This window comes from Oncorhynchus gorbuscha, linkage group LG10, assembly GCF_021184085.1.
Source record: "Oncorhynchus gorbuscha isolate QuinsamMale2020 ecotype Even-year linkage group LG10, OgorEven_v1.0, whole genome shotgun sequence".
Classification (NCBI taxonomy): domain Eukaryota; kingdom Metazoa; phylum Chordata; class Actinopteri; order Salmoniformes; family Salmonidae; genus Oncorhynchus; species Oncorhynchus gorbuscha.
The window spans coordinates 20497976-20570064 of NC_060182.1; the positions used below are offsets into that span (position 1 = coordinate 20497976).

The 72089-nt window shown below is 43.0% G+C and overlaps 2 protein-coding genes and 1 long non-coding RNA gene across 4 annotated transcripts; all 3 read right to left on the bottom strand.

Moving 5' to 3' along the window:
• Positions 1 to 14428: 14428 nt before the first annotated feature.
• Positions 14429 to 15213, bottom strand: LOC124045032. The gene is made up of 2 exons (XR_006840769.1): positions 15085 to 15213; positions 14429 to 14951 (listed from the first exon to the last, which is right to left on the bottom strand). It is a non-coding gene; the product is annotated as an uncharacterized LOC124045032 (long non-coding RNA).
• A 4698-nt stretch (positions 15214 to 19911) lies between these two features.
• On the bottom strand, positions 19912 to 33917 carry LOC124045666 (cytosolic sulfotransferase 2-like). Of its 2 annotated transcripts, none has more exons than XM_046365156.1 (9): positions 33770 to 33917; positions 30695 to 30849; positions 23759 to 23897; positions 23542 to 23664; positions 23263 to 23363; positions 21486 to 21612; positions 21295 to 21392; positions 20972 to 21146; positions 19912 to 20852 (listed from the first exon to the last, which is right to left on the bottom strand). In XM_046365156.1, exons 3-9 carry the CDS (start codon positions 23895 to 23897, stop codon positions 20740 to 20742), a joined length of 876 nt encoding a protein of 291 aa, XP_046221112.1. In that variant the 5' UTR covers positions 30695 to 30849; positions 33770 to 33917; the 3' UTR covers positions 19912 to 20739. The 2 variants fall into 2 exon arrangements, with proteins under 2 accessions (XP_046221112.1, XP_046221111.1); XM_046365155.1 differs by lacking the exon at positions 33770 to 33917 and adding an exon at positions 32163 to 32220.
• Positions 33918 to 36938: 3021 nt separating this feature from the next.
• Positions 36939 to 45464, bottom strand: LOC124045665 (cytosolic sulfotransferase 3-like). The gene is made up of 8 exons (XM_046365154.1): positions 45107 to 45464; positions 44110 to 44248; positions 43860 to 43988; positions 43436 to 43536; positions 41833 to 41959; positions 41536 to 41633; positions 37584 to 37758; positions 36939 to 37466 (listed from the first exon to the last, which is right to left on the bottom strand). Exons 1-8 carry the CDS (start codon positions 45113 to 45115, stop codon positions 37354 to 37356), a joined length of 891 nt encoding a protein of 296 aa, XP_046221110.1. The 5' UTR covers positions 45116 to 45464; the 3' UTR covers positions 36939 to 37353.
• Positions 45465 to 72089: the final 26625 nt, after the last annotated feature.

Sequence of the window (72089 nt, forward strand, 5' to 3'; positions counted from 1 at the left end):
TGTCGCATGTGAATGTTCATACAGTAGTTGTCAAGATAATAACCAAGCATTGGCTACCTCAACATTAAGCCTCATCAGGAACTTTAGTACCACATGCATTTATTTAAGTATCATTACAGATGCTGGCAGTGTAGAAGTTTAACATTTAATATCAAATACAATAGACCACATTTACTGGAATGACATTGACTCTCACGTGTGGAAAAAAAGTCCCCATTGGCCACACCTCCAACTCTTCTGAGTTGTCACCACTACATTGCCCCTGCCGCTATTCAATGTGCATGCGAATTAGTTGTTGAAAGCAACATAGAAGCTTTCATTAAGTTTGAAAAAAATCACACTGATCTAAAAAATACATTATTTGATTTCAGGCAAATTGAATAAAGTAGGTTGGAAGAACCAAAGTGTAATTTTCTATCATTCCAAACAGTAGAAGCACTTCAGATAAACAACAGCGCCATCCCACTTTTTACAGTGCAAGTGTCAGGCATAGTGAACATATAGCTGAGACAGCTGTGAAAATTGGAGGGTGTGTGTATGTGCAAATTGTTGGCTCTTTAACCGCTTTGGGTCATATAGACATCTCATATTAATTTAAATACAAGTACATGAAATACAAGTACACACTACAATAAATGGTTTCCTAAAGAAAATCAAATCCAACCCTGACCAAAAGAGCACTCTTCCTTGGCTAAATGGAGATATCTGGAAACTGATGAAAGAACGAAATCATGCTTTAAAAACAGCTAAAAAGTCCAAATTAGAGCATGACAGACGTAGGTTTACCATGTTGAAAAATAAGGTGATGGAAGAAATCAGACAGGCCAAGGCAAACTTTTTTATTAACATAATTGGTAAAGCAAAGGGAAATTCTAAATTGATCTGGGAGACTCTCTAAAACAGTTAACAGGGAAAGACTATAGTAACATTGCAAAAAGACTAGAAATCATGGTGAATACAGGATGCAGTCGAAATAGCAATAGCCTTCAATTTCTACTTTATTGACTCAGTCAGGGTACTGACACAGAACCCCTCCACTTGTTTCTTGGGCTCAGTGCTAGTAAATGACACTCAACCTGTCTTCATCATAAGGGAGGATTTTGAGTCAAAGGTGAACAAGGTGATGAGCTCACGAAAGAACTCTAAAGCCAAAGATGTGTTTGGACTCACCTTTCTTAAAAACTACAAACAGTCACTCTTTGGCGCCATTACTATGGTCACCAACACATCTATTGGTCTGGGGGAAGTCGGCCAGATAACGCCCATCTTTAAATTGGGTGACCCTGCTGACATGAGTAACTCCAGGCCCATTAGTATACTACCTGTGGTGTCGAAGGTTGTTGAAAAGTGTGTAGCAGAACAACTGATTGCCCACCTCAACAACAGCCCCTTCACATTACACTCCATGCAGTTTGGCTTCAGAGCGAAACACTCAACGGAAACGGCCAAATGCTTTCTTCTGGAAAATGTGAAGTCAAAAATGGACAAAAGGGGCGTTGTTGGGGCTGTGTTTTTGGACCTAAGGAAGGCCTAACCATGACTCATCACAAAATTGTCCAAGTTCAACTTTGCCCCCGATGCCTTAAGATTGATGAAGTCATACATTGAAGGCAGAACTCAGTGTGTCAGAGTGAGCAATGAGCTGTCGCCCACTCTTAACTCTGATGTGGGCGTGCCCCAAGGGTCAATACTGGGGCCCCTCCTGTTCAGCCTGTACATTAATGATCTGCCTTCTGTCAGTACTGGGTCTGAAGTTCAAATATATGCAGATGATACTGTGATATATGTGCATGCAAAGAGCAAACAACAAGCTGCACAAGAACTCACTACTGTAATGGTCCAGGTTACAAATTGACTCGTGTTTGCAAATCAATCAAAAACTGTCAGCATGTTCTTCACAAAGAGGGCAACAGATGCTACTGAGCCAGAACGTCTAAGTGTCAGGGGAGAATCTCCAGGTGGTATCTGGTTTTAGGTAGCTTGGCATCATACTTTATTCCAACCTCTCTTTTAAAAAGCAGATGAAAAAGGCAATTCAAATAACCAAATTCAACCTAGCTAATTTCTGATTTATACACAATTGTTTGACTACAGAGGTAGCAAAACTGTACTTCAAATCTATAATACTCCCTCACTTAACATACTGCTTGTCTAGTTGGGCCCAAGCTTGCTGTACAACATTAAAACCCATTCAGTCTGTCTACAAATCAAATCGAATCAAATGTATTTATATAGCCCTTCGTACATCAGCTGATATCTCAAAGTGCTGTACAGAAACCCAGCCTAAAATCACAAACAGCAAGAAATGCAGGTGTAGAAGCACGGTGGTTAGGGAAAACTCCCTAGAAAGGCCATAACCAAGGAAGAAACCTAGAGAGGAACCAGGCTATGATGGGTGGCCAGTCCTCTTCTGGCTGTGCCGGGTGGAGATTATAACCGAACATGGCCAAGATGTTCAAATGTTCATAAATGACCAGCATGGTCAAATAATAATAATCACAGTAGTTGTCGAGGGTGCAGCAAGTCAGCACCTCAGGAGTATATGTCAGTTGGCTCTTCATAGCCGATCATTAAGAGTATCTCTACCACTCCTGCGGTCTCTAGAGAGTTGAAAACAGCATGTCTGGGACAGGTAGCACGTCCGGTGAACAGGTCAGGATTCCATAGCTGCAGGCAGAACAGTTTAAACTGGAGCAGCACCTGTGGTGGAAAATCGGATCAAATACAACGCATACCAGAACTTTGTGAAATCAATCAGGCTTTAATACAACAGTATAGCAAGCCGGAGTGCCCCGCGGAACACACACCTTTTCCAGAGCTCTGGCTCCAGTATTTATCCACATATTGCATATGAACCCATCCTACATGCAAATAAAGTTACATTCCAATCCGTGCATCCTGCTTGTTCAGCTCAATAACGCCCATACCTGCTTTCCGTCAGATTATAATGATGACAAGACCCTTGCTTTGTTCCTGCACTTAGCTAAATGCATTCTTTTGTTTGTGTATTATCTAGGATCAGCAGACTATGTGTCTCCTCAGTTTCTAGCGTGTCCAGCTATACTAAAAATACTATACATTCCTCTATTTTACAGCCCTATGCTTTGGCTCTGCACTTAGCTCAATATGTTACTATGTATGTGTGTCTTTATCTCAGAGCAACAGACTATGTGTCTTCTCTGTCATTCCTTCTGCATCTCTACGTCCCAAAAGTATGCGAACTATGTCTATTGGTCATCAGTAAGTCATTTGACTGACCCCCTCCTTTGTATATCCCTCTGGCCTTGGTATGTCCAGCTATCCTAGCACCTGTGTCACCTTCCCTTCATGTAGTCTGTTTGTAGTGTTCAGCTATTCCATACATCTTATGCATTTGTCTATGTGTTATATTTGCTCCCACACACCACGGCCATGGACTGGGGACAGCAAGGAGTCATCATGCCAGGTTGTCCTGAGGCATGGTCCTAGGGCTCAGGTCATCCGAGAGAGAAAAAGAAAGAGAGAGAGAGAATTAGAGAGAGCATACTTAAATTCACACAGGATGCTGGATAAGACAGGAGAAGTACTCCAGATATAACAAACTGACCCTAGCCCCCCGACACATAAACTACTGCATCATAAATACTGGAGGCTGAGACAGGAGGGGTCAGGAGACACTTTGGCCCCATCCGATGATACCCCCCGGACAAGGTCAAACAGGAAGGATATAACCCCACCCACTTTGCCAAAGCACTGCCCCCACACCAGGGATATCTTCAACCACCAACTTACCATCCGGAGACAAGGCCGAGTATAGCCCACAAAGATCTCCGCCACGACACAAACCAAGGGGGGGCGCCAACCCAGAAAGGAAGATCACATCAGTGACTCAACCCACTCAAGTGACGCACCCCTTCTAGGGACGGCATGAAAGAGTACCAGTAAGCCAGTGACTCAGCCCCTGTAATAGAGTTAGAGGCAGAGAATCCCAGTGGAAAGAGGGGACCGGCCAGGCAGAGACAGCAAGGGCTGTTCGTTGCTCCAGAGCCTTTCCGTTCACCTTCACACACCTGGGCCAAACTACACTCAATCATATGACCCACTGAAGAGATGAGTCTTCAGTAAAGACTTAAAGGTTGAGACCGACTCTGCGTATCTCACATGGGTAGGCAGACCATTCTATAAAAATGGAGCTCTATAGGAGATAGCCCTGCCTCCAGCTGTTTGTTTAGAAATTCTAGGGACAATTAGGAGGCCTGCGTCTTGTGACCGTAACGTACGTGTAGGTATGTACGGCAGGACCAAATCAGACAGATAGGTAGGAGAAAGCCCATATAATGCTTTGTAGTTTAGCAGTAAAACCTTGAAATCAGCCCTTGCCTTAACAGGAAGCCAGTGTAGGGAGGCTAGCACTGGAGTAATATGATCAATTTTTTTTGTTCTAGTCAGGATTCTAGCAGCCGTATTTAGCACTAACTGAAGTTTATTTAGTGCTTTATCTGGGTAGCCGTAAAGTAGAGCATTGCAGTAGTCTACCCTAGAAGTAACAAAATCATGGATTAATTTTTGGACAGAAAGTGTCTGATTTTTGCAATGTTACGTAGATGGAAAAAAGCTGTCTTTGAAACAGTCTTGATATGTTCGTCAAAAGAGAGATCAGGGTCCAGAGTAACGCCGAGGTCCTTCACAGTTTTATTTGAGACGACTGTACAATCATTAAGATGAATTGTCAGATTCAACAGAAGATCTCTTTCTTTCTTGGGACCTAGAACAATCATCTCTGTTTTGTCTGGGTTTAAAAGTAAAAAGTGTTCAGCCATCCACTTCCTTATGTCTGAAACACAGACTTCTAGCGAGGGCAATTTTGGGGCTTCACCATGTTTCATTGAAATGTACAGCTGTGTGTCATCCGCATAGCAGTGAAAGTTAACATTATGTTTTCGAATGACATCCCCAAGAGGTAAAATATATAGTGAAAACAATAGTGGTCCTAAAACTGAACCTTGAGGTACACTGAAATGTACAGTTGATTTGTCAGAGGACAAACCATTCACAGAGACAAACTGATATCTTTCCGACAGATAAGATCTAAACCAGGCCAGAACTTGTCCATGTAGACCAGTTTGGGTTTCCAATCTCTCCAAAATAATGTGGTGATCGATGGTATCAAAAGCAGCACTAAGGTCTAGGAGCACGAGGACAGATGCAGAGCTTCGGTCTGATGCCATTAAAAGGTAATATACCATCTTCACAAGTGCGGTCTCAGTGCTATGATGGGGTCTAAAACCAGACTAAAGCATTTCATATACATTGTCTTCAGGAAGGCAGTGAGTGAGCCTTTTCTAAAAAATAATTAGAGGAATGGAAGATTCGATATAGGATGATAGTTTTTTTATATTGTCTGGGTCAAGGTTTGGCTTTTTCAAGAGAGGCCACTTTTAGTGAGTTTGGTACACATCTGGTGGATAGAGAGCCATATATTATGTTCAACATAGGAGGGCCAAGCACAGGAAGCAGCTCTTTCAGTAGTTTAGTTGGAATAGGGTCCAGTATGCAGCTTGAAGGTTTAGAGGCCATGATTATTTATCATTGTGTCGAGATATCGTACTAAAACACTTGAGTGTCTCTCTTGATCCTAGATCCTGGCAGAGTTGTGCAGACTCAGGACAACTGAGCTTTGAAGGAATACGCAGATTTAAAGAGGAGTCCGTAATTTGCTTACTAATTATCATGATCTTTTCCTCAAAGAAGTTCATGAATTTATTACTGCTGAAGTGAAAGCCATCCTCACTTGGGGAATGATGTAACGGGATTCCTCCTGGGAAGGAGAGGCAGACCAAAATGCAGCGTGGTTATAATTCATGGTTCTTTAATAATAAAACTATACATGAATAAACTACAAAACAAGAACCGTGAAAACCCGAAACAGTCCCATGTGGTACAAACACTGACACAGGAGACAACCACCCACAACACCCAACACAAAACAGTCTACCTAAATATGGCTCCCAATCAGAGACAATGACTAACACCTGCCTCTGATTGAGAACCATATCAGGCCCAAACACAGAAACAGACAAACAAGACATCCAACATAGAATGCCCACTCAGCTCACACCCCGACCAAACAAAACATAGAAACATACAAAGCAAACTATGGTCAGGGTGTGACAAATGCTGCTTTTTAGTTAGCGTAACGACAGTATCAAAAATACATTTTGGATTGTTCTTTTTTTCCTCAATTAAGTTGGAAAAATAGGACAATCGAGCAGCAGTAAGGCTTCTTCAATACTGCACTGTACTGTCTTTGCAAGCTAGTTGGAAGACTTCCAGTTTGGTGTGGCGACATTTCCGTTCCAATTTTCTGGAAGCTTGCTTCAGAGCTCGGGTATTTTCTGTATACCAGGGAGCTAGTTTCTTATGATAAATGTTTTTAGTTTTTAGGGGTGCAACTGCATCTAGGGTATTGCGCAAGGTTAAATTGTGTTCCTCAGTTAGGTGGTTAACTGATTTTTGTCCTCTGACCCCCTTGGGTAGGCAGAGGGAGTCTGTAAGGGAATACCCCCCTGTATTGGACAAAAATGAATGGGAAGTCATTGGCATCGGACAAACCATATACACATTGGCCAATACCACCCAATTCGGCGTTGATTCATGCAAAGTGTATTGCAAATGCCATATGGCAATTGCCAGTTGTAACACTTTAAAAATTCAACAGGGGGCGAATCCGCTCCACCGTGGTTTTTCATATTGGAAATGTAACCCAAGTCAACGTCCAAAAGCAAAATGAATTTTTTGTCAAAAACTTATCACCCCTTAAAAAAGTGCTTTCTGGACCGTTTTTCAAAATTATTTTGATTTTTTTGTCAATTACACATGTGTAAGAACTGTATGAATATACTTTTGTCCAATTTTATTATCATAATTTTTTTTTACATGCGCATAAGGAATATGTTTTGTCTAATTTCAATATGATTTCATAGGAAGTCAAAAGTCAAAAGTCAAAAATGTCAAAATTTTGTAAAAAACTTCACACACCCTTAAAAAAGTGCTTTCTGGACCGTTTTTTGAAATTCTTTCGATTTTTTTGTCAATTACACATGTGTAAGAACTGTATGAATATACTTTTGTCCAATTTTATTATCATCATTTTTTTTTACATGCGCATAAGGAATATGTTTTGTCCAATTTCAATATGATTTCATAGGAAGTCAAAAGTCAAAAATGTCAAAATTTTGTAAAAAACTTCACACACCCTTAAAAAAGTGCTTTCTGGACCGTTTTTTGAAATTATTTCGATTTTTTTGTCAATTACACATGTGTAAGAACTGTATGAATATACTTTTGTCCAATTTTATTATCATATTTTTTAAATATTTTTTTAAAATTGTGCATATGGAATTTTTTTGTGGGCCAAATGCCATAAGAAATTTGACATGCTCAAAAATCCTGCAGAAATGCAAAATTGACTGGCCTGATGAACTCGGGATGGCCGGGCAGTGATAGTTGTTCCTTTCCATCACTCGTTGTGTTGACTTCATCATGTCCATTTTGTGATGTTTTTTCACTATATAATCATATTGCAAATGCACGTGCATTTCCAATATGTTTCAATGTGCATTTACCATATGAAATTTGACATGCTCACAAATGCAAAATTGACTGGTCTGATGAACACAGGATGGCCGAGCAGTGATAGTTGTACCTTTCCATCACTCGTTGTGTTGATTTCATCATGTCCATTTGGTGATGTTTTTTCACTATAGAATCATATTGCAAATGCACGTGCATTGTTGTGCAACTGGTAACCCAAAAATAAAAATATGGTTGTAAATGCATTTACCGGGACTCCTATTGTCCATGCCCGCTATGGGAGTACCCTACTACGGCCCTCCATCTATGGGGTCCGTCCTGAGTGCTTTATGGACTGTTTAAAATATTCTGATGGATACGCATGTTGTGCAACTGGTGATTGAAAATAGGCACCTGGTAACCCCCCAAAAAATATGCTTGTAAATGCATTTACCGGTCATTCTGATATTAATGCTTGCTATGGGAACACAGGATGGCCGGGCAGTGATAGTTGTTCCTTTCCATCACTCGTTGTGTTGACTTCATCATGTCCATTTTGTGATGTTTTTTCACTATATAATCATATTGCAAATGTACGTGCATTTGCAATATGTTTCAATGTGCATTTACCATATGAAATTTGACATGCTCAAAAATGCAAAATTGACTGGCCTGATGAACACAGGATGGACGAGCAGTGAGAGTTGTACCTTTCCATCACTCGTTGTGTTGATTTCATCATGTCCATTTGTTTATGTTTTCTCACTTTTGCAAAGTCATTGTGCATTTGCAATATGGTTCAATGGGCATGTACCATCACGATTTTGTCATGCTATAAAAATGCTGCAGGAATGCAAAATTGACTGGCCTGATGAACACAGGATGGCCTGGCAGTGATAGTTGTTCCTTTCCATCACTCGTTGTGTTGATTTCATCATGTCCATTTGGTGATGTTTTTTCACTATAGAATCATATTGCAAATGCACGTGCATTGTTGTGCAACTGGTAACCCAAAAATAAAAATATGGTTTTAATGCATTTACCGGGACTCCTATTATCCATGCCCGCTATGGGAGTACCCTACTACGGCCCTCTATCTATGGGGGCAGCCCTGAGTGCTCTATGGACTGTTTAAAATATTCTGATGGATACACATTGTTGTGCAACTGGTGATTGAAAATAGGCACCTGGTAACCCAAAAATAAAAATATGGTTGTGAATGCATTTACCGGTCATTCTGATATTAATGCCCGCTATGGGAACACAGGATGGCCGGGCAGTGATAGTTGTTCCTTTCCATCACTCGTTGTGTTGATTTCATCATGTCCATTTGGTGATGTTTTTACACTATAGAATCATATTGCAAATGCACGTGCATTTGCAATATGTTTCAATGTGCATTTACCATATGAAATTTGACATGCTCAAAAATGCTAAATTGACTCAAAATTAATTGGTGCTGAAAATCCAATTTTTTCAATGCCTTGCTATGGGGTCCTTGAATGAGCTATCCGTCTCTATGGGCCGAGCCGGTTTCAATGCACCTAGTCTTGTGTTTCTGAGACTTTTCTAAATGTCGCCATTTTCGTAATGGTCAAAATGAATTGAAGTCATTGCAAATGTACGAGGCTATTTCTCGGTCCGAGAACCTTCTAGAGCCACCTAACTCACCACGCACTATCGACCCGAGGTCTAGAACAGGTTTCTAAAGTTTCGGAACTCTAGGTCTGACGGTTCTTTTTTAGCTCGAACAAAGCTAACTATTGGAGGCACTGTCTGTCTCTACAAACCCCAATATGTCCCTCCTTCCAAGTTGTGTGTCTGTGTGATTTAGTTTTCCTTTAAAATTTTATGGGAAAAATGACTGATTTACAGTTCATGGGGGTTGCCTAATCACACATATGAAGTTTTGGACAGATCTGACTTTTTTAACCCCTCGAAACAGCCCCTGAGACACCAATTAAGGCACTTCCGGTTGGCATAGGAAGCTATAAGTCAACACACATCCTCACTGGGGTATGCTTTTACAGAATCCTGAGTTTTAAGTCCTTACGTTAAGAATTGACTGATTTACACAGGGTTGAATGCACTATGTCTATCAAACTGCAGGCAGGTAATGGAAAAACACTTTTAGGGTGATTTTAACCACTTCCGGTTGGTCCAGGAAGCTTAGAATCAACACAAGTAGACCTCATACTGGCCTGATGGACTGTTACCAAAGACAGGTTCATACGGCATTCATAACCCATATAGACTTCAGGTTGAATTTAGGGGTGCAGGCAATGTATTCCTATGGGGAGAGAAGTCAATGCAAACTCTTTGAAGTAAACACCTTCTTTTAACTATTAAGGGTTAATGCCACACGGTCAACGTTAGGCTTGCACGGATCGGAAGGACCTTAGGAACATACCAGAGGTCGAATTGTGCTTCTCACCCTAAAGGTTCTCTCACTGTCACCCAAAAGCAAATGACGTTGTGGGGCAGGCTTAATTTTGGGCCTACTTTTCTAATGGTCGCTGCGCTCAGACCGAGTGAGCTACGGTCAAGCGGGATATCTCGTTGAACTCGGCACGGCCTAGAGATTATGGTAATGCCATTGCCTGCTCTCTGTGCCTTTAAGCACCGCACTTTTTAACTCCATCCTTGCTGTGTGTGCGTGTGAGAGCTTTTCTTTGACATCTGCTGGGAGAAATGACTGATTTACAGTTTAGGAGGGTTACCTGGTCACACATATGAAGTTTTGGAGAGATGTGACTTTTCTAACCCTTCAAAACAGACAGTGTGACCCAATTAAAGGCACTTCCGGTTGGCACAGGAAGCTATAAGTAAATACATGTCTTGATTGACATAAACACTTACAGAATCCTGAGTTTTAAGTCTTTAAGTTAAGAATTGACTGATCTACGATCTACACAGTGTTGAATGCAGTCATTTTCACCTTTGAAGGTTATGTACATCAAAACTCCTTTTGGGTCAATTTAACCACTTCCGGTTGCTCCAGGAAACTTAGAATCGACACAGGTAGACCTCATAGTGGTCTGATGGACTGTCATAGAAGACAGGTTCCTTAGGCATTCATAACCCACATAGGCTTCAGGTTGAATTTAGAGGTGCAGGCAATGTATTCCTATGGGGAGAGAAGTCAATGCAAACTCTTTGATGTAAACACCTTCTTTTAACTGTTAAGGGTTAATGCCACAGGGTCAAGGTTAGGCTTGCACGGATCGGGAGGACTTTAGGAACGTACCTGAGGTCGAATTTTGCTTCTCCCCTAACGGTTCTCTCACTGTTACCCAAAAGCAAATGACATTGAGGGCCAGGCTTCATTTTGGTTCTGCTTTTTTTCAAGGTCACTGCACTCAGAGCGAGCTACGGTCAAGCGGGGCGTCTCGTTGAACTCGGCACAGTCTGGAGACTATGGTGATGCCATTTTTTGTGTTGATTTCAGAATGCCATTTTGGTGATGGTCCCTCTCCGTTTAAACATATTGCTAATGTACAAAAGTCAACTAGCAAGTCAGTGTCCATCAGTCAATTAGATGTCATTCTGACACCAAACTGATACCAATTGACACCAAACCCACTTTTTAGGCTTTGTGTGTCTTTAAGCACCGCACTTTGTCACTCCATCCTTACTGTGTGTGTGTTTCTGTGTGTGTGTGTGTGTGTGTGAGAGAGAGCTTTTCTTTGACGCTGTTGCTCCTGCAGCAGCTACTCTTTCTGGGGTCCATTCTTCCTGATGACCTATGGTCCTTTCTGTTGGGAGAAATGAAATGACTGACTGACTTACAGTTTATGGGGGTTGCCTAATCACACATATGAAGTTTTGAAAAGATCTGACCTTTTTAACCCTTGGAAACTGCCACTGTGACACCATTTAAGGCACTTCCGGTTGGCACAGGAAGCTATAAATAAACCCATGTCATGATTGGGGTACGCCTTTACAGAATCCTGAGTTTTAAGTCTTTACGGTAAGAACTGAGTTATTTACGGAGGGTTTAGTGAGTGTGTGTTATTTCAGAATAATAATAATAATAATAATAATAATAATATATGCCATTTAGCAGACGCTTTTATCCAAAGCGACTTACAGTCATGTGTGCATACATTCTACGTATGGGTGGTCCCGGGGATAGAACCCACTACCCTGGCGTTACAAGCGCCATGCTCTACCAACTGAGCTACACAGGACCCCATCATAGAAAATCACAGAAATCTCGCAGAGCTCCGCAGCACACTTTAAAAAGATTCGTAAGAACACCCTGCAACTGGATCTGTAACCGTTGGGAAAAAAACACCTATCCGTGAACATCACCAAGGTGTCGTTGTACGATTTCTCTTAAATGACGATAGATAAATGGCTGGTTCTTTTTTTATTGACACCGGAGGCTCCTTGACTTTGAAAAAAAAAAATGTAAATGTACGTGAAGTGGAAAAATAATTTCTCTATTTTCATTTTGGACCTTTAATCCCAGATAAATGGCCATAACTCAAAAACCGTTGAGGCCTAGACGCCATCTTGTTCGGGGCCAACTGCCCATTATGCCGCCCCTACGCTCATCGAGTTTCGGCTTCTAAATATTTTCAGTTTTCGAGATAAGGCCCCGTCGTGAATCGTGATGTTTTGTCCAATAGCAATATGATTGCTTATGCCCTCTTGTGGGAATTTCCGGGACAGCGGAAAAATGACCTAAATCTTATTATTTTTGTAAAACGGAAACCGAATGTCCGACAAAGTTCATTTGATGACTTCCTGGTAGGTCCGGCCCTGCCGCTCGGTCCGACGCCGTCCGCGAATTTTACAAACGATTTTGGACGTCTAGTAAGGGACGGTACATTTGCAATATGGACTTTCTCACTAACCATACAGGTACTGCCAAAATCTTCCCTTATGTATGGAAGGGCATCAAGGAATCTTTGTGTTGTCTGTGAATTTATAGCACGACTTTTGATGCTCCTTGGTTGGGGTCTGAGCAGATTATTTGTTGCAATTGCAAACGTAATAAAATGGTGGTCCGATAGTCCAGGATTATGAGGAAAAACATTAAGATCCACAACATTTATTCCATGGGACAAAACTAGGTCCAGAGTATGACTGTGACAGTGAGTAGGTCCAGAGACATGTTGGACAAAACGCGGTCGATGATGGCTCCGAAAGCCTTTTGGAGTGGGTCTGTGGACTTTTCCATGTGAATATTAACCACTTGCTCCTACCTGGCACGCAGGCGTTCCATCTAGAGCTCTGGAAATGCAAATGCACTACGCTAAATGCTAATAGTATTAGTTAAAACTCAAACGTTCATTAAAATACACATGCAGGGTATTGAATTAAAGCTACACTCGTTGTGAATCCAGGCAACGAGTCAGATTTTTAAAATGCTTTTCGGCGAAAGCATGAGAAGCTATTATCTGATAGCATGTAACACCACAAAAGACCCGCAGGGGACGTAAACAAAATAATTAGCATATTCGGCGCTACACAAACCGCACAATAAAATATAAAACATTCATTACCTTTGACCATCTTCTTTGTTGGCACTCCTAGATGTCCCATAATCACTATTGGGTCTTTTTTTCGATTAAATCGGTCCATATATAGCCTAGATATCGTTCTATGTAGACTGTATGATAAACGAAAAAAAAGAGTGTTTCATAACGTAACGTCATTTTTTAAAATTCAAAAAGTCGACGATAAACTTTCACAAAACACTTCGAAATACTTTTGTAATGCAACTTTAGGTATTAGTACACGTTAATAAGCGATACAATTCATCAGGAGGCGATGTAACTTCTATAGGTGTCGTCTGAAAAAAAACATGGCCGAGAGAGCTCGACCAAAACATACGATCAGAGAACGGAGGGAAGGAGTTCCCTTGAACCGGTTAGACCAAGAATCAATTGCGAATCAAATGACAAGACTCTAGACAACGTGTGGTAGCTGTAGGCGCTGAAACCTCGGTCTCATGTAATTCGGTTCACTTTGAACAATTCCTGGAAGTAAGCGCAAGGATATTTATTTCCATTTTCAGTGATCAGGTTTTCCTGCGCTATTCGATGAAACTCACGCTCTGTTAAAGTCACAGCAGTGATTTAACCAGTTTTAGAAACGTCAGAGTGTTTGCTATCCACACATACTAATAATATGCATATACTATATTCCTGGCATGAGTAGCAGGGCGCTGAAATGTTGCGCGATTTTTAACAGAATGTTCGAAAAAGTAGAGGGTCGACTTAACAGGTTAAAGTCACCAAAAATTAGAATATTATCTGCTATGACTACAAGGTCCAATAGGAATTCAGGGAACTCAATGAGGAACGAGGTATATGGCCCAGGAGGCCTGTAAACAGTAGCTATAAAAAGTGATTGAGTAGGCTGCATAGATGTCATGACTAGAAGCTCAAAAGACGAAAAGTCTTTTTTTTTGTAAATTGAAATTTGCTATCGTAAATGTTAGCAACACCTCCGCCTTTGTGGGATGCACGGGGGATATGGTCACTAGTGTAACTAGGAGGTGAGGTCTCATTTAACACAGTAAAATTCATCAGGCTTAAGCCATGTTTCAGTCAGGCCAATCACATCAAGATTATGATCAGTGATTAGTTCATTGACTATAACTGCCTATAACTGACTATAACAAACAGTCTCTCAAAGTGCTTGATAGGAAGCCCAATCACCCTCATTACTGTTACATCCTCAGAAAGCATGAGCTCCTGAGTTGGGAAAATCTTGTGCAATACACCGAAGCATGTCTTGTATTCAAGATCCTAAATGGCCTGGCTCCCCCTCCACTCAGTATTTTTGTTAAACAGAATTGTTACAGTTTCAAAGTATGTATATTTTTGAAACAGAATAAAACAATGCTTGATGCTTAACTATGCTCTTCCCTATTTACATATTTATTACTGTATCGACTCGCACTGTTTTTTTCTCAGACTCTGAAAAACAGACCAGGCAAGAGGATTTACAAATAGCTCACATTGCTAAGAATGTTCTGTGCAGCATGTCCTCATTTTACTTTTGTTTTTAGTTCTCAACCTATAGCTCATATCTCAAAATAGCATCAATCATTCTCAAAAAATGATATAAGACACTTCATGATCTTTCTCATTCACACTCCAGGATATGATACAATATGATCCTCACCCTGTATATTCAACACTATAACCCAGTTAACTGTGGACCAATGGAAGACTGACACCCCAGCCAAGCCTATCGTAAGTCTATGTGCGCCAAATACTCAATCAATCAACCTGACCACAAACAATCAGACAATCAACTTGACCACAACTCCTAGACTACAGTGCGGAACTGTACGGTGTTCATCATCTTCTTCTTATAGTCTTCATCAAACTGTTCGCTCCGGGCCACCGTGAAATTGTTCTTCCAGTCACTAACCTTTCCTGAGGAATGGGAGAGTGGGAGAGAGAGAGAAAGAGAGAGAGTCATGAGCAAAGAAAAGGTGGTGGACATAGAGAGGGGTGGAGGGAAAGACTGACAGAGAGAGAGGTATAGGGGAGAAATGGAGAATTCTACCTTTTTGTATGAATGGAGAGATCTTAAAACGCAAGCAGAATCTGTGTGGATGAGGCAAGGTAGACTAACAAGACATGACTGGTCTGGGCTATGTCTGATCTTATGAAGGCTACTGGACATGCACATGGGTTAATCATACATAGACAACATCGGCCTGAACATGTGAAGACCTTTGACAGGAACATTAGCTAATCAGTGATAGGCACCAGTAGGAGTATGCATGTCACTCCACCAATAGAATCTATGCCTCAATATCTGAGCCAATAAGAGAATGGAAACGAAGTAAGACAACAAGATTCACAAAGTGGAGTGATGATGTTATGTAAGGGTAAAACTGTATAAAAACAATCATTTACATTTACATTTAAGTCATTTAGCAGACGCTCTTATCCAGAGCGACTTACAAAGTGGTGCATTCACCTTATGACATCCAGTGGAACAGTCACTTTACAATAGTGCATCTAAATCTTAAAGGGGGGGGGGTGAGAGGGATTACTTATCCTATCCTAGGTATTCCTTAAAGAGGTGGGGTTTCAGGTGTCTCCGGAAGGTGGTGATTGACGACGCCGCTGTCCTGGCGTCGTGAGGGAGTTTGTTCCACCATTGGGGGGGCCAGAGCAGCGAACAGTTTTGACTGGGCTGAGCGGGAGCTGTACTTCCTCAGAGGTAGGGAGGCGAGCAGGCCAGAGGTGGATGAACGCAGTGCCCTTGTTTTGGTGTAGGGCCTGATCAGAGCCTGGAGGTACTGAGGTGCCGTTCCCCTCACAGCTCCGTAGGCAAGCACCATGGTCTTGTAGCGGATGCGAGCTTCAACTGGAAGCCAGTGGAGAGAACGGAGGAGCGGGGTGACGTGAGAGAACTTGGGAAGGTTGAATACCAGACGGGCTGCGGCGTTCTGGATGAGTTGAAGGGGTTTAATGGCACAGGCAGGGAGCCCAGCCAACAGCGAGTTGCAGTAATCCAGACGGGAGATGACAAGTGCCTGGATTAGGACCTGCGCCGCTTCCTGTGTGAGGCAGGGTCGTACTCTGCGGATGTTGTAGAGCATGAACCTACAGGAACGGGCCACCGCCTTGATGTTGGTTGAGAACGACAGGGTGTTGTCCAGGATCACGCCAAGGTTCTTAGCGCTCTGGGAGGAGGACACAATGGAGTTGTCAACCGTGATGGCGAGATCATGGAACGGGCAGTCCTTCCCCGGGAGGAAGAGCAGCTCCGTCTTGCCGAGGTTCAGCTTGAGGTGGTGATCCGTCATCCACACTGATATGTCTGCCAGACATGCAGAGATGCGATTCGCCACCTGGTCATCAGAAGGGGGAAAGGAGAAGATTAATTGTGTGTCGTCTGCATAGCAATGATAAGAGAGACCATGTGAGGTTATGACAGAGCCAAGTGACTTGGTGTATAGCGAGAATAGGAGAGGGCCTAGAACAGAGCCCTGGGACACCAGTGGTGAGAGCGCGTGGTGAGGAGACAGATTCTCGCCACGCCACCTGGTAGGAGCGACCTGTCAGGTGGGACGCAATCCAAGCGTGGGCCGCGCCGGAGATGCCCAACTCGGAGAGGGTGGAGAGGAGGATCTGATGGTTCACAGTATCGAAGGCAGCCGATAGATCTAGAAGGATGAGAGCAGAGGAGAGAGAGTTAGCTTTAGCAGTGCGGAGCGCCTCCGTGATACAGAGGAGAGCAGTCTCAGTTGAATGACTAGTCTTGAAACCTGACTGATTTGGATCAAGAAGGTCATTCAGAGAGAGATAGCGGGAGAGCTGGCCAAGGACGGCACGTTCAAGAGTTTTGGAGAGAAAAGAAAGAAGGGATACTGGTCTGTAATTGTTGACATCGGAGGGATCGAGTGTAGGTTTTTTCAGAAGGGGTGCAACTCTCGCTCTCTTGAAGACGGAAGGGACGTAGCCAGCGGTCAGGGATGAGTTGATGAGCGAGGTGAGGTAAGGGAGAAGGTCTCCGGAAATGGTCTGGAGAAGAGAGGAGAGGATAGGGTCAAGCGGGCAGGTTGTTGGGCGGCCGGCCGTCACAAGACGCGAGATTTCATCTGGAGAGAGAGGGGAGAAAGAGGTCAGAGCACAGGGTAGGGCAGTGTGAGCAGAACCAGCAGTGTCGTTTGACTTAGCAAACGAGGATCGGATGTCGTCGACCTTCTTTTCAAAATGGTTGACGAAGTCATCTGCAGAGAGGGAGGAGGGGGGGGGAGGAGGATTCAGAAGGGAGGAGAAGGTGGCAAAGAGCTTCCTATGGTTAGAGGCAGATGCTTGGAATTTAGAGTGGTAGAAAGTGGCTTTAGCAGCAGAGACAGAGGAGGAAAATGTAGAGAGGAGGGAGTGAAAGGATGCCAGGTCCGCAGGGAGGCGAGTTTTCCTCCATTTCCGCTCGGCTGCCCGGAGCCCTGTTCTGTGAGCTCGCAATGAGTCATCGAGCCACGGAGCGGGAGGGGAGGACCGAGCCGGCCTGGAGGATAGGGGACATAGAGAGTCAAATGATGCAGAAAGGGAGGAGAGGAGGGTTGAGGAGGCAGAATCAGGAGATAGGTTGGAGAAGGTTTGAGCAGAGGGAAGAGATGATAGGATGGAAGAGGAGAGAGTAGCGGGGGAGAGAGAGCGAAGGTTGGGACGGCGCGATACCATCCGAGTAGGGGCAGTGTGGGAAGTGTTGGATGAGAGCGAGAGGGAAAAGGATACAAGGTAGTGGTCGGAGACTTGGAGGGGAGTTGCAATGAGGTTAGTAGAAGAACAGCATCTAGTAAAGATGAGGTCGAGCGTATTGCCTGCGCCTTGTGAGTAGGGGCGGAGGGTGAGAGGGTGAGGTCAAAAGAGGAGAGGAGTTGAAAGAAGGAGGCAGAGAGGAATGAGTCAAAGGTAGACGTGGGGAAGTTAAAGTCGCCCAGAACTGTGAGAGGTGAGCCGTCCTCAGGAAAGGAGCTTATCAAGGCATCAAGCTCATTGATGAACTCTCCGAGGGAACCTGGAGGGCGATAAATGATAAGGATGTTAAGCTTGACAGGGCTGGTAACTGTGACAGCATGGAATTCAAAGGAGGCGATAGACAGATGGGTAAGGGGAGAAAGAGAGAATGACCACTTGGGAGAGATGAGGATCCCGGTGCCACCACCCCGCTGACCAGAAGCTCTCCAATCACTAAGAATGAAGAGTCAGTTCTTTCATGGAATTGCTTGGTTTTGTTTCTCTCTGTAATAAAGTCTATTTGAATTCACAAGCTCCGGTATCTGATAAGTATTTGATTCAATATTTTCTAAAACACTGTCTCAAGAGGACAAACGGTAGAATTGCTGCTTGTTTCTTATTTTCAAGCGAATGGCTTTTTAAGGGAGAATGCGAGGCTTGCCTCACCTTGTCGAGTACAAACCAAACCTATGTTTGTGGATGCCTTTACATACCCGACCCGACCCGACCCCAAACATATTCAATCCCCCACCTTCCATCAAAACACACACACACACACACACACACACACACACACACACACACACACACACACACACACACACACACACACACACACACACACACACACACACACACACACACACACACACACACACACACACACACACACACACACACACACACACACACACACACACCTGATAGGCTACTGAATGGGCAGTGTCCTTGGGTAGATAGTGTATTTGTCTTTTCTGTGCCCTTAAACCTCTTGCATTGCCTTCAACAAACTGTCTAAATCACTTTTCAACAGTGTATGTGTGTCTAACTCTAACCTGACCAGAGACTAGGCTGCATAGTGTGTTTCTGGGCACTGTGTGAAGCGGGTACACATCTTTCACCTACTGCATCAACCTTTTTTATCGCCAGGTTGCTTGTTAGACGCCCACAATCAATACAAAAAGATACTCTGTAATGTTACTTGGTAAGGAGGTCTGGTGAGGAGGTCAAATGTCACAGGTAAAATTTCATACAGTAGTTGAGAAGATAATAACCAAGCATTGGCTACCTCAACATAAAGCCTCATCAGGAACTTTAGTACCACATGCATTTATTTAAGTATCATTACAGATGCTGGCAGTGTAGAAGTTTAACATTTAATATCAAATACCATAGACCACATTTACTGGAATGACATCCACTCTCACGTGTGAAAAAAAGCCCCCATTAGCCACACCTCCAACTCTTCTGATAAGCTGTCACCACTACATTGCCCCTGCTGCTATTCAATGTGCATGCACATGAATTGTTGGAAGCCATTTAGAAGCTTTCATTAAATAACAAAAATCACACTGATCTAAAAAATACATTATTTGATTTCAGGCAAATTGAATAAAGTAGGTTGGAAGATACAAAGTTTAATTTTCTATCATTCCAAACAGTAGAAGCACTTCAGATAAACAACAGCCCCATCCCCCTTTTTACAGTGCAAGTGTCAGGCATAGTGAACATACAGCCGAGACAGCTGTGAAACGTGGAGGGTGTGTGTGTATGTGCAAATTACTGGCTCTTTGACCGCTTTGGGTCATATAGACATTTCATAATATTTTAAGTACAAGTACATGAACATCAATGTATTGTGTTTAGTCATACTGTATACTGTATACGAGTAGGAATTGTTACAGTTTCAAAGTATGTATATTTTTGAAACAGAATAAAACAATGCTTGATGCTTAATAATGCTCTTCTCCATTTACATATGTGTTACTGTGTGGACTCTCACGTATCACACTTTCACAAAAAAACATGAAGACATGGCTAATGGTCAATCAGATTTGTGAACATAATCCCTAGGTGTGTCACACCCTGACCTCAGAGAGATTTTTACATCTCTATTTTGGTTTTGTCAGGGTGTGATTTGGGTGGGCATTCTATGTTCTATTTTCGATGTTTTTGTATTTCTTTGTTTTGGCTGGGTATGGTTCTCAATCAGGGACAGCTGTCATTCGTTGTCTCTGATTGGGAATCATACTTAGGTAACCTTTTTCCATTTGTTATTTGTTCGAAGTTGACTTGAGTTAGTGGCACTAAGCTTCATGGTCGTTTTTGTTATTTCTTGTTTTGTTGATGACATTTTACAAAAGAAAAAGAAAATGTATGCTCACCACGCTGCACATTTGTCTTTCTTTAACGATGGCCGTGACAAGCTGTGTGTTGTCGCTTTCCATTTTGGCTGTTGCCTGTAGCTTGTGAGGTGTGGAAACACTTTGTTGCTTTTATGGATTTTGTCTTGTTGCTTTTTGTGCCATGTTGCTCTGTCTGTATGCTACGTCTTGCTTTTCCTATGTTGCTCTGCGTGTGCTCACTGCTCATTGATTGTATGTATTGTAACTGTGTTTAATAACCTGCCCAGGGACTGCGGTTGAAAATTAGCCGGCTGGCTAAAACCAGAACTTTTACTCAAACGTTGATTAATGTGCACTGTCCCTGTAAAAATAAATACAATCAAACAAACATCAATGTATTACGTTTAGTCATACTGTATACAGTATACAAATAGGAATTGTTACAGTTTCAAAGTATGTATATTTTTGAAACAGCATAAAACAATGCTTGATGCTTAATAATGCTATTCTCCATTCTATTCTCCCAGCTGAGCCTATCGTAGGTCCATATGTGCCAAATAAACAATCAATCAACCTGACTGCAAACAATCAGACAATCAACTTGACCACAACTCCTAGACTACAGTGCGGAACTCTACGGTGGTGTTCTTCATCTTCTTCTTATAGTCTTCATCAAACTGTTCACTCTGGGCTACAGTGAAATGGTTCTTCCAGTCACCAACCTTTCCTGGAGAGGGAGAGAGAGAGAGAGAGAGTAATGAGCAAAGAAAAGGTGGTGGACATAGAGAGGGGAGGAGGGAACGACTGACAGAGAGAGAGGTATAGGGGAGACATGGAGAAGTCTACCTTTTCGCATGAATGGAGAGATCTTGAAATCCATGATTGGGAGGGTGGAATAGTTGGCCATGCTGTTCTTCTTCATATTATCAAACTGCACTCCTTCTCTCACCCTCTCCTTCTCCTCTGCTGAAGGAGACAAACCTAGGTAGAAGCACAGCCTGTCCAGCTCTCTCCCCGTATCCTGTAGGATCACATACACATTGGATGGAAAAACAGCTAATCTCCTAGAGCAGCAGTTAGAATGGCTCTTGAGCATATGTGTGCACTGAGCTCATTAGATGCATCTTAATACTACTGTAACACACAACTAGCATCAGCATTCTACTCACCTCAACCATGTCCTCATAGAAGAGGTAGAGGATTTTGGAGTGAGTCTGTTTCTTCTCCCACCAACCAGTCACATGGTCGTACCACGAACCAAACACCACTGAGGAAGTGCAGAGTAGACACATTCATAGTGTGAATGGGGACTATTATCACTTGCTCATTCAATCACTTCTTTATTCTCTCCTTCACTCACTCTTTCCATCCATGAATCTCTGTAAGAAGTTGTTCCAGACTCCTGGCTCTGGCTGTGTCCTGTTCATGCGGTCAAAGTGGAAATAAGACACAGCACTGTCCTTGGCATTACGGGCCACATACACTATCTGCAGAGAGACAGAGAGAGAGATTGCATTTATACACTGCTCAAAAAATAAAGGGAACACTTAAACAACACAATGTAACTCCAAGTCAATCACACTTCTGTGAAATCAAACTGTCCACTTAGGAAGCAACACTGATTGACAATAAATTTCACATGCTGTTGTGCAAATGGAAGAGACAACAGGTGGAAATTATAGGCAATTAGCAAGACACCCCCAATAAGGGAGTGGTTCTGCAGGTGGAGACCACAGACCACTTCTCAGTTCCTATGCATCCTGGCTGATCTTTTGGTCACTTTTGAATGCTGTGGTGCTTTCACTCTAGTGGTAGCATGAGACGGAGTCTACAACCCACACAAGTGGCTCAGGTAGTGCAGCTCATCCAGGATGGAACATCAATGCGAGCTGTGGCAAGAAGGTTTGCTGTGTCTGTCAGCATAGTGTGCAGAGCATGGAGGCGCTACCAGGAGGCAGGCCAGTACATCAGGAGACGTGGAGGAGGCCGTAGGAGGGCAACAACCCAGCAGCAGGACCGCTACCTCCGCCTTTGTTCAAGGAGGAGCACTGCCAGAGCCCTGCAAAATGACCTCCAGCAGGCCACAAATGTGCATGTGTCTGCTCAAATGGTCAGAAACAGACTCCATTAGGGTGGTATGTCCACAGGTGGCGGTTGTGCTTACAGCCCAACACCGTGCAGGACGTTTGGCATTTGCCAGAGAACACCAAGATTGGCAAGATTGGCAAATTCGCCACTGGCGCCCTGTGCTCTTCACAGATGAAAGCAGGTTCACACTGAGCACGTGACAGACGTGACAGAGTCTGGGGACGCTGTGGAGAACGTTCTGCTGCCCGCAACATCCTCCAGCATGACCGGTTTGGCGGTGGGTTAGTCATGGTGTGGGGTGGCATTTCTTTGGGGGGCCGCACAGCTCTCCATGTGCTCGCCAGAGGTAGCCTGACTGCCATTAGGTACAGAGATGAGATCCTCAGACCCCTTGTGAGACCATCTGCTGGTGCGGTTGGCCCTGGGTTCCTCCTAATGCAAGACAATGCTAGACCTCATGTGGCTGGAGTGTGTCAGCAGTTCCTGCAAGAGGAAGGCATTGATGCTATGGACTGGCCCGCCCGTTCTCCAGACCTGAATCCAATTAAGCACATCTGGGACATCATGTCTTGCTCCATCCACCAACGTTGCACCACAGACTGTCCAGGAGTTGGCAGATGCTTTTAGTCCAGGTCTGGGAATAAATCCCTCAGGAGACCATCCGCCACCCCATCAGGAGCATGCCCAGGCATTGTAGGGAGGTCATACAGGCACGTGGAGGCCACACACACTAATGAGTCTCATTTTGACTTGTTTTAAGGACATTACATCAAAATTGGATCAGCCTGTAGTGTGGTTTTCCACTTTCATTTTGAGTGTGACTCCAAATCCAGACCTCCAAGGGTTGATAAATTTGATTTCCATTGATCATTTTTGTGTGATTTTGTTGTCAGCACATTCAACAATGTAAAGAAAGAAAATATTTAAGAAGATATTTCATTCATTCAGATCTAGGATGTGTTATTTAAGTGTTCCCTTTATTTTTTTGAGCAGTGTATATAGTGGTTATATAGTTGAGAAACATAGAGAACAAGTTGCAAATACTGCACCCTGCAGTTCTGCTCCCAGAAGGACTTGGGCAGCAGCTGGACTGGGAGGTGAGTCTTGATGAGGCGAGGAGAGGTGGTTAAGTTGTCCAGCACCTCCACCCCTAGGACAAACAATATAATAATGCAAAATAATGTTTGATGGATATTATCACTGTTCAGCAGTGTCTGTCATGATATTGAAGATTTTAGTTACTGCTTTGAAGACATCAGATACATTTCTCTACATAAGAATGACAAATGGGAGTGGTATGATTATGTTTTCCAATTCTCTATTCTAACCTGGACGGTAAAGAGGAATGAACAACTCCAGAAAAGGAACTTTCTCAAAGATGGGTCTCTGACGCTCAGGGGCTGTCTGGACAAAATACAGCAGGTCTAGAATGTAGGAGACCCATGTGGTTCCTAAGAGAGGAATACAGATAGGGGAAATGTACACAGTCATTCACAAACCCAAACACAATCTTTCATGAAACATCAACCTCAGACTGAGAGAGACCTGCTTTGGGGTAGGTAGCGATGAGAATGTCATCTGGTCTGGCCTGGAAGTTCTGTACATTGTCCCAGTTGCCGGTGACGTAGTTGGTCATGGAGACTCCATGGAAGTCAAAGAGTTTTGGTCGAGGTGGCAGCTCCATCTGTAAAAGTCGGACATGTATTTGATCAAGGATCACCACAGTATTGTTTATGCTTGGATATGAAACTTGAACAGAATCTTTTAGCGATCCAAATGGTTAAATTATTCAAACATAGAGAGGAATAACGCTCCATTGATATGTTTGCCTACAAATGTTAAACCTGCCAGGGCCTTGGTCACTGATCCGTCTGGAGCTGTGTTTTTAAGAATGTAAGTACAGCATGCTGATCAGAATTTCACACACACACCACCCTTCTCGGCCAGTAACATATTCAATGCTATTCTATTCTGCCATGTCATTAACTTGTTGGGGATAGGGGGCAGTATTTTCACTTTGGATTAATTGCGTGCCCATAGTGAACTGCATCCTACTCTGTCCTAGATTGCTAATATATGCATATTATTATTACTATTGGATAGAAAACACTCTGAAGTTTCTAAAACTGTTTGAATTATGTCTGTGAGTATAACAGAACTCATAGGGCAGGCAATCCTCCAAACAGGAAGTGAAATTCTGAATGCGGGTCTAATTTTAAGTCATCACCTCTTCACTTCCAAATAAGATATGGATCTGTTAGCACCTCCTATGCCTTTCACTAGATGTCCTCATTCAGTAGAACATGGAATGGAGCCTCTAGTGTGAACTTTGACCGAATGGGAGGGGAATGAGTCACTGTCCTGGCAGAATGCAATTTCCCTTTTGCGCATTTGTCTGTAAATCAAATCAAATCAAATTTGATTTGTCACATACACATGGTTAGCAGATGTTAATGCGAGTGTAGCGAAATGCTTGTGCTTCTAGTTCCGACAATGCAGTAATAACCAACAAGTAATCTAAGTAACAATTCCAAAACTACTGTCTTATACACAGTGTAAGGGGATAAATAATATGTCCATAAAGATATATGAATGAGTGATGGTACAGAGCAGCACAGGCAAGATACAGTAGATGGTATCGAGTACAGTATATACATATGAGATGAGTATGTAAACAAAGTGGCATAGTTAAAGTGGCTAGTGATACATGTATTACGTAAGGATGCAGTAGATGATATAGAGTACAGTATATACGTATGCATATGAGATGAATAATGTAGGGTATGTAACATTATATTAGGTAGCATTGTTTAAAGTGGCTAGTGATATATTTTACATCATTTCCCATCAATTCCCATTATTAAAGTGGCTGGAGTTGAGTCAGTGTCAGTGTGTTGGCAGCAGCCATTCAAAGTTAGTGGTGGCTGTTTAACAGTCTGATGGCCTTGAGATAGAAGCTGTTTTTCAGTCTCTCGGTCCCAGCTTTGATGCACCTGTACTGACCTCGCCTTCTGGATGATAGCGGGGTGAACAGGCAGTGGCTCGGGTGGTTGTTGTCCTTGATGATCTTTATGGGCTTCCTGTAACATCGGGTGGTGTAGGTGTCCTGGAGGGCAGGTAGTTTGCCCCCGGTGATGCGTTGTGCAGACCTCACTACCCTCTGGAGAGCCTTACAGTTGTGGGCGGAGCAGTTGCCGAACCAGGCGGTGATACAGCCCGCCAGGATGCTCTCGATTGTGCATCTGTAGAAGTTTGTGAGTGCTTTTGGTGACAAGCCAAATTTCTTCAGCCTCCTGAGGTTGAAGAGGCGCTGCTGCGCCTTCTTCACGATGCTGTCTGTGTGAGTGGACTAATTCAGTTTGTCTGTGATGTGTATGCCGAGGAACTTAAAACTTACTACCATCTCCACTACTGTTCCATCGATGTGGATAGGGGGGTGTTCCCTCTGCTGTTTCCTGAAGTCCACAATCATCTCCTTAGTTTTGTTGACGTTGAGTGTGAGGTTATTTTCCTGACACCACACTCTGAGGGCCCTCACCTCCTCCCTGTAGGCCGTCTCGTCGTTGTTGGTAATCAAGCCTATCTGTTATGCAGGTGAGTGAGGACCCAAAAGCGGTTTAACAGAAACAGAGTCTTTTAATGTCCAAACACAGGGAAGACATATATCCTCTTCAGATGTAACGATTGACAAAATAGACAACCCGCAGAGAGGGCGACAAATAAATCATAAAGTCCTCTGATCTTTACAGGAGAGTCCCCTTCTAGCAGCAGAGGAGAATAGCAGGGTTAGCGGCAACAGACTGCTGGTCTCTCCGGGTAGGCGCGGGTTGTAGAGGACAGAGGTACCTGATCACACGTAGCATCTGATGAAGAGGCAGATTACGACAGGACGGGACAAGGGTGAAGCAAACGAGAATCTGACAAAGACAGAAGCAGAAACAGAGAGAGAAATAGAGACCTAATCAGAGGGAAAAAAGGGAACAGGTGGGAGAGAGTAAACGAGGTAGTTAGAGGAGATGAGGAACAGCTGGGGGAAGGAAAGGGAGAGAAGGTAACCTAATACGACCAGCAGGGGGAAACGAAGTGAAGAGAAAGAACAGGAACAAGACGTAACTTCTTGGTCCTTCATGGTCCTTCTGTAGCTCAGTTGGTAACACCAGGGTAGTGGGTTCGATTCCCGGGACCACCCATACGTAGAATGTATGCACACATGACTGTAAGTCGCTTTGGATAAAAGCGTCTGCTAAATGGCATATATTATTATATTATTATTATTATTATAACATGACAATACATGACACTATCACTGTTGTGTCGTCCGCAAACTTGATGATTGAGTTGGAGGCGTGCGTGGCCACGCAGTCGTGGGTGAACAGGGAGTACAGGAGAGGGCCCAGAACGCACCCTTGTGGGGCCCCAGTGTTGAGGATCAGCGGGGTGGAGATGTTGTTGCCTACCCTCACCACCTGGGGGCGGCCCGTCAGGAAGTCCAGTACCCAGTTGCACAGGGCGGGGTCGAGACCCAGGGTCTCGAGCTTGATGACGATCTTGGAGGGTACTATGGTGTTGAATGCCGAGCTGTAGTCGATGAACAGCATTCTCACATAGGTATTCCTCTTATCCAGATGGGTTAGGGCAGTGTGCAGTGTGGTTGAGATTGCATCGTCTGTGGACCTATTTGGGCGGTAAGCAAATTGGAGTGGGTCTAGGGTGTCAGGTAGGGTGGAGGTGATATGGTCCTTGACTAGTCTCTCAAAGCACTTCATGATGACGGAAGTGAGTGCTACGGGCGGTAGTCGTTTAGCTCAGTTACCTTAGCTTTCTTGGGAACAGGAACAATGGTGGCCCTCTTGAAGCATGTGGGAACAGCAGACTGGTATAGGGATTGATTGAATATGTCCGTAAACACACCGGCCAGCTGGTCTGCGCATGCTCTGAGGGCACGGCTGGGGATGCCGTCTGGTCCTGCAGCCTTGCGAGGGTTAACACGTTTAAATGTCTTACTCACTCACTTACTCTGTAGATATCCCCATCGTTCCATTTGGCTGCAGATGAAAACGTATGCTCCGGTTGGAACGTTATTGGATATATATGAAAATAACATCCTGATTCTCTACTTAGTTGGACCAGTTTATTCGACCTGGAATATATATTTTTGAAGTTTTCATCTGAGTTCTCCTGGACCAGCGTCAGCTTTTGGGCACGTGAGCTGAAAGTGCTAGCAAATGCAGCTAATTGGACACTAGTATTGGACATTATGGAACAAAACAACTATTTATTGTGGAACTAGGACTCCTTGCACTACATTCTGATGAAAGATCATCAAAGGTAAGGGAATATTTATGATGTAATTTCGTATTTCTGTTGACTCCAACATGGCAGAGAAATATATTTACGTCTGAGCGCCGTCTCAGATTATTGCATGGTAGGCTTTTTTCGTAACGTTTTTAAAAAATCTGACACAGCAGTTGCATTAAGAACCAGTGTATCTTTAATTATATGAAGAACATGTATCTTTCGTCAAAGTTTATGATGAGTAATTCTGTTATCTGGCGTAGCTCTCTGTAATTACTCCGGATATTTTGGAGGCATTTCTGAACATGGCGTCAATGTAAACCGAGATTTGTGGATATAAATATGCATATTATCAAACAAAACATAAATGTATTGTGTAACATGTCATATGAGTGTCATCTGATAAAGATTATCAAAAGGTTAATGATTCATTTTATCTCTAATTCTGCTTTTGTGACTCTATCTTTGGCTGTTAAACATGGCTGTTTTTTTTAATTTGGTGGTGGTGTAACATAAATATATGTTGTGTTTTCGCTGTAAAACATTAAAAAAATTGGACATAATGGGTAGATTAACAAGATGTTTATCTTTCATTTGCTGTATTGGACTTGTTAATGTGTGAAAGTTAAATATTTCTAAAGAATATTTGTGAATTCCCCGTGACACCTTTTCAGCTGAATGGGGGGGGGGGGTTCCTCTCGCCACTAGGTGCAACTGTTTGTTCTGCTAACCCTTTTATCGCATCCCTGGTGTAGTTGATGAAATGCTGTTGATTATAATAGATATAAATAATCACATTTTTGAGAGTTGACCACCAGAAAATGCTAGACTCCAACCCTGCTAGCTGTAAAACTTCTTATGGCTTAGATCCCGCTAACGGGATCGATATGACAGTCAGTGAAAGTGCAGGGCGCCAAATTCAAACAACAGAAATCTCATAATTAAAATTCCTCAAACATACAAGTATTTTACACCATTTAAAGATAAACTTGTTGTTAATCCCACCACAGTGTCTGTTTTCTAAAAGGCTTTACTGACGAAAGCACAAAAAGTCACAAAAAGCAGAAATAGAGATAGAATTAATCACTAACCTTTGGTGATCTTCATCAGATGATACTCATAAGACTTCCTGTTCCACAATACATGTATGTTTTGTTCGATAAAGTTCATATTTATATCCAAAAATCTCAGTTTACATTGGCGTGTTACATTCAGTAATGTTTTGCTTCCAAAACATCCGGTGATTTTGCAGAGAGCCACATCAATTTACAGAAATACTCATCATAAATGTTGATGAAAATACAAGTCTTATGCATGGAACTTTAGATAAACTTCTCCTTAATGCAACCGCTGTGTCAGATTTCAAAAAAGCTTTACAGAAAAAGCCCACCATGCAATAATCTGAGTAAGCGCACAAAGCCATGCAGATATCCGCCATGTTGTGGAGTCAACAGAAGTCAGAAATAGCATTGTAAATATTCACTTGTCCGTTATTTATGTCCAAATACCTCCTTTTGTTAGCGCGTTTTGTATACATATCCAAACGCTCATTCTTGTCAGCGTTACGTCGGACAAAAACTTCAAAAAGTTATATTACAGGTCGAAGAAACATTTCAAACTAAGTACAGAATCAATCATTAGGATATTTTTAACATGTAGCTTCAATAAAGTTCCAACCGGAGTATTCCTTTGTGTCTTGATGAACAACGGAACGCAAGTGGATACCATGAGGAATGCGCATGATCAGAAAATGGCTGACTGCCAGTCACCTGATAGATTTTGCTCTCATTCAGTCCCACAACACAGTAGAAGTCTCATTCAAATGTCTATAGACTGTTGACATCTAGTGGAAGCCCTAGGCAGTGCAACATCATTATGGCTAGGGGTTCCGCTAGTGGCACTCTGTCAGAACACTGACTCAAAGAGCCCTTATGAGCCCCTCCTTTACAGTCGAAGCCTCAAACAAGTTTCTAAAGATGGTTGACATCTAGTGGAAGCCTTAGGAAGTGCAATTTGACCCCATAGACACTGTGTTTTCGATAGGCCAAGCTTTGAAAAACTATAAACCTCAGATTTCCCACTTCCTGGTTGGATTTTTCTCAGGTTTTCGCCTGCCATATGAGTTATGTTATACTCACAGACATCATTCAAACAGTTTTAAAACTTGTTGTTAATCCCACCATGGTGTCCGATTTCAAAAGGCTTTACGACAAAACCATTCAATGCGATTATGTTAGGTCAGCACCTAGTCACAGAAAAACATAGTCAGAAATAGCATTATAAATATTCACTTATATCTGATGATCTTCATCAAAATGCACTCCCAGGAATCCCAGTTCCACAATAAATATTTTTTTTTGTCCGATAAGTCCAAAGTTTATGTCCAAATACCTCCTTTTTGTTCGCACGTTTAGTTCACAACTCCAAATTTATGATGCGCAGGCCAGATGAAAAGTCAAAAAATTCCATTACAGTTCATAGAAACATGTCAAACGATGTATAGAAGCAATCGTTAGGATGTTTTTAACATAAATCTTCAATAATGTTTCAACCAGAGAATTCCTTTGTCTTTAGAAAGGAAAAGGAACACAGCTACCTCTCACGGGCGCACGCCTGACTGAGCTCATGACATTCTGCCAGACATCTTACTCAATCAGCTCTTATTCTCTCCTCCTTCACAGTAGAAGCCTGAAACAAGGTTCTAAAGATTGTTGACATCTAGTCGAAGCCTTAGAAATTGCAATATGACCCCATAGACACTGTATATTGGATAAGCAAAGACTTGAACACCTACAAACCTCAGATTTCCCACTTCCTGGTTGGATTTTTTCAAGGTTTTCACCTGCCATATGAGTTCTGTTATACTCAAAGACATCATTCAAACAGTTTTAGAAACTTCAGACTGTCTTCTATCCAAATCTACTAATGCTTATCTTAGCTTCTGGGTCTGAGCACCAGGCAGTTTACTCTGAGAACCATATTCATCCAAGCTACTCAATACTGCCCCCTGCCATAGGAAGCTAAAACATTTTTCTCCACACAAAATTCTAAAGACAGGTCACCAGATATAAACTCCTTCAGATATTTTAGCGTCTAACACCCAGAGTACATAAAAATTGTTTACCTCATTTATTAATGCAATCATACAGATGTTATCCCCTATATTCATGAATAAAAAGCACTGACCTTATTAATTGCAGCTGAGGTTTCAATGTTGGTTGGATCTCGTCACCGTTTCTGTCGCATACCAGTTTGCTACCGGCCTGTACAGAACCCTCCGAATGGGGACAGGTCTTTATTCTACGGATATTTAATCCGCCCGTGCATGGTTTTCGGTGTCTCTATGGAACGACAGAAGCAGATATTGAGATCTGGCTCAAAGGACCAAGCTGTCATGAGAATTTTCAATCCCAATGATGATAACTAACAATTACTTAAGCTTTGACCAATCCCAGAGGTTTGTAAGACCCTGGGTTTAATAATAATTAGGAAAAGACTCAGCTTATGCAAAAGGTTGTCTCTTTATTCACAAGAACGTTCTAAAGTCCATAATACAAAGACATGCCCTCCCTACCTACTACACGCACATACACGCACAGACAGACACACAAACAGTAGGTGGGATGTATCTTTCCCCATAGTTCTCACCACCCGTTTATCACTACCAAGCCGGCAGTTCCATCCTCCCGAGATTAGAGGGACCTTGACGGGACTCACTTTCCTGCCATAAGTTTCTCAGAGATCTAGGTCAGGTCATGCACAGTTTAAATGTTCTCTGTATTTTCTTAATCACACACCCACATTTCTACTTGTCTCGACCAAACCTTATTAGACTGAAGTTTATCATTCTAATTCATTATACATGTTACATAATCAAATAATTACTAATAGTTACGTTTGTCTAATTATTCATTATATATGTTACATAATCTAATCATTATGTTCCAGGGTGGAATTCTTTAGTCATTACCTTCAAAATAAATTACCTTATCAGTAACAAATAAAATCCCAGGACATAGGCATATCTGATATGGGCAGAAAGCTTACATTGTCGTTAATCTAAATGCACTGTCCAATTTACAGTAGCTATTACAGTGAAAGAATACCATGCTATTGTTTGAGTAGAGTGCACAATTATGAACTTGACAATGTAGTAATAAACAAATTTGGCACACTTGGTCAGTGTTGATACAACATTTAGAACAGATATGCAACAGTTCATTGGATCAGTCTAAAATGTTGCACATATACTGCTGCCATGTAGTGGACAAAATATAAATTGTGCCTGATCTGGGATAATACATTATGGCCTTTATCGTGCATTTCAAAGATGATGTTACAGAAGAAAAAAAAAGTTTAAAAAAAATGTCTTTGTATAATCTTTTACCAGATCTGATGTGTTACTTTCTCCTACATTAATTTCACATTCTCACAAGCCTCAAAGTGTTTCCTTTCAAATGGTATCAAGAATATGCATATCCTTGCTTCAGGTCCTGAGCTACAGGCAGTTTAATTTGGGTATGTCATTTTAGTCGAAACATCAAATAAAGGGTCGGATCCTTTTAACAAAGCCTAAGTCTTAATGTTTCTCAAATGGTGACAGTAAAACCATACACATGATAGCAATTCCAACATACCAAAATAACTGACTTACCCTGCTCTTTCTGAGTAAGATACCTCAGGGTGAATGCACAGCTTACAAAATGACTCCTAATTTATTCTCTGTGTTCCTCCTTTCCTGTCTCCTCCCCATTCTCTCTTCCATCATTTTATTTTCCCTTGAGGGAAATATTATGACAACAGTTTGTGTAATTTTTGTTCGTTTTGGTATTGTGGGCTGTTGAAGCACACATTCTTGAGGTAAAGTCGAAGTTCTGTGATTGGTCAACAGTAGGGATTCTTCAATTAAGTGTTTGTTGTCATTCAATGACAGACGGCTAGTTTTCAAGCAATTTTTTCACTTGAAATATACTGCACCAAACATCTTAGTTAGATGTAAAATTCCTCAACCAAGACCACCTCGGCAAAAACGTAAAAAAATATTGAATTATCTTAGATTAATTCAGACTATTTGAGGAAGTGTGCTGGCTGTGTTTTTTGTATGCCATCTGGTGATTCTTGGTAACTATACTGTTCTCTTTGAATTAGAAAGAAAAATTGATATGAGTTGACATATTAGACATGTGTAAGCAGAATGAAGGCTGAAGCCCATGTGAGTGTACAAAGCTGCAATAACATCGAGTTAAACATTAAACATGTAAAAAAATGAACGCAAGCAGAATCTGTGTGGATGAGGCATGGTAGATTAACAAGACGTGCCTGGTCTGGGCCATGGGCCATCTTGTGAAGGCTATTGGACATACACATGGGTTAATCATACATAGACAACATCGGCATGAACTTGTGAAGACCTTTGACAGGAACATTAGCTAATCAGTGATAGGCACCAGTAGGAGTATGCATGTCACGCCACCAATAGAATCTATGCCTCAATGTCTGAGCCAATAAGAGAATGGAAACTAAGTAAGACAACAAGATTCACAAAGTGGAGTGATGATGTTATGTAAGGGTAAAACTGTATAAAACCAATCACTAAGAATGAAGAGTCAGTTCTTTCATGGAATTGCTTGGCTTTGTTACTCTCTGTAATAAAGTCTATTTTAATTCACAAGCTCCGGTATCTGATAAGTATTTGATTCAGTATTTCCCACAACACCATCTCAAGAGGACAAACAGTAGAATTGCTGCTTGTTTCTTGTTTTTCAAGCGAATGACTTTTTAAGGGAGAATGCGAGGCTTGCTTCGCCTCGCATTCTCATACGCTGCTTTCACAAGAATTTAGTTTAGTCTTCCTTCCTTATGTAGCATCTCATACACTGCTTTCACAAACATTTAGTTTAGTCTTCCTTCCTTACGTAGCATACTCATACGCTGCTTTCACAAGAATTTAGTTTAGTCTTCCTTCCTTATGTAGCATACTCATACACTGCTTGCTAGGAACAGACCAAACCTATGTTTGTGGATGCTTTTACAAACCTGACCTGACCCCAAACATATTCAATCCCCCCCTTCCATCAAAGCACACACACACACACACACACACACACACACACACACACACACACACACACACACACACACACACACACACACACACACACACACACACACACACACACACACACACACACACACACACACACACACACACACACACACACACACACACACACACACACACACACACACACACACACATACCTGATAGGCTACTGAATGGGCAGTGTCCTTGCGTAGATAGTGCCTTTGTCTTTTCTGTGCCCTTAAACCTCCTGCATTGTCCTCAACACACTGTCTAAATCACTTTTCAACAGTGTATGTGTGTCTAACTCTAACCTGACCAGAGACTAGGCTGCAGAGTGTGTGCCTGGGCACTGTGTGAAGCGTGTACACATCTTTCACCTACTGCATAAACCTTCTTTATTGACAGGTTGCTTGTTTGACACCAACAATCAATACAAAAAGATACTCTGTAATGTTACTTGGTAAGGAGGTCTGGTGAGGAGGTCAGATGTCACAGGTGAATGTTCATACAGTAGTTGAGAAGATAATAACCAAGCATTGGCTACCTCAACATAAAGCCTCATCAGGAACTTTAGTACCACATGCATTTATTTAAGTATCATTACAGATGCTGGCAGTGTAGAAGTTTAACATTTAATATCAAATACAATAGACCACATTTACTGGAATGACATTCACTCTCACGTGTGAAAAAAAGCCCCCATTAGCCACACCTCCAACTCTTCTGATAAGCTGTCACCACTACATTGCCCCTGCCGCTATTCAATGTGCATGCGAATGAGTTGTTGGTGTCATGCCCTGACCATAGAGAGCATTTTATTCTCTATGATTGGTTAGGACGGGGTGTGACTTGGGTGGGTCATCATGGGGATTATGTTTCTATGTTGGCCATGTATGGTTACCAATCAGAGGCAGCTTTTTGTCGTTGTCTCTGATTGGGGATCATATTTAGGCAGCCATTTCCCCTTTGTGCTTTGTGGGATCTTGTCTATGGATAGTTGCTTGTTAGTACTATTGTTAGCTTCATGTTTCGTTTTGAGATTTATTGTTTGATTATGCAGCGAGTTTCAATAAGAAATAAAAAGATGTGGAACCCAGATCACGCTGTGCTTTGGTCCAGTAATTCTAACGATCGTGACAGAAAATCCCACCAACAACGGAACAAGCAGTGTGCCCAGGAGGAAAGCCAGGAGTTGAAGACATCCTGGATGTGGGAAGAGATTATGGCAGAAGACAGAAGCATGCCATGGAAGCAGGCGGAGGCAGCGAGGGAAGAACAGCGACGATGCCAGGATTCGCGGCCACGACGCGACCAGCCTGGTACCACCAGCCCGGTACCACCAGTGCCGGCCCTACGCACCAAGCTTCCGACGACAGTTCCCAGTCCAGAGCTTCCGGCGACAGTTCCAAGTCCAGAGTTTCTGGTGACAGTTCCCAGTCCAGAGCTTCCGGCAACGTTTCACAGTCCGGAACCTCCAACGACGCTCCACAGTCCGGAACCTCCAACGACGGTCCACAATCCAGAACCTCCTACGACGGTCCACGGTCCAGAACCTCCTGAGACGGTCCACGGTCTGGAACCTCCAGCGACAGTCTGCAGTCCAAAGCCTCCAGCGACAGTCTGCAGTCCAGAGCCTCCAGCGACAGTCTGCGGTATAGAGCCTCCCGCGACAGTCTGCGGTCCTGAGCCTCCAGCGGTGGTTCTCAGTCCAGAGTCCCCGGCGATGAACCATGGTCCGGAGTCCCCAGCAACGAGCCTCCGGTGACAATCTCCGCACCAGAGCCGCCATTGAGGATAAGGTATCCGCGAGCGGAGTGGGTGCTTCGCCCCTCACCGGAACCGCCCCCCGACAGTAGATGCCCACCCGGACCATAGATGCCCAGCCCTGACCATAGAGAGCTTTTTATTTTCTATGTTGGTTAGGTCAGGATATGACTAGGGTGGGTCATCTAGGGGATTATGTTTCCATGTTGGCCAGGTATGGTTCCCAATCAGAGGCAGCTGTTTGTCGTTGTCTCTGATTGGGGATCATATTTAGGCAGCCATTTCCCCTTTGTGCTTTCTGGGATCTTGCCTATGGATAGAGACACCTGAAACCCCACCTCTTTAAGGAATACCTAGGATAGGATAAGTAATCCCTCTCACCCCCCCCCCCCTAAGTTTTAGATGCACTATTGTTAAGTGACTGTCCCACTGGATGTCATAAGGTGAATGCACCAATTTGTAAGTCGCTCTGGATAAGAGCGTCTGCTAAATGACTTAAATGTAATGTAAATGGATAGTTGCCTGTTAGTATTATTGTTAGCTTCACGTTTCGTTTTGAGATGTATTGTTTTGGTTTTTCTGTGAGTTTTATTTAGAAATAAAAAGATGTGGAACCCAGATCACGCTGCGCTTTGGTCCAGTTATTCTAACGATCGTGACAGTTTCATTAAATAAAAAATACATGATTTGATATCAGGCAAATTGAATAAAGTAGGTTGGAAGAACCAGTGTAATTTTCTATCATTCCAAACAGTAGAATCACTTCAGATGAACAACAGCCCCACCCCCCCTTTTTACAGTGCAAGTGTCAGACTTTTTACAGGCATAGTGAACATACAGCCGAGACAGCTGTGAAAAGTGGAGGGTGTGTGTATGTGCAAATTACTGGCTCTTTAATCGCTTTGGGTCATAAAGACATTTCATAATATTTTAAGTACAAGTACATGAACATCAATGTATTATGTTTAGTCATACTGTATACTGTATACGAGTAGGAATTGTTACAGTTTCAAAGTATGTATATTTTTGAAACAGAATAAAACAATGCTTGATGCTTAATAATGCTCTTCTCCATTTACATATTTGTTACTGTATGGACTCTCACGTATCACACTTTCACAAAAAACATGAAGACATGGCTAAAGGTCAATCAGATTTGTGAACATAATCCCTAGCTGTGTATTGCCGCTTTCCATTTTGTCTGTTGCCTGTAGCTTGTGAGGTGTGGAAACACTTTGTTTGTATTTATGGATTTTGTCTTGTTGCTTTTTGTGCCATGTTGCTCTGTCTGTATGCTACGTCTTGCTTGTCCTATGTTGCTCTGCGTGTGCTCACTGCTCATTGATTGTATGTATTGTAATTGTTTTTAATAACCTGCTTCAGGGACTGCGGCTGGCTAAACCGGCACTTTTACTGAAACGTTAATTAATGTGCACGGTCCCTGTAAAAAAAAATGCACTCAAACAAACATTAATGTATTACGTTTAGTCATACTGTATACTGTATACGAGTAGGAATTGTTACAGTTTAAAAGTATGTATATTTTTGAAACAGAATAAAACAATGCTTGATGCTTAACAATACTCTTCACCATTTACATATTTATTACTGTATCGACTCTCACTGTTTTTTTCTCAGACTCTGAAAAACAGACCAGGCAAGAGGATTTACAAATAGCTCACATTGCTAAGAATGTTCTGTTCAGCATGTCCTCATTTTACTTTTGTTTTTAGTTCTCAACCTATAGCTCATATCTCAAAGTAGCATCAATCATTCTCAAAAAATGATATAAGACACTTCATGATCTTTCTCATTCACACTCCAGGATATGATACGATATGATCCTCACCCTGTATATTCAACACTATAACCCAGTTAACTGTGGACCAATGGAAGACTGACACCCCAGCCAAGCCTATCGTAAGTCTATGTGCGCCAAATACACAATCAATCAACCTGACCACAAACAATCAGACAATCAACTTGACCACAACCCCTAGACTACAGTGCGGAACTGTACGGTGGTGTTCTTCATCTTCTTCTTATAGTCTTCATCAAACTGTTCACTCTGGGCTACAGTGAAATGTTTCTTCCAGTCACCAACCTTTCCTGGAGAGGGAGAGAGTGAGAGAGAGTCGTGAGCAAAGAAAAGGTGGTGGACATAGAGAGGGGAGGAGAGAACAACTGAAAGAGAGAGAGGTATAGGGGAGACATGGAGAAGTCTACCTTTTCGCATGAATGGAGAGATCTTGAAATCCATGATTGGAACGGTGGAATAGTTGGCCATGCTGTTCTTCTTCATAGTATCAAACTGCACTCCTCCTCTCACCCTCTCCTTTTCCTCTGCTGAAGGAGACAAACCTAGGAAGGAGCACAGCCTGTCCAGCTCTCTCCCCGTATCCTGCAGGAAAACACACACTGGATACTGTACTTGTAGTATTATCTAAAAGTATTATCTGCCAATCCATCTTGTCCTGCATCTGAGTGAGGACAATCCCTAGTCCAAAAGACGATGCATGTGCTGATACCTTTGTCTTAGCGTGGGGACGGTACTGGGCCAGCACTCTCTGTGGGGCCAGGTCTCCATTGACTTTCTCAAACGCCGCATGTTGCATGTGACCCAATGACCAGTCATTCCCTTTGGCTAATAATTCTCTTACGGGTTCGGTTTTGTCTGAAACCTGTGGGAGGAACTTACCCACGTATGTGACCACGCCTAAAAAGGTCCTAACTTCAGCCACTTTCTGGGGGAGGAGCATGTATGCGACGGCACTGATCTTGTCCTTGTCCGGCTCTATTCCAGCTGCACTGATTCTGTGTCCCAAGAACAAGACCCCTGACTGTGAGAAGGTGCCTTTTTCATTGAGTGTCAAGCCAGTGTCCTGGAGTCTAGTCAGAACTGCTGTGAGTCCTCATGTTTTGCTCTGTCCCATCCGCAATCAAGCACGCGTCCGCGTGGACTATGACTCCACTTTGCCAATCCAACAGCTGGGACATGCGTCTTTGTAATTGGACCGGAAGTGATTCTAAATGGCAAAACGTTGAAACAGTAGCGGCCAAACCGTGTTATAAACATTGTGAGTGCCCTACTCTCTGGTGACATCGGTATCTCCTAAAATCCTGAGTGGTATCCAGCTTTGTGATGACCTGTGAGCCATCCAACTGGGCCGGCGACTGTTCGATGTGTCTCTCTCTGCAGAGTGCCTCATTCAAGTTAGTCATGTCCATGCAGATCCTTATGTCCCCAATGGCATTTGGGAACCAGCACCGTCCCTGCACACCAGTCAGTGTGAGTCTCTATTTTAGACACAGCCTCAATTTCTTCTATCCTACCCAATTCGTCATTTACTTTCACCAATAAAGGGATAGGCACATGGCGGGGGGTGGCAATGGCATTGGGGATGTCATCCTTCTTGAGGCAGATTTTGTAGTCACCTTGTTGTCTAAGAATTTCTTTTTCAAAACATTGATTGTCAGACAGCTAAAAGTGTCATCTCAAGTGACATTTCCTGCATTACTCATCCTTTCCTGGGCAATCTTTCCAGTTGTGGAAAGGGGATTTCCTACATCTACCACAAACGCTTGAACTGGTTACTGGCCATGTCCGTGGTTGTTTTTTCCACGTCTGTCTCTGTGTTCCCCTCAGGTTTTTTAGCACGGTATGAGAACGCATATATTTCCTCACTCTCTTCACTCTGTCTGCTTAGAGCTCTGCACCGCATTTCCTGCTGTTTTTTACTGTCTCACTGCGTGATTTACAGCTTTGGACAAGGTAAGCTGTGAATCCAACTATAACTTCAGAAAGTTAGATATTTCTTATTCCCACTAAAATCTGATTTTGGATCAGTTTTTTCCTGAGTGAGCCAAGCTGTCAAATTGACAATGTTCCTCTAGCTTGTGAAGAGCTGTGATGAAGCTGTCGGCGGTTTCACCCAGCTTCTGTTTGCGCACATTAAACCAACCTCTCTCAAATATAATGTTTTGTTGTCCTAAGAAATCTTTAAGGGCACTGCAGTTAAGTTTCTCTTCCTCAGTCAACAGTGAAGCCTTTAATATGTCCTCATCACCCATAGTGTAAACCATACAATCAACATTCTCAGCGGAGCTAATGCGAAATCTGTCAGCACTAGCCACTGGCCTGTCCAGGTTTGCGCAAGAACGCATTGAACTTGGGAGTCACCAGACCTGAAATCCCACCAGCTTCTTCAATAGGGTCTAGCTGCAATGCCATCTGTCAGAGCAGTCATCCTTCAGGGTCTCTATGCTGCTACCTACTGATATGTCATCTCTCAGTGCATCTCTCAGTGCATCTCTCAGGAAAAGTGGGGGTGTATAAAGGAACTACATTAGGAGAAGTGGGGATTTCAAAAAGAGTCTTTAAATACTAGAAACGTTCTAATTCTATAACAACTAGAACCACCATGGCTTGATATTTCAATTATTATTATTTTAAATATTCAACAATATTCCATATTCAATATTGAATATCACCCATATAATAATATTCAATATTGTAAAATGAATGTATGCTCTTAAAAGTAAAGGTAGCTAACGTTCAAAGACAACTCACACAACTTTGTGGGCTATACTCGGCCTTGTCTCAGGATGGTAAGTTGGTGGTTGAATATATACCTCTTGTGGTCTGGGGCCTGTGCTTTGGCAAAGTAGGTGGGGTTATATCCTGCCTATTTGGCCCTGTCCGGGGGTATCATCGGATGGGCCACAGTTTCTCCTGACCCTTCCTGTCTCAGCCTCCAGTATTTATTCTGCAGTAGTTTATGTGTCGGGGGCTAGGGTCAGTTTGTTATATCTGGAGTACTTCTCCTGTCTTATCCGGTGTCCTGTGTGAATTTAAGAATACTCTCTCTAATTCTCTCTTTCTCTCTTTCTTTCTTTCTCTCTCTCGGAGGACCTGAGCCCTAGGACCATGCCTCAGGACTACCTGGCATGATGACTCCTTGCTGTCCCCAGTCCACCTGGCCGTGCTGCTGCTCCAGTTTCAACTGTTCTGCCCGCGGCTATGGAACCCTGACTTGTTCACCGGACGTGCTACCTGTCCCAGACCTGCTGATTCAACTCTCTAGAGACAGCAGGAGCGGTAGAGATACTCTCAATGATCGGCTATGAAAAGCCAACTGACATTTACTCCTGAGGTGCTGACCAGTTGCACCCTCGACAACTACTGTGATTATTATTATTTGACCATGCTGGTCATTTAAGAACATTTGAACATCTTGGCCATGTTCTGTTATAATCTTCACCCGGCACAGCCAGAAGAGGACTGGCCACCCCTCATAGCCTGGTTCATCTCTAGGTTTCTTCCTAGGTTCTGGCCTTTCTAGGGAGTTTTTCCTAGCCACCGTGCTTCTACACCTGCATTGCTCGCTGTTTGGGGTAGGCTGGGTTTCTGTACAGCACTTTGATATATCAGCTGATGTAAGAAGGGCTATATAAATACATTTGATTTGCATTTTTTGCAGAACTGAAATTCCATACTGTCATCTGTGGAGACCATGAGTAACATCCGATAACCCAAGCGATGTCTTGAGTGGCACCTTTCGCACTCCACTTCTCCGTATATGGTTCCTTTCAAAACATCCACTCCTTTCAAAAGCCCCTCTTTTCCTGAGAGGTGCACTGCACTGAGATTCCATATCATTAGGTCGCAGTATAGAGACCCTGAGGGATGTGTGCTCTGAGAGATGACATCGCAGCTGGACCCATCTCGGCTTCTACCTCTTGTAACGTTGCCCGCAGTAACATAGTCCTCTCTCGTTAACTAGCCCAATTATGATCTACGCTGCTAATCTCTGTTTCTGTGCCTTCCTTGCTTTGAAACAGTCTGTCGGCTGTATGATTCACGTGGTAAGTCCTTCACGTTTTTGTGATTATTAAAACCATTCTGACACCATGTAGTATTATTTAAAATAAGGAGGCACGACAAGGTTCAAGCTTCAGCATGTCTACTGGCCTGTGCTGTGCATGTCCTACATAGGTTACGGATACCCACAAGGGACATCCTACTACAGTACTCTTTCTCACTGAAAGCTAATTCTTGAGATTATCAATATAACAATATAACACGGTCATACACACTGCCTTTATGTACGTTAATGTGCGACATAATCTGCAAAGAGGTCAGAACCTTTATGGCACAGGAGGTAGTTGTTCTACTCACCTCAACCATATCTTCATAGAAAACGTAGTGGAGTTTTGAGTGAGTCTGTTTCCTCTCCCACCAGACAGTTACATGTTCGTACCAGGGACCAAACACCACTGAGGAAAGCAGCCATGTGGACATGAGAGGATGTTAGAGAGATAGATAGAGTTGCATATATAGTCAGGAAAAATACTGATCAATAAGCCAGAATCACAGAGCCTCATCAACATCTGTACTGTGCTATCTCTCTTACTCATTGTAAATGATTTGTTCACAGACTCGTTCATTCACTCGTTCATTCTCTCCTTCACTCACTCTTTCCATCCATGAATCTCTGTAAGAAGTTGTCCCAGTCTCCTGGCTCTGGCTGTGCCTGGTTCATACGGTCAAAGTGGAAATAAGACACTGCATTGTCCTTGGCATTACGGGCCATATACACTACCTACAGAGAGAGGGAGAGAGAGAGAGAGAAATCGTTGCAATTACAACATAACTTGATGTAAGAGTATATTGTTTAATTATACAACGGGTGGGTCTAATCTTGCATGCTCATTGGTTAAAACCACATTACAGCTGGTGTCTGTTCCACAAGTTACCACAGGCTAAAGCTATGATGTTGAAATGCCTATTTACTCTGTTCCATCTCACTGTGCAATCCACTGTTTCATCAGCCCATACAGGCAATTTATAAACTTGATCTCCACTATAAAAAGCATCTAGACATTCTCACATTTCTTTTAGACTAGCATTTGTATAAACATTGGTGTCTGTCTCTCTGACATTTGCAACATTGTTTCAATATTCAATTTCAGTCTCCAGCTGTCCCATAGTGATGAACGTGTTGTGAGTCAGGACGAGAAAGACAGGCAGGCAGCGTTTCTCAGCCAGTCGAAATCATGAATCAGCTGGCATCATTTTTATGGATATATACAAAGAAATGTCAATAGGAAACAGGACAAATGAAGTGAAATGCAGATAGTTTGCATACTTTTCAGCTTCAGTTTGAAGTGAGTGTGTTAGCTGTGTTGTTGGCTAGCTCCTCTGAACAACAGTGTCCTGACGAGTGAGCACATTTTCTATATCAGGTGAAATCGTGCATCATTAGTTAATTGTTATGCATGTATCCAAATAAATGTCACTAGTAATTCTGGATGCTCTGTTTTGACATGACTGTAAGTTAGCCATAGTTGGATAGCTAGCAAGCAAGGTATAAGAAAATCGCCAACCAGTATGGCAATCAAACATTTTGAACGAACGACTGAGGGGCGTCTATAGATACAGAACAAAAAGACAAAACAACTGAGTCCCGTCTCTGGCAACCGAACCGATGGAAAGGATAACCAGCCGGCTTGGGTAGCAACCTTAGATTTTTGATGGGACTACATCCCATGGAAGGATGAAAAAGTATGAATAAATTCATAAAAAGAATGTTTTTTAATGAACATTTGTCAACCCCTTGAATAAAAGTGATAATGCCCTCAACGCCGGTGTTTGGAGGATATTTTGGTACAGTTTGCCGGACCTCGACTTCATCTCGGGTCCAACAACACCCATGTCAATATATCCTCCTAACACCGGCTTCTCGGGCAATATCACTTAAACAAACCACACAGAAGGAAATGGAAGAGGAAAAATTAGGACAACAAAAACTGTTTACAAAGACTGGAGTCTTCGCAATCCACACGGAGACGCACGCTGGTTCTAGAGAGGTTTGCAAAAGTTGGTGTATTGTGTTATGCTGCCCTCCATTAGGGACTCACACAAATTGTGTCATTAATTAAGTTCACTTACTGGACAAAATGCAGCACAGGAGGTTTGAGGATGCATAAATGTTAACCATATGCTACACCAGCAGACATGAGCAGAGTCAGATTCACAGACTACACAGACAACAAGCAGAGAGTTACATATAATGTACCCTGCAGTTCTGCTCCCAGAAGGACTTGGGTACCAACTGGACTGGGAGGTGAGTCTTGATGAGGCGAGGAGAGGTGGATAACTTGTCTGCCAGCTCTGTTCCTGTGTGTACAGAGGGGTGGGGAACTGAATCGGTTACTTTTTGGAGATAAGGATGATTTTTACAGTAAACCTGCTTATTGTCATGTAGCTGGAATATGTGATTGGCACAACTTCTCACAGTATAAGATTTCAAGTCATTCAAAAAGTCCTTCAACTTTGTGACAGTAAAAAGGCTGTAGATGAGGACTTGGTTTATTGTATTGTGTGTGGTGTTTTCCGGATTCTGTTTTCAAGCATGACAAAGGTTGATCTACGCAGACTTTATTGATGTGTAATCAAGATAAAGGCTTCAGTGTGGAGTTATATCAGGGTTGTATTCTAACCTGGAGGGAGAATATGGAAGTCACTCTCCAGGAAAGGCACCCTCTCATAGATAGGCAGTGAAATCTGACGCTCAGGGGCTGTCTGACCAAAATACAGCAGGTCTAGAATGTAGGAGACCCATGTGGTACCTGGGAGAGAGAAAGAGGGGGAGGGAGTATGGAGAAATGGGGAGAGAGATGCATGTCAAAGATGTATTTCTACAAAATGTTGACAACGCACAAACACACACACAAACACACACACACAGACCTGCTTTGGGGTAAGTGACAATGAGGATATCATCTGGCCTGGCCTGGAAGTTTTTTATGTTCTCCCAGTTGTCAGTGAAATAGTGGGTCATGGAGACTCCATGGAAGTCAAAGAGATTTGGTCGAGGTGGCAGCTCCATCTGTTACAACAACACAGTCCACCTCTGATCAGAGAGATATTATCAGGGAGAATTACAATAATCAACTATTCACTAATATTCTTGCTTAATTCAAGGATATTCTCCAGGTGACAAGAGGTCCCAGTTTCCACATATAATTCCTTGCCAGTTCTCTTGTCAAAATACATACAGTACAGAAAATGATAGACTGTAGATGGTCACGATGACTTTCCAAAGCACAACTAGCTGACTATTAACATTGTATGTTTCCAACATAATGAGCCTGATATGTGATCTATAAAAATTGGTTGAATAGGCCATTTGATCCTGTCTCTACAAAAGTAAGAAGCTGGTTATGTTACGTTAAAGGGAAAAGGTCTGCAGGTTTCCTGGCATGGTCTCTATAGGTAGATGGCCAGTAATTTCGCGCCAAGATCTTATCTGTACACACTTCAAAACCAGAGCACAAGCACTTTCAGACTTAGGCATGTAAAACCTTTGTCAGTCTCATGGAAAAGATCTAAGAAAAGGCAAAAATCTCTTCGATTCTATCGAATAGTCTGTACATTTGAATACATTTCATAATATTTGCATTGGTGTCAGTAAAAACTTTGAATAACTTAAACAACTGTATCTGCTTTTGAACCATAATGAACTTCATGTTCACCACAGTCACATTTATTCATGCTAAAATACAAAGCCATCATGCACAAATACACAATAGAAAGCCATCTGCGGTAAGACAACACAATTTGTGAACAGAGAAAATAAATAAAAGTCAGTTACATTACACTCAAAATGTTGAAATATGTAAATAGAATCATAAGATATATCAGCTACTGTCACAGAACATTTGAAAATTAAAAAAGAGAAGCTCACATTTTCCATGTTGAATGGAATTCAGTAGTATCCTGTTTAGCAACACTTCTCAGCTTTTCAGTCTCTACTTGTCTCTGTACAAGCAGTCCTTCTGCTTCTCCTTCCCCTGTTCCTTTCTCTTCCCTCACTACAGGCAATGTATTTTCTCTCTTGTTTTGGTTTATATTGTCCAACCCAGCTTCGCATTCTTATCTTACCTCCACTCCTTCTTACATAAGTTCAGAACTCTCTCTCTCTCGTTACTGCAACCACAGATGTATTGTGTCAAGCCACCCCCTCCATATCCTTTTATTCCCCTGTTAGTGACCACCCTCCTTCTGCTTCACATGCACACATACACTCACTCTGATACTTCTTTCTTCTAATGGGTTCTAATTCTTCTTTCCAGTGTGTAGGTTGGTTTTTATTTCATGCACACATGTATGTGTGTATTAGCACTCCTCTCACAAATTATGTCACAAAATGGGTAAGGTGACAAGAGCCTAAAGCAACTCACTTCAATAAACACACATAAGGTTTTCAGCTCTTTTGAAGCTCCCTAGAACAGAGCAACATGTTGTCAAAGAAACTGGAGAATACTCATTCTCTCAGTCCTTGATTCATTCCACGCCTGCTCTGATTGGTCAGGCTAGCGGATATGAGCAGATTTCAACAGCACAGTGGATCCCCAGAGAGATGCGTAGAAAGTCTGCATGGGTCTGGTTCTAGATGACCTCTCCTCTCTCTTGAAGTAATGCACTGGTTGGATTCTTTGTGCTCTGGGTCTGTGAATTACCACTTCACCATAATTTTCTTTAATCCTCAGGTACTTTCTCTCGTAATGTCCTTGTTAAGCCTAATTTAATTTGTCGCCCTCGTAGGCCCTCTCTTTTACCCCTCGGACACATTGTTGGCCCCTTTTCAAGTAAGCACTTGCTTTCCGGAACACTGGACCAAGCGACCCTCTGACCAAACAATTTGTCTACTCAGAGAAGGGGGATTTGTGAAACCAGTTCCCATAAGATGTTGTATACAGGCAACAGTATATGTTAAGGTGATTGCATGTGTGTGTGCGTGACACAAACTGAAAGTGGGAGTATGATTCTCTGAGGTATGTGTGTGACAGAGAGTATAGGGTGGAACAGAGTGAGAGAGGGAGGGGAACTCTTCCACCGCTCTCATGCAACAGAAAGATAAACTATTTTCAATCTTGCATGTCAGAGAGAAAGAGAATGTGTGCCTGTAATCAATCAATCACATCTATTCATAAAGCCCTTTTTACATAGGCAGATGTCACAAAGTGTTTATACAGAAACCCAGCCTAAAACCTCAAACAACAAGCAATGTGGATGTAGAAGCATGGTAGCTAGGAAACACTCTCTAGAAACGCAGGAACCTAGGAACAAACCTAGAGAGGATCCAGGCTCTCTTGTACCCCTCTGCCTCTAGTCCACTGGGACACATTGTTGGCCCCTTTTCAAGTAAGCACTTGCTTTCCGGAACACTGGACCAAGCGACCCTCTGACCAAACAATTTGTCTACTCAGAGAAGGAGGAGGGATTTGTGAAACCAGTTCCCATAAAATGTTGTCTACAGGCAACAGTATATGTTAAGGTGATTGCAGTGTGTGTGCATGACAGAAACTGAAAGTGGGAGTATGATTCTCTGAGGTATGTGTGTGACAGAGAGTATAGGGTGGAACAGAGTGAGAGAGGGAGGGGAACTCTTCCACCGCTCTCATGCAACAGAAAGATAAACTATTTTCACTCTTGAATGTCAGAGAGAAAGAGAATGTGTGCCTGAAATCAATCAATCACATGTATTTATAAAGCCCTTTTTACATCAGAAAATGTCACAAAGTGCTTATACAGAAACCCAGCCTAAAACCCCAAACAACAAGCAATGTGGATGTAAAAGCACAGTGGCTAGGAAAAACTCCCTAGAAACGCAGGAACCTAGGAAGAAACCTAGAGAGGAAATTAGTTTTCTTGTACCCCTCTGCCTCTAGTCCACTGGGACACATTGTTGGCCCCTTTTCAAGTAAGCACTTGCTTTCCGGAACACTGGACCAAGCGACCCTCTGACCAAACAATTTGTCTACTCAGAGAAGGGGGATTTGTGAAACCAGTTCTCATAATATGTTGTCTAAAGGCAACAGTGTATGTTAAGGTGATTGCATGTGTGTGTGCATAACACAAACTGAAAGTGGGAGTATGATTCTCTGAGGTATGTGCGTGTAAGAATGTTCTAAGATAAATACACAATGCAGCGGACTAGAGGTCAAGAGGGCTAGAGAGCAATAGAACTAGTGCTTTTCAGTTCGACATCTGATTAGGATCTGTGTAGGAATTTCAGTCCGGGACTCATAGCTACATGTGGAAGGTTTTCATTGGTCCAAATTGTCTATACATTGAGCCTGAAATGGGATACTTGGTATTTAGCCACTGCCACTCTCCTTCTCTCTTTCTTTCTCTCTCTCGGAGGACCTGAGCCCTAGGACCATGCCCCAGGACTACCTGACATGATGACTCCTTGCTGTCCCCAGTCCACCTGGCTCTGCTGCTGCTCCAGTTTCAACTGTTCTGCCTTATTATTATTCGACCATGCTGGTCATTTATGAACATTAGAACATCTTGGCCATGTTCTGTTATAATCTCCACCCGGCACAGCCAGAAGCATCTACTTTCCAGCATAACAACTATGATTTGTTCTCTTTGAATAAATATATTTTTCTACTCCTGATTTTCTTTGGTGTCTGTGTTACTGAAGAATAACATCAACTGCTAAAGTGCGACAGCGAGTAAAAGGTGGAACAGAGTGAGAGAGGGAGGGGTCTCTTCCACCGCTCTCATGCAACAGAAAGATAAACTGTTTGAACTCTTGCATGTCAGAGAGAAAGAGAATGTGTGCCTGTAATTAATCAATCACATTCATTTATAAAGAAACCAAGCCTAAAACCCCTAACAGCAAGCAATGTGGATGTAGAAGCATTGTGGCTAGGAAAAACTACCTAGAAAGGGAGGGAACCTAGGAAGAAACCTAGAGAGGAACCAGGCTGTGAGAGTTGGCCAGCCCTCTTCTGGCTGTGCCGGTTGAAGATTATATGGCCGTTAAGGCCAGATTGTTCTTCAAGATGTTGAAACGTTTATAGATGACCAGCAGGGTCAAATAATAATCACAGTGGTTGTAGACGGTGCAACAGGTCAGCACCTCAGGAGTAAATGGCAGTTGGTTCTTCATAGCCGAGCATTCAGAGGTCAAGACAGCAGGTACGGTAAAGAGGGAGAGGGAGAGAGAGAAATAGGGTAGAAAACAACAAGTCCGGGACAAGGTAGCACGTCCGGTGAACCGGTCTGGGTTCAATAGCCACAGGCAGAACAGTTGAAACTGGAGCAGCAGCACGACAAGTTAGCACATTTGGTGAACAGGTCAGGGCTCCAATAGCCGCAGGAAAAACAGTAGAAACTGGATCAGCAGCATGACCAGGTGGACTGGGGATGGGGACAGCCAGGATTTCTGAGACATAGTCCTAGGGCTCAGGTCCAGAGAGAGAAAGAGTGTACTTAAGTTCACACAGGACACCAGATAAGACAGGAGAATTTCACCAGATAGGACAGACTGACCCTAGCCCCCCAGCACATAGACTATTTCAGCGTAGATACTGGAGGCTGAGGACACTCTGTCTGGGGACACTCTGGCCCTGTCAGACAATACCCCCAGATAGGGCCAACCAGGCAGGATATAACCCCACCCACTTTGCCAATGCACAGCCCCCACACCACTAGAGGAATATCAACAGACCACTAACTTACTACCCCGAGACAAGGCTGAGTATATGAAGATTTCCTCCACTGCACAAGTCTGAAGGGGCTTCAAACCGGACAGGAAGATCATGTCAGTGACTCAACCCAAGTCGAGTATTGCAAAAAAAGCCTGGCACGACGTGACGCACCCCTCCTAAGGACAGCATTGAAGAGAACTAGTGAGCGACTGACTCAGCCCCTGTCATAGGGTCAGAGAATCCCAGTTTAGGGAGGGGAGCAGTCCAGGCAGAGACAGCAAGGGCGGTTCATCACTCCAGTGCCTTGCCATTCACCTTCACACCCCTTGGCCAGACTCAATCGTATGACCTTCTGAAGAGATGAGTCTTCAGTAAAGACTTAAAGATCGAGACAGAGTCTGCCTATCTCACATGGATAGGCAGACCATTCCATCAAAATTGGGCTCTATAGGAGACAATAAGGAGGCCTGCATCTTGTGACTGTAGTGTATGTGTAGGTATGTATGGCAGGACCACATCAGAGAGATATATAGGAGCAAGTCCCTGTAATGCTTTGTAGGTTAGCAGTAAAACCTTGAAATCAGCCCTAACCTTAAAAGGAAGCCAGCACTGGAGTAATATGATCAAAAATGTGGTTCTGGTCAAGATTCTAGCAGAGGTATTTAGCACTAACTTAAATGTATTTAGTACTTTAGTACTGTAGTGTTGCAGTAGTCTAATCTAGAATGGACAAAAGCATGAATGAGCTTTTCTGCATCATTTTTGGACAAAAACTTTCAGATTTTTGCAATGTTATGAAGATGGAAAAAGCTGCACATTAAATATTCTTGATATATTCATCAAAAAAAGAGATTGTGGTCTAGAGTAACGCCAAGGTTCTTCACAGTTTTATTTGAGACAACTGTACAACCATCATGATGAATTGTCAGATTAAACAGCAGATCTCATTGTTTCTTGGAACCTAGAACTAGCATCTCTGTTTGGTCCGAGTATAAAAGTAAAACATTTGCCACCATCCACTTCCTTGTGTCTGAAACAGACTTTTAGGGTTGGCAATTATGGGGCGTCACCATGTTTCATCAAAATGTATAGCTGTGTGTCGTCCACATAGCAGTAAATGTTGACATTGTGTTTCCGAATGACATCAACAAGAGGTAGAATATATAGTGAAAACAATAATGGTCCTAAAATAGAACTTTGAGGAATACAAAAACTTATCATTGATTTGTCAGAGGACAAACCATCCACAGAGCCAAACTGATATCTTCTGACAGATAAGATCGACACCAGACAAGAACTTGTCCATGTAGACCAATTAAAGTTTCCAATCTCTCCAAAAGAATGTGGTGTTCGATGGTGTCAAATGCGTCACTAAGGTCTAGGAGCACAAGAACAGATGCAGAACCTTGGTCTGACGCCATTAAAAGATTATTCACCACCTTCACGAGTGCAGTCTCAGTACTATGATGGGGTCTAAAACCAGACTGCAGCATTTTGTATATATTATGTGTCTTCAGGAAGACAGTGAAATTGTTATGCAGGTGAGTGAGGACCCAAAAGCGATATAACAGAAACAGAGTCTTTTAATGTCCAAACAGGGAAAACATAAATCCTCAATCATTACAGGGGAAGTCCAAACAGGGAAAACACAAATCCTCTAGTTTAACAGGAGAGTCCCCCTTCTAGTTGTTGAGGAGAGTTGCAGGGCTAGCAGCAACAGACTGCAGGTCCCTTCGGGTAGGCGCGGGCCGTAGAGGATAGAGACACCTGCTCACACGCAGTATCTGATGACGAGGCAGAATACAACAGGACGGAACAAAGGCAACACAAACAAGAATCCGACAAGGACAGAAGCAGAAACAGAGAGAGAAATAGAGACTTAATCAGAGGGCAAAATAGGGGACAGGTGTGAAAGAGTAAACGAGGTCGTTAGGAGAATGAGGAACAGCTGGAAGCAGGAACGGAACGATAGAGAGAGAGAGGGATAAAGAGAGAGAAAGAAACCTAATACAACCAGCAGGGGGAAACGAAGAGAAGAGAAAGCACAGGGACAAGACATGACAATACAATACATGACAGTACCCCCCCACTCACCGAGCGCCTCCTGGCGCACTCGAGGAGGAAACCTGGCGGCAACGGAGGAAATCATCGATCAGCGAACGGTCCAGCACGTCCCAAGATGGAACCCAACTCCTCTCCTCAGGACCGTACCGGGAAACGATGAAGAGGGAATCTTAGTGCAATTATTATAATAAAAATGAGACACGGGTAGAGAACTGTAAGAGTTTGAGCAATCAGGACCAAACAGGCCAGGAGAGTAACAACTTGGGACAGACTGAGACACAGCAAGGCTAAGACCAGGAACAGGAGAGAGGCGGTGGCTGAGGACAGACTGAGACACAGCAAGTGCAGGAGCAGGACCAGGAGAGATGCGGTGGCTGGGGACGGACTGAGACACAGCAAGGGCAGGAAAGATGCGGTGGCAGGGGACAGACTGAGACACAGCAAGGGCAGGAGAGATGCGGTGGCTGGGGACAGACTGAGACACAGCAAGGCCAGGAGCAGGACCAGGAAGAGAGTTACCGGACTTAGTCTGCGCGCAGTCCGAACAAGCAGCCACGAAACGACGCGTGTCAAGCTCCTGAGTGGGCCACCAAAAACGCTGGCGAATAGAAGCAAGCGTACCCCGAACGCCGAGGTGGCCGGCTAACTTGGCAGAGTGAGCCCACTGAAGAACGGCCAGACGAGTAGGAACGGGAACGAAAAGAAGGTTCCTAGGACAAGCGCGCGGAGACGGAGTGTGAGTGAGTGCTTGCTTTACCTGCCTCTCAATTCCCCAGACAGTCAACCCGACAACACGCCCCTCAGGGAATCTCCCCTCGGGGTCGGTGGAGGCTACTGAAGAACTGAAGAGACGGGATAAAGCATCAGGCTTGGTGTTCCTTGAGCCCGGACGATAAGAAATAACGAACTCGAAACGAGCGAAATACAGCGCCCAACGAGCCTGACGCGCATTAAGTCGTTTGGCAGAACGGATGTACTCAAGGTTCTTATGGTCAGTCCAAACGACAAAAGGAACGGTCGTCCCCTCCAACCACTGTCGCCATTCGCCTAGGGCTAAGCGGATGGCGAGCAGTTCGCGGTTTGCCACATCATAGTTACGTTCCGACGGCGACAGGCGATGAGAATAATACGCGCAAGGGTGGACCTTATCGTCAGAATGGGAGCGCTGGGACAGAATGGCTCCCACGCCCACCTCTGACGCGTCAACCTCGACAATGAACTGTTTAGTGACGTCAGGTGTAACAAGGATAGGAGCGGATGTAAAACGCTTCTTGAGGAGATCAAAAGCTCCCTGGGCGGAAACGGACCACTTAAAGCACATCTTAACAGAAGTAAGGGCTGTGAGAGGAGCTGCCACTTGACCGAAATTACGAATGAAACGCCGATAGAAATTCGCGAAACCGAGAAAGCGCTGCAGTTCGACACGTGACTTAGGGACGGGCCAATCGCTGACAGCATGGACCCTAGCGGGATCCATCTGAATGCCTTCAGCGGAAATAACAGAACCGAGAAATGTGACAGAGGAGACATGAAAAGCGCACTTCTCAGCCTTCACATAAAGACAATTCTCTAAAAGGCGCTGGAGGACACGTCGAACGTGCTGAACATGAATCTGGAGTGACGGTGAAAAAAATCAGGATATCGTCAAGGTAAACGAAAACAAAGATGTTCAGCATGTCACTCAGTACATCATTCACTAATGCCTGAAAGACAGCTGGAGCATTAGCGAGACCGAACGGCAGAACCCGGTATTCAAAATGCCCTAACGGAGTGTTAAACGCCGTTTTCCACTCGTCCCCCTCCCTGATGCGCACGAGATGGTAAGCGTTACGAAGGTCCAACTTAGTAAAGAACCTGGCTCCCTGCAGAATCTCGAAAACTGAAGACATAAGGGGAAGCGGATAACGATTCTTAACCGTTATGTCATTCAGCCTCGATAATCCACGCAGGGGCGCAGGGTCCCGTCCTCTTCCTTAACAAAAAGAACCCCGCTTCGGCGGGAGAGGAGGAAGGGACCACGTTACCGGCGTCGAGAGCTACAGACAAATAATCTTCGAGAGCCTTACGTTCGGTAGTCGACAGAGAGTCGGGTCTACCCCGTGGGGGAGTGGTACCCGGAAGGAGATCAATACAACAATCATACGACCGGTGAGGAGGAAGGGAGGTGGCCCTGGACCGACTGAAGACAGTGCGCAGATCATGATATTCCTCCGGCACCCCTGTCAAATCACCAGGCTCCTCCTGTGAAGAGGGGGCAGAAGAAACAGGAGGGATAGCAGACACTAAACACTTAACATGACAAGAGACGTTCCAGGAGAGGATAGAATTACTAGACCAATTAATAGAAGGATTATGACACACTAGCCAGGGATGGCCCAAAACAACAGGTGTAAAAGGTGAACAAAAAATCAAAAAAGAAATGGTTTCACTATGATTACCAGAGACAGTGAGGGTTAAAGGTAGCGTTTCACGCTGAATCCTGGGGAGAGGACTACCATCCAAGGCGAACATAGCCGTGGGCTCCCCTAACTGCCTGAGAGGAATGTCATGTTCCCGAGCCCAGGCTTCGTCCATAAGACAGCCTTCCGCCCCAGAGTCTATTAATGCACTGCAGGAAGCTGCCGAACCGGTCCAGCGTAGATGGACCGACAAGGTAGTACAGGAACTTGACGGAGAGACCAGAGTAGTAGCGCTCACCAGTAGCCCTCCGCTTATTGATGAGCTCTGGCCTTTTACTGGACATGAAATGACAAAATGACCAGCGGAACCGCAATAGAGACAGAGGCGGTTGGTGATTCTCCGTTCCCTCTCCTTAGTCGAGATGTGAATACCCCCTCAGCTACATGGGCTCAACACCTGAGCCAGTGGGGGGAGATGGTAGAGATGCGGAGAGGGGGGGACACTGTTAACGCGAGCTCTCTTCCATGAGCTCGGTGACTGAGATCTACCCGTCGTTCTATGCGAATAGCGAGTTCAATCAAAGAATCCACGCTGGAAGGAACCTCCCGGGAGAGAATCTCATCCTTTACCTCAGCCTGGAGACCCTCCAGAAAACGAGCGAGCAACGCCAGCTCGTTCCAGTCACTGGAGGCAGCAAGAGTGCGAAACTCTATAGAGTAATCCGTTATGGATCGATTACCTTGACATAGGGATTGACAGGGCCCAGGAAGCTTCTTTCCCAAAAACAGAACGATCAAAAACCCGTATCATCTCCTCCTTAAAGTTCTGATACTGGTTAGTACACTCAGCCCTTGCCTCCCAGATTGCCGTGCCCCACTCACGAGCCCGTCCAGTAAGGAGAGATATGACGTAGGCGATACGAGCAGTACCCCTGGAGTACGTGTTGGGCTGGAGAGAGAACACAATATCACACTGGGTAAGGAACGAGCGACATTCAGTGGGCTCCCCCTGAGTAACACGGTGGGTTATTAATTCTGGGCTCCGGAGACCTGGAAGCCCAGGAGGTAACCGGTGGATTGAGGCGGAGATTGTGAATATCCTCCGAGAGGCCGGAGACTTGGGCGGCCAGGGTCTCAACGGCATGTCGAGCAGCAGACAATTCCTGTTCGTGTCTGCCTAGCATCGCTCCCTGGAACTCGACGGCTGAGTAGAGAGAATCCGAAATCGCTGGGTCCATTCTTGGTCGGATTCTTCTGTTATGCAGGTGAGTGAGGACCCAAAAGCGATATAACAGAAACAGAGTCTTTTAATGTCCAAACAGGGAAAACATAAATCCTCAATCATTACAGGGGAAGTCCAAACAGGGAAAACACAAATCCTCTAGTTTAACAGGAGAGTCCCCCTTCTAGTTGTTGAGGAGAGTTGCAGGGCTAGCGGCAACAGACTGCAGGTCCCTTCGGGTAGGCGCGGGCCGTAGAGGATAGAGACACCTGCTCACACGCAGTATCTGATGACGAGGCAGAATACAACAGGACGGAACAAAGGCAACGCAAACAAGAATCCGACAAGGACAGAAGCAGAAACAGAGAGAGAAATAGAGACTTAATCAGAGGGCAAAATAGGGGACAGGTGTGAAAGAGTAAACGAGGTCGTTAGGAGAATGAGGAACAGCTGGAAGCAGGAACAGAACGATAGAGAGAGAGGGATAAAGAGAGAGAAAGAAACCTAATACGACCAGCAGGGGGAAACGAAGAGAAGAGAAAGCACAGGGACAAGACATGACAATACAATACATGACAGAAATGTCACGCAACAGCTTTTTCTATAAAGTTTGAGAGAAATGGGAGATTCAACATAGGCCAATCGTTTTTTAAATTTTCCGGGTCAAGGTTTGGCTTTTTCAGGAGAGGCTTTATTACTGCCACTTTAAGTGAGTTTGGTAAACATCTGGAGAATAGGGAGCCATTTATTACGTTCAACATAGGAGGGCAAAGCACAAGAAGTATCTCTTTCAGTAGTTCCGTTGGATTACGGTCCAGTAGGCAGCTGGAGGGTTTAGAGGCCATTACTATTTTTGTGAATGTGTTGAGAGATACAGGATTTAAAAAACTTGTGTGTCTCCATTGATCCTAGTTCCTGGCTGTTTTATGCAGACTCATGACAACTGAGTTTTGGAGAAACTCCTGTAAGAGGAGTCTGTCATTTGTTTTATAATGATCATGATCTTTTCGTCAATTGATCACTGCTGAAGTGAAGGTCATCCTCACTTGGAGAATGTGATTTTTAGTTAGCTTTGCAACAGTATCAAAAATAAATGTATTGTTTTTAATTCTCCTCAATCATGTTGGAAAAGTAGGCTGATTGGGCGCCGTATGGATGGTGTGACACAATTTATGGATAGTGTGGCGCAATTGCGGAGCCTCTGGAGCCAATTTCAGCTCCGTAGCACATTGCCGTGTGCCTCAAGTTTTTTAACAGTGTGTAGGGCTACGTATAGCTCCGCATTGACATGATTGGTTGACTGCAGGTGAGTGAGGGAGGACCTGTATAAACACAAACATACTTCCTTGACAACCTCCTTCACAACAGCACTGTGCTGCACGGCGAAGTGCAAGAAGTATGAATGCCCTGACTTCTGATTAAATTGTTATAAAGAGTTAAAAGTGAAATGGTCTGGCAAGTAGCAACAAAGAGTACAGCAGTATGGAGACATCGCGGAAATGCATTGCATCACCAGTCACCAAACACACTGAGTCAGCGTTGACTGACACTCATTCAAAAAGTAAATGGGACAGCCATTCAGAAAAATTAACAGAGAAACATAAACACATTGTTTTGGTAAATAACACATACAATCTGTTGTGAAATCATATTTCTACATATCTATTTCAATAGCTGCAGAAATCATCAGTTGAAATATAAGTTTTATGTTATGTCTCTCTCATTCTTTTTCAGCAATCCATCATCTCTGCCACCTCCGCACAGTGGATGTCAAGCCATTTCTCACAATTTATTTAGTATTAGGACTACTATTGTTTAATTACTGTATATCTCAGACAGTTGTTCTATCCAAGGCATCACAGAAAGTAAGCCACATCATGTAATCCAATATGTACACATTGAAACAATTCAGGTCATATTATTAACTCAAAAGACAGACAAGTTGCATGATTTACATTATTCATTATTCATAATTATTTCATCATTAACTTTTGGTTCATGCATGTAACCGACCAATAGCTCACGAGGCTTCTTCTCTCCCAGCTGAGACCTTGAAACTGAGATATCCCTTTCCATTCTCAAAACAATGTTCTGGGTGTACTGCCTAATTGCTTGTACTAATACTGAGGATTCCTCCCACTCATGATCATTCAGTCACTTTCATGAACCTAGTCTAATTGGTTATTAGAAAAGCACATAATGTTCCTTCACATTCCCCCCTCTTATCACTCTGTGATAATTATCGTTCAATTTTCAGGTAATCATTAGATTATAGCTTCTATCAAAATGAGGTTCTTCTATGAAGTAAGCAAAATCAACATATAAAACCAGACACTTCATTCTTTCAAACCTTTCACTCTGGGTTGTACAATCTAAAATACACACAAGGGATCTGTAGAATCAGATTGTTTCCATAGCTCTTACCTATTAAACCATTGCAGTAGAATGTTTTAACTTAAGACCTTCCCTTCATACAGTTACACATATGCTTCATTACATCATTTAATTTATGGATTCTGGCAATAACATTTCAGCTGGAGCTTATGACGCGAGTGGCATGTTAATGACAGATCGGTATCTCAATGCATTTTTAATGATACCCCCAAATAAATAGAGAGGGAGGGAGAGAGAGAGGGAGAGAGTGTGTTCAGGGCATTTCTGATTCAGGAAATCCAGAAAAATATTAACTGTATGACAAAATATTACTACTACCAATATTCTTAATACAAATATCTAAGACAAATGTGACTCACCACTTGGATTCGGTCTTATGTAGCAACATTTGAATTTCTGCTTTTACATTATATACAAGTAGAGACTCAGAGCTACAAAATGGTATATCATAAATTGCATTTGAGGAAACAATGGGAAAATAATTTTGCTTTGAAAGATGATCGAACTCACTTTTGATTAAACCGTCTTTCAATGTTTTGATACAACAATTGGAGAGCCCTTCTTTGTCTACACCCATTCAGCATTGTTCACACACTCTTAAGCCTTAGCCCCACCCACATCTTTAAGGGTTGCCCTTGCGTTCTGTACTAACTTGCCAGCTACTTCCAGACATCTAAGAGAGAGAGAGAGAGAACAGCTCACTGAACATTACTCGCACTAGCAGAGCTGGTTAGGCTGTTATGTTATCCAGAGCGTTGGTGACTGCAACTGTGCTGTCAGATTGTCCATTCGTAAATTCAGAGTGTTTCGCGATCAGAGCACGTAAACTAACTCACTTTTGTACATCGCGCTGGTCCGTACAATTGATCTTATTTTAGTGCCCCAAAAACGTAATACTTCCATCAATACCATTGTAAAGCACCATTTCTCCCCTTTCCAACAGAATCAATGACGAGACCATCATGATGCCCATCTCTGCATGATTCAAGAAGGGAATGAGCTCCATTGGGTCTTTGTTTAAATGGTGAGTGGGGAAGCTAAACCTATTGTGTGATTGTGAGAAGGAGAGGTGTTGTGTGGGGAAACGGCTTTTTTCACTCGATCTGGTCAGTTTTTTCAACTTTTCTCCAATACTATAGAGCCATTACCATGTCAATCAACGCTTGAAAAGAAACCTAGTTCACACCCCAGATTTTGATATTAACATAGTCGCTACAGTCCCATTTGTTTTCTTTGCAGCCTCGTTTGAATGTCGTGGTTGCGCACATTTGTACGGAATGGGGTTAGCGTAAGTAAGGGTTGTTCTGAAAGCTCCGACCAACAGTCAAGCACCCAAGCTAACTGGCTAACATTGGCTAGCTACTTCCAGACACATAATGAGAGAACACCCCACTCTGACCATTTTACTCCTTCTAGCAGAGCTGGTTAGGCAGTTTTCATGTTGTTCAGAGCGTTGGTGACTGTAACTGTGCTGCTGGCAACAATTGAATTACGCTTTGTTGCCAACATTTACTGACACAGGACATATTCAATGGGTGTTGAGCATTCAAAAATTAATCAGTTATTTTGGATTCTGGCACACTAGGATGAGAGTCTTTTGTTAAGAAATGTAGATAGATAGGTAGCTAGGTAAACACTGAATCCCCAACGCATGACGTAACGTTAGATAGCGAGCCAGCCAGCTAAAGTTAGCTAGCTAGCTAACAGTACACTAACGTGAAAAGAAAATACTTTGTAAAAATTTAAGTCTTTTGTTAAGACATGTAGCTAGCTAACGTAAACTCACCATATTCTGTACAAATGTGCGCAACCGCAACATTCATACGAGGCTACAAAAAAACGAATGGGACTGTAGCGACTGTGTTGACATCAAAATCGGGCGTGTAAACTAGGTTTCTATTCAAGCGTTGATCGACATGGTAATGGCTCTATAGTATTGGAGAAAAGTTTTAAAAACTGACCCTCCGTTACATCTTGACGTGTCATATCGTAACGTACAGCACGCATAAAGCAACTGTTTCTGTCCTACAATCTCTCTCCACCAGGTGTAGCACTTCTATCATCCTTTAAAAACAAGAAATGGACAGTGACGGGGGTAAGGGGGGATACCTAGTCATTTTTTTGCGTCATCATTGCATGCGATCATCATTCTCAAAGCCGCTGTTTACTTCTAAGATCACTTTAGCACCGTCCTAAAAACCTGATTAAAATTCGACACACCTTCAAATAGGTATGTAATGAAACATTGTATAAACTCTTTATAATGTTTTATTTACATTCTAGAGGCGAATAGGTGATAAGTTGGACAGATCGAGTGAAAAAAAGCAATTTTTCCACACAACATCTCTCCTTCTCACTATCACGCATTAGTTTCGCTTCCCCACCAATCATTTTTAAAAAGACACGACAGGGCTCATTGCCTGCTTGAATTATACAGAAACGGGCAGCGTTTAGGTCATGTAATTGATTCTGTTGGAAAGGGGAGAAATTGTGCTTTACAATGGTATTGACATTACGGTTGATCTGGAAGTATTACGTTTTTGGGGCGCTAAAATAAGGGCAATTGTACGGACCAAGGCGATGTACGAGTTTACATTAGATAGCTAGCTAAACAATGGACCATAATCACAACTCATGATGTTACTACCCTGCATGAATCTGCAAGTAGCTAACTAACCAGGTTCTATGGCTTTAACCAGTCAAGCAAATGTGTCTGAGATACAAAGAAAAAAACTATGCACAAATTTAGCTAGCAGCCCAGCCAGCTAACGTTAACTAGCTACCCAGCCAGCTAACGTTAGCTAACGTTAACAGTACACTTAAAATGAAACCACTTTCTGTCAAAATTAGAAATGTGTATTATCTGAAAATGTAGCTAGCTAGACTATCTTACCAGTATACATCATGGTTGGATGCGTCTCCTGTCTGATGCCATTAATAAATGCCCTTAGTTTGATGATGTAATCCAGACTGGTGTTTTCTCCATATCCTTAGCTATCATACTCAAATTCACCTATTTCTAAAATCGATCCTCCAGAATGTGGAGAGCATAACACCACAAAGGTGGTGCTACAGTAGTGTGGAGTAAAGACCAATATGTGACAGAAGCCTACCGTCAATTAGACAATGATGAATTCTACCAATCTCTTACCTTCAACCCTAAAAGGTAGGCTTCTGAAAGGGATCCTTTCTGAATTGAAAGGGATCCTCACAGAAGCAAAGGAGAATGGCTACATTTCAGACAATGAGTTCAGATTTCTTTTCAATGGCAGTATGGCTTCTTTTTACCTTCTTCCAAAAGTCAACAAAAATCTTGAAAATCCCTCATCAGACCAGTCATTAGTGGTAATGAAAGTCTGACAGAGCCCATCTCTAAGTACATTGATTACTTTATTAAGCCTTTTCTGACGTCACTCCCTGCCCATCTTCAAGATACCACAGATGTGTTGAACAAAATGAGGGAATTGAACAATATAGGTACAGCTTCCTTTTTAGTCCCCATGGATGTGGAGTCTCTATACACCACCATTGAGCATGAACAAGGTTTGGCAGCTATGCACCATTTATTGAGTACCCGACCTGAAACTGAGATGCCTCCTACAGAATTCATTGTCTCACTGACTGAATGGACTCTTAATCATATCATCTTTATCTTTCAGGACCATATTTCTAAACAGGTCAAAGGGTGTGCCATGGGAGCTACTACAGCCCTTCCTACGCTGATTTGTACTTGAGTATATGGGAAAATGACTTCATTTTCATTCTTTGACCGGATTATATGGTGGGGACGCTATATTGATGATGTTTGCCTGTTCTGGTCCGGCTTAGAAGATTAATTTATTTCCTTCCACCAATACCTTAACAACATTAACCCTAACATCAAACTAACTATGGAGTACAGCAAGGATAACATTCATTTTTTGGACCTCAACATTAGTAAACATGACAAAGGTTGTTTGCACACATCAATCTTTAGGAAGCCTACAGATGGGAATACCATTCTGAGGGCAGACAGCTTTCACGCCAAAAGGCTAAAGGAGAATATTCCATATGGCAAATTCCAAAGAGCCTGCAGAATTTGTGATCAGGAAACAGATTACAGTGTCAAATCTGCTGAATTGGAGAATCGCTTCTTGAATCGGGGCTACAGCGTTCAGGTCCTGAAAGTTGCCGATATAAGGGCTGGATTACTTGACAGAGAGAACTTGTTGCGAAGGGGAGTGCCTCGTGATACATCAGAGAGAGTGTATTTTGTTACAAAATACAGCATTGAAGCAGAGAACATTAATAGAATCATTAAAATTAATTGGTGAATCATCCAAAGTGATACGCTACTACGCCAAGTCTTTCGCGAGCCACCAGTAAGCTTTAAGAGATGTCCTACCCTAAATGACAAATTAGTCCACAGTTATCTTCCGGGTGACTCTCAAAAAACTTGTCTTGACCACAAACCCAAGGGCTCTTTTAAATGTAGCCATTGCAACCATTGCAGTAATATTGCACAGAAGAAGTATTTTGTTGACACAGCTTCCAAGATGGAGTATTACGTCAAGCATTTCATTAACTGTAAAACCACTCAAGACCGCTTAGCGGAACACAAGTACGCAATATGGGTAGGCAATGAAGACCACCCCATGGCAAGGCATTACAAGTCCCTACACCATGGCAACCCTGACTCCATACAAGCTATGGGTATTGATCAAATTCCGGACTCTATTAGTACTTCCGGCGCCGACAGAGATGGCCGCCTCGCTTCGCGTTCCTAGGAAACTATGCAGTTTTTTGTTTTTTTACGTGTTATTTCTTACATTAGTACCCCAGGTCATCTTAGGTTTCATTACATACAGTCGAGAAGAACTACTGAATATAAGATCAGCGTCAACTCACCATCAGTGCGACCAAGAATATGTTTTCTGCGACGCGGATCCTGTGTTCTGTCTTACAAACAGGACAACGGAATGGATCGCATGCAGCGACCCAAGAAAACGACTCCGAAAAAGAGGGAAACGAGGCGGTCTTCTGGTCAGACTCCGAAAAAGGGCACATCGCGCACCACTCCCCAGCATTCTTCTTGCCAATGTCCAGTCTCTTGACAACAAGGTTGATGAAATCCGAGCAAGGGTGGCATTCCAGAGGGACATCAGAGACTGCAACGTTCTCTGCTTCACGGAAACATGGCTCACTGGAGAGACGCTATCCGATGCGGTGCAGCCAACGGGTTTCTCCACGCATCGCGCCGACAGAAACAAACATCTTTCTGGTAAGAAGAGTGGCGGGGGCGTATGCCTCATGACTAACGAGACATGGTGTGATGAAGGAAACATACAGGAACTCAAATCCTTCTGTTCACCTGATTTAGAATTCCTCACAATCAAATGTAGACCGCATTATCTTCCAAGAGAATTCTCTTTGATTATAATCACAGCCATATATATCCCCCCAAGCAGACACATCGATGGCTCTGAACGAACTTTATTTAAATCTTTGCAAACTGGAAACCATTTATCCGGAGGCTGCATTCATTGTAGCTGGGGATTTTAACAAAGCTAATTTGAAAACAAGACTCCCTAAATTTTATCAGCATATCAGTTGCGCAACCAGGGGTGGTAAAACCTTGGATCATTGTTACTCTAACTTCCGCAACGCATATAAGGCCCTGCCCCACCCCCCTTTTGGAAAAGCTGACCACGACTCAATTTTACTGATCCCTGCCTACAGGCATAAACTAAAACAAGAGGCTCCCACGCTGAGGTCTGTCCAACGCTGGTCAGACCAAGCTGACTCCACACTCCAAGACTGCTTCCATCACGTGGACTGGGACATGTTTCGGATTGTGTCAGATAAAAATATTGACGAATACGCTGATTCGGTGTGCGAGTTCATTAGAATGTGCGTCGAAGATGTCGTTCCCATAGCAACGATAAAAACATTCCCTAACCAGAAACCGTGGATTGATGGCAGCATTCGCGTGAAACTGAAAGCGCGAACCACTGCTTTTAATCAGGGCAAGGTGACCGGAAACATGACAGAATATAAACAATGCAGCTATTCCCTCCGCATGGCCATTAAACAAGCTAAGCGTCAGTACAGATGTGACAAAGTGGAATCTCAATTCAATGGCTCAGACACTAAATAGCGTTTGGCAGGGTCTACAGTCAATCTCTGAGACCAAGAAGAAACCAAGCCCAGTCTGCGGACCAGGATGTCTTTCCCAGGCAGACTAAATAACTTTTTGACTGTTTTGAGGACAAGACAGTGCCACTGACACGGCCTGCAACGAAAACATGCGGTCTTCGAGGGAGCTGAGTTTAAAATTATTGTTACATTGATGCTGTTGACATATTTTACTGGTTGCTGAAGGAGGAAGGTCAAAAGGGGAAAGATCAGTTTGTGCACAACGGATGTACACAAATGTGAGAGCCTTCAAATCCAAGCTGGTTTTATTCTCCAGGCAAATGTTTCAAATTTCGCACATTTCCCGTCACTTGCTCTGAGACCGAAATTGAAGTAGTGCAAATCACTTGACGATCTGCAAGAGAATTTTGCCGTCGGTTCTGTGAGCGATGGGTCAGCACCGAAGGAGCTGCAATTGGAGCTGACGATGCTTCGAGGGTGACTGTTGTCGATGTGTGCAGAAGGTTCAAGTCTCTTAAACTGAATGGCGAGGGGACGGCTTAAAATTATACTGTTACATTGATGTTGTTTGACCCGGATTACTGGTTGCAGAAAAGGAGGAAAATCAACAAAGCCCATCACAGATCCAACGGATGTGACCAACACCTCAGATCTAGTTAGCGGTGTGCCTACAACAAAACTAACTCAGACTTTGATGCACTTGCTCTGAGACCAACAACACTGTTCCCACTGAAATGGTGAGTTTTTCTGCTGTGTTATGAAAAAATGCATATGGAAAGTTTGAGGGTGACTGTCTTTTGATTGTGCAGAAGGTCCATTTACGCACAGCCCGGGTAATGGGCACACCGCACATCGCTCTTAATTTACATTTAAATTTTCAGCTGACAAGGTGGAATTCAATACAGCCTATGTCTCAGACACAAGAGGCATGTGTAGGGTTTCTACAGTCAATCATGGACTACAAGAAGAAACCAAGCCCAGTCACGGACCAGGATGTTTTGTTTCCCAGGCAGATAAATAACTTGAGTTTTGCCCGTTGTGTAATAATATGTTTTGAATGTTGAAAGTGATTCCATTGTTCAATAAATGTTGATTTCTTTCACTGCAGCCGAGGTGAGTAAGACTTATTAAAAACAGTGTTAATCTTGATAAATCTGCAGGCGTATGTTATTTTAATCTATCCCCAGCCTCCTCCCAGTAGCATAGTATGTAAATGACCATATCTTGTATGTTTACGGACAAATTTATCAACTGATACCAGTCTGCTATTTTTCACATTTGAAAGAGTTACCACCATTGTTCCTGTTCTTGCTGTGCTAGAAAGCTACATTTAATGCTTTAGTGTAGCCCAAACACTCCCTCCAAATGCTCCTTCCGTCCTCTGTCAAATTTTAGAACCCATTGTCAAGGACCATAGTTTGCCCACCTCTGACACCCTAGACCCACTCCAATTTGCTTACCGCCCAAATAGGTCCACAGACGATGCAATCTCAACCACACTGCACACTGCCCTAACCCACCTGGACAAGAGGAATACCTATGTGAGAATGCTGTTCATCGACTACAGCTCGGCATTCAACACCATAGTGCCCTCCAAGCTCGTCATCAAGCTCGAGACCCTGGGTCTCGACCCCGCCCTGTGCAACTGGGTACTGGACTTCCTGACGGGCCGCCCCCAGGTGGTGAGGGTAGGCAACAACATCTCCTCCCCGCTGATCCTCAACATGGGGGCCCCACAAGGGTGCGTTCTGAGCCCTCTCCTGTACTCCCTGTTCACCCACGACTGCGTGGCCACGCACGCCTCCAAATCAATCATCAAGTTTGCGGACGACACAACAGTGGTAGGCTTGATTACCAACAACGACGAGACGGCCTACAGGGAGGAGGTGAGGGCGCTCGGAGTGTGGTGTCAGGAAAATAACCTCACACTCAACGTCAACAAAACTAAGGAGATGATTGTGGACTTCAGGAAACAGCAGAGGGAACACCCCCCTATCCACATCGATGGAACAGTAGTGGAGAGGGTAGCAAGTTTTAAGTTCCTCGGCATACACATCACAGACAAACTGAATTGGTCCACTCACACTGACAGCGTCGTGAAGAAGGCGCAGCAGCGCCTCTTCAACCTCAGGAGGCTGAAGAAATTCGGCTTGTCACCAAAAGCACTCACAAACTTCGACAGATGCACAATCGAGAGCATCCTGGCGGGCTGTATCACCGCCTGGTACGGCAACTGCTCCGCCCTCAACCGTAAGGCTCTCCAGAGGGTAGTGAGGTCTGCACAACGCATCACCGGGGGCAAACTACCTGCCCTCCAGGACACCTACACCCCCCGATGTTACAGGAAGGCCATAAAGATCATCAAGGACATCAACCACCTGAACCACTGCCTGTTCACCCCGCTATCATCCAGAAGGCGAGGTCAGTACAGGTGCATCAAAGCTGGGACCGAGAGACTGAAAAACAGCTTCTATCTCAAGGCCATCAGACTGTTAAACAGCCACCACTAACATTGAGTGGCTGCTGCCAACACACTGTCATTGACACTGACCCAACTCCAGCCACTTTAATAATGGGAATTGATGGGAAATGATGTAAATATATCACTAGCCACTTTAAACAATGCTACCTTATATAATGTTACTTACCCTACATTATTCATCTCATATGCATACGTATATACTGTACTCTACATCATCGACTGCATCCTTATGTAATACATGTATCACTAGCCACTTTAACTATGCCACTTTGTTTACTTTGTCTACATACTCATCTCATATGTATATACTGTACTCGATACCATCTACTGTATGCTGCTCTGTACCATCACTCATTCATATATCCTTATGTACATATTCTTTATCCTTTTGGAATTGTTAGTTAGATTACTTGTTGGTTATCACTGCATTGTCGGAACTAGAAGCACAAGCATTTCGCTACACTCGCATGAACATCTGCTAACCATGTGTATGTGACAAATACAATTTGATTTGATTTGATTTGAAAAGGGGACAGTTTTAAACAGTTAAACCAAAGAGAAAGTTTTTAATTTACAAACTACAGGCCACTAAATACCCTGGTTTAAATGACAATATGGATTTCTCACCCTTCCTGTAGGGATGTGATGGGTCTATGTGCCGTCATCTAGTGGACATTTTGCTCAATTGCCCTCAGCTATGTTTAGACTGTTGTTATTCATGTTTTGCTGTGTTCTAGTGTACTATGGAATATATTGCTTTCTTATTCTTGACACTTCTCACAGTCATATTTAAGGTTAGAACTACCTTTTGGTGTTCTAATACTTCTAGATACTTGGAGTTGTATTTTTATGATAACATAGCTACAGTATTTAACCTTTTAATGTGTATAGTATTGCTTACTAGGTGTGTCCAATTAATTTTGTAACCACTCCCTCTTCCAATTAGGGCTAATTGGAAAAGCTGTTCAAAAGAGGACATTGTATTCCTTTTTTTGTACTCCCTGATGAAGGCCATGCAGCCGACAAAAAACGTTGTTTCTATTGAACATGCCATACTAATAAAGGCATTTTAATTAATTAGATGAAGAGTGCCTTGGTCTTCCTTTATTTTTGATGACCAATTTACCCCTTTTACACCTTCTATCTACCAAAATGCACTATTGTGTACCTTAGTAGCGCTTCCCTTCCTCCTCTTTCATCTCTCAGCATGTCCAGCCCACTCATTATCTCCGCCAGTCATGGCTAGTGGGAAGGTTGCCCCCCTTTTTCTGTGGCTAAACCAACTAGGCTCGTGATTTAACCATTTTAATCGTATTTACAGATGGCATACACATTTGATATTAAGGCACATGAAAGTTCACATGTTCGAGGAGGCATCCGTGCCAAAAAACATATTTTGCTAAATATATTTTACGTTCAAACAGCTTTCCTGTGAAATCGTGACTTGCGACATACGCCTAGTTTCCTGAATCGGGTCACAAATGTCAAAGAGAATAACAACACACAGTTGAAACCATTTTTTAAATTGGCTCCCTTATCATCTTGGCGATCTCACCACAGAGTTACAGGGTCAGGGGGTTAAAGGGATAACATACACTTCTTCCCTTTTGACACATGACTCATATCGTGCATCCCAAAAAATACAACACTGCCGGGGCAGCGCTCTCTCTCTCTCTCCTTCTCCTGGTCCGAATCACACATATGACTACTGATAAATTATAATCTTCTTCCTAATTATCAGTGTGTACATATTACATTTATACAGAGGACAGAGGTCATTCAACCCCATTAAGTGAGTGTTTCTTTCCCTTTTCTTTCCCTGTATTTCAGACTCATTATTTAAAGACATTTCTAACATTTCAAAAAAATGTTGTACCAGGTTTACGCTGGGTTTTTCAGTATATATACAGTACCAGTCAAATGTTTGGACACACCTAGAGTGTTTTTTAAATATTTTATCCCCTTTTTCTCCACAATATGATCTTGTCTCATCGCTGCAACTCCCCAACTGGCTCAGGAGGCGAAGTCATGGTCGAGTCATGCGTCCCCCGAAACATGACCTGCAAAACTGCGCTTCTTAACCCCCGCCACCAATGTGTTGGAGGAAACACTGTACACCTGACAACCGAGGTCAGCCTGCAGGCGCCCGGCCCAGCACAAGGAGTCGCTAGAGCACAAAGAGCCAAGTAAAGCCCCCATCAGCCAAACTCTACCCTAACCTGGATGACGCTGGCCAATTGTGTGCCGCCCCGGAGGCCCCCCAGTATATTTCTTATCAAGAGACTTTACATATGGGCAAGCAAAACCCGGACAATAGATACTTCAGAAAATGTCCTTTGTGTGCCCTTTAAGGTGCATCCTTTCTAGCCTGTGAAAACCCCAATACAACCATATTAAACCCCACACAATAAATGAAACACAGTATTAACACCACTAACAAATATTCATAACAGGTGGGTTTATGTGTGGGTGCTGGCGTGTGTGGTAAAATGTAGGGTAAAAACAAACAAAATGGCCAGGCCTTATTTCATTTGGGAACTCCCTAAACAGCCGGATCAGGGTACCTTTAAACTGTAAAGTACACAGTCTCAATAACTGCTCTCCTAAGGCACCTGCCTCAGGAAGCCTTTCAAAGGGAGAGATACAGAATCATTGGTACATTTGGAAGTGGGCTTTCATCAGTCCTGTAAGAAAAAAAGAAAAACACTTTACTTAGTTTTCACTATGCTACATCTTAGTCAGTCCTAAAATTTTCTTAAGCTTAATCTCACTTCATCTTGGGCAGGAAGTCTTGATAAAAACAGAATCATACTTCAGACACATCAGATGATACAGTGTCACGTTAAGCGGAATAGGCACTTTCTAAAGTAAAGAATCCAAAAGCCCCTTTCTTCTAATTTGATCATTTTGACCTGTTGCATTGACACATGTTGTCATGTCCTGCCCTTAGTTCCTTTGTTTTTGAGTTCGGCCTAGTATGGTTCTCAATCAGAGGCAGCTGTCCATTGTTGTCCCTGATTGAGAATCATACTTAGGTAGCCTGGGTTTCACTTTTGGTTTGTGGGTGTTTGTTGCCATGTGAGTGTTTGGGCCACACGGTACTGTTTCGTTTTGTTCACATAGTTTATTGTTTTGTTCCAGTGTTCAGTTTGTTTATTAAAAAAGACATGAACACTTACCACACTGCACCTCTCCAGACGACATCCGTTACACATGTTCTGTACTGACTGTCCCTGTAATATCAACTAGGCAAAATATGAAACCTGTTTAACAAATCTGCTAGGTCCTTCAGAAAGTTGGTGCTAGCTTATCAGCTCAATATTCGGTACTACAGTTCCACGTAATGGAAACCAGATTATTGTTTTAGGTGACATTACCTTCTTACTTAAATCACTGGTGTTACCCAAACTATAGAATTGAGTAATAATAATTGGAAATTGTCAAAAACGTAGTAAGAGACAAAGATAGTCACATACAAAATACACACACACCTCATACACAAGCAGACTCCTGTAGTCACATATACACACACACACATCCATACTCACAAACACACACTCACACACATACATACACACACACACACACACAGTCAACACAGCTGTCCCATGTATACAGTATATAGACATTAAACCCAGGACACGTACCATTTATTTTATACTGTTTTTCACACTGTGTATTCATATACTGGATTCTTGACATAGCTCACTGTAATATATCTACTGCTGTACAAGTCATTCTTAGTGTATATTTTTGGTGTATATACACATAGATTGCATTTGGATTACTGATAGTATTATTTCGGTTGTTATTGGATTAGTTCTGACATTTTTTATTTTTATTTCTCGTTTTTGTTTATTTGTGTTTGACATTTTACTGCACTGTGAGGATCTAGTAACACAAGCATTTTACTGCACTGTGAGGATCTAGTAACACAAGCATTTTACTGCACTGTGAGGATCTAGTAACACAAGCATTTTACTGCACTGTGAGGATCTAGTAACACAAGCATTTTACTGCACTGTGAGGATCTAGTAACACAAGCATTTTACTGCACTGTGAGGATCTAGTAACACAAGCATTTTACTGCACTGTGAGGATCTAGTAACACAAGCATTTTACTGCACTGTGAGGATCTAGTAACACAAGCATTTTACTGCACTGTGAGGATCTAGTAACACAAGCATTTTACTGCACTGTGAGGATCTAGTAACACAAGCATTTTACTGCACTGTGAGGATCTAGTAACACAAGCATTTTACTGCACTGTGAGGATATAGTAACACAAGCATTTTACTGCACTGTGAGGATCTAGTAACACAAGCATCATTTTACTGCACTGTGAGGATCTAGTAACACAAGCATTTTACTGCACTGTGAGGATCTAGTAACACAAGCATTTTACTGCACTGTGAGGATCTAGTAACACAAGCATTTTACTGCACTGTGAGGATCTAGTAACACAAGCATTTTACTGCACTGTGAGGATCTAGTAACACAAGCATTTTACTGCACTGTGAGGATCTAGTAACACAAGCATTTTACTGCACTGTGAGGATATAGTAACACAAGCATTTTACTGCACTTTTAGGATCTAGTAACACAAGCATTTTGCTGCACTGTGAGGATCTAGTAACACAAGCATTTTGCTGCACTGTGAGGATCTAGTAACACAAGCATTTTGCTGCACTGTGAGGATCTAGTAACACAAGCATTTTACTGCACTGTGAGGATCTAGTAACACAAGCATTTTGCTGCACTGTGAGGATCTAGTAACACAAGCATTTTGCTGCACTGTGAGGATCTAGTAACACAAGCATTTTGCTGCACTGTGAGGATCTAGTAACACAAGCATTTTACTGCACTGTGAGGATCTAGTAACACAAGCATTTTGCTGCACTGTGAGGATCTAGTAACACAAGCATTTTGCTGCACTGTGAGGATCTAGTAACACAAGCATTTTGCTGCACCCGCTATAAAATCAGCTAAACTGTGTACATGGTCAATAAGCATAGACTTTCCCTGAGGAGGAATTATTCAAATATATTTTATAAGGGAAAGGGTTGATGAAGTCAGCTGGTAGGTGGAGCAATTGAAGTTGAAGATTCCTGATGTTTGTGACACCCATCATTTGAGCCTGGTGGGGAGTGTGGTGATAAACAGAGGTGTCAAAGTCTGTCCTTTTGAGTTTTCAATCAGTCTTTATCTGACAAAGTCATGTTATGACATTTCAGTTATCCTGTTAGAGATTTTGTGCTGAATCTGCTGCGGTGTGTCAGGTGCCACGTTTAAGGTCATGTTGCAGAAGTGCATTCGGGAAGTTTTCAAGACCCTTTGACTTTTTCCACATTTTGTTACGTTACAGCCTTATTCTAAAATGAATTAAGTTATTATTTTCCTCATCAAACTACACACAATACCCTATAATGACAAAGCAAAAACATGTTTTTAGACGTTTTTGCTTATGTAATAGAAATAAAAAACAGAAATACCTTATGTACATAAAAATTCAGACCCTTTGCTATGAGACTTGAAATTGAGCTCAGGTTCATCCTGACTCCATTGATCATCCCTGAGACATGTTTCTACAACTTGATTGGAGTACACCAGTGGTAAATTCAATTAATTGGACATGATTTGGAACACACATTTAGGTCGCACCACAGTTGACAGTGCATTTCAAAAACCAGGCCATGAAGTCGAAGGAATTGTACGCAGAGCTCCAAGACAGGATTGTGTCGAGGCACAGAACTGGGTAAGGGTACCAAACCATTTCTGCAGCATTGGAGGTCCCCAAGAACACAGTGGCCTTCATCATTCTTAATAAATGGAAGAACATTTAACATTACATTTACATTTAAGTCATTTAGCAGACGCTCTTATCCAGAGCGACTTACAAATTGGTCCATTCACCTTATGACATCCAGTGGGACAGTCACTTAACAATAATGCATCTAAAACTTAGGGGGGGGGGGTGAGAGGGATTACTTATCCTATCCTAGGTATTCCTTAAAGAGGTGGGGTTTCAGGTGTCTCCGGAAGGTGGTGATTGACTCCGCTGTCCTGGCGTCGTGAGGGAGTTTGTTCCACCATTGGGGGGCCAGGGCAGCGAACAGTTTTGACTGGGCTGAGCGGGAAGAAGTTTGTAATCACCAAGACTCTTCTTAGAGCTGGCCGCCCGGCCAAAATGGCTGCCCGGCCAAAATGAACAATCAGTGGAGAACAAGTCTCTGGATGTCTTTGAGTGGCCCATCCAGAGCCTGAATTTGAACCCGATCGAACATCTCTCAAGAGACCTGAATATAGCTGTGCTGCGACGCTCCCCATCCAACCTGACAGAGCTTGAGAGGATCTATAGAGAAGAATGGGAGAAACTCACCAAATACAGGTGTGCCAAGCTTGTAGCGTCATACCCAAGAAGACTCGAGGCTGTAATTGCTGCCAAAGGTGCTTCAATAAAGTACTGAGGATAGGCTGAATACATGTGTAAATGTTATATTTGTATTTTTAATACATTTGCAAACATT

What these genes read in the sequence shown, in the direction of transcription:
- LOC124045665 (XM_046365154.1), bottom strand. An exon ending in TGTCACTTACCCCAAAGCAG is followed by an intron (nt 43,989 to 44,109) that starts GTCTGTGTGTGT and finishes TCTCTCTCCCAG; the next exon opens with GTACCACATGGGTCTCCTAC. An exon ending in TCTGGGAGCAGAACTGCAGG is followed by an intron (nt 41,960 to 43,435) that starts GTACATTATATG and finishes CTCTCTCTGTAG; the next exon opens with GTAGTGTATATGGCCCGTAA.
- LOC124045666 (XM_046365156.1), bottom strand. Translation starts at nt 23,897, where the DNA reads ATGGAGCTGCCACCTCGACCAAAACTCTTTGACTTCCATGGAGTCTCC. An exon ending in CGCTACCTACCCCAAAGCAG is followed by an intron (nt 23,665 to 23,758) that starts GTCTCTCTCAGT and finishes TTCCTCTCTTAG; the next exon opens with GAACCACATGGGTCTCCTAC. An exon ending in TCTATGAGGACATGGTTGAG is followed by an intron (nt 21,147 to 21,294) that starts GTGAGTAGAATG and finishes GTGATCCTACAG; the next exon opens with GATACGGGGAGAGAGCTGGA.